This window comes from Parasteatoda tepidariorum, chromosome 1, assembly GCF_982258835.1.
Source record: "Parasteatoda tepidariorum strain Cologne lab strain chromosome 1, Ptep-v5.0, whole genome shotgun sequence".
Lineage (NCBI taxonomy): Eukaryota > Metazoa > Arthropoda > Arachnida > Araneae > Theridiidae > Parasteatoda > Parasteatoda tepidariorum.
The window spans coordinates 116,860,325-116,932,413 of NC_141755.1; the positions used below are offsets into that span (position 1 = coordinate 116,860,325).

The 72,089-nt window shown below is 28.9% G+C and overlaps 1 protein-coding gene and 1 long non-coding RNA gene across 5 annotated transcripts; both read right to left on the reverse strand.

The window, feature by feature from the left end:
• Positions 1 to 3,094: 3,094 nt before the first annotated feature.
• LOC147816761 (disco-interacting protein 2 homolog B-like) lies at positions 3,095 to 42,554 on the reverse strand. Of its 4 annotated transcripts, XM_087149407.1 has the most exons (11): positions 20,092 to 20,215; positions 18,236 to 18,316; positions 16,717 to 16,836; positions 16,533 to 16,640; positions 12,724 to 12,812; positions 10,598 to 10,691; positions 10,345 to 10,469; positions 8,845 to 9,007; positions 6,288 to 6,366; positions 4,110 to 4,277; positions 3,095 to 3,239 (listed from the first exon to the last, which is right to left on the reverse strand). In XM_087149407.1, exons 9-11 carry the CDS (start codon positions 6,333 to 6,335, stop codon positions 3,180 to 3,182), a joined length of 276 nt encoding a protein of 91 aa, XP_087005533.1. In that variant the 5' UTR covers positions 6,336 to 6,366; positions 8,845 to 9,007; positions 10,345 to 10,469; positions 10,598 to 10,691; positions 12,724 to 12,812; positions 16,533 to 16,640; positions 16,717 to 16,836; positions 18,236 to 18,316; positions 20,092 to 20,215; the 3' UTR covers positions 3,095 to 3,179. The 4 variants fall into 4 exon arrangements, with proteins under 4 accessions (XP_087005533.1, XP_087005559.1, XP_087005584.1 ...); XM_087149433.1 differs by lacking the exon at positions 10,345 to 10,469; XM_087149458.1 differs by lacking the exons at positions 16,533 to 16,640; positions 16,717 to 16,836; positions 18,236 to 18,316; positions 20,092 to 20,215 and adding an exon at positions 42,289 to 42,554.
• LOC147816762 (uncharacterized) lies at positions 32,376 to 35,041 on the reverse strand. The gene is made up of 3 exons (XR_015428498.1): positions 34,979 to 35,041; positions 33,004 to 33,065; positions 32,376 to 32,868 (listed from the first exon to the last, which is right to left on the reverse strand). It is a non-coding gene; the product is annotated as an uncharacterized LOC147816762 (long non-coding RNA).
• Positions 42,555 to 72,089: the final 29,535 nt, after the last annotated feature.

Here is a 72,089-nt window from a genome sequence, read left to right on the forward strand (position 1 = left end):
TTTATAGTGTCATTTTCGCCAACTAGTAAAACATTTTTATAAGTTTAAAATGGTATTTTTTTCAATATAATGGCCACGAATGTTTTTTTGAACTAAGTTTATGAACGGAAATAATGTGTTAAATACGTAAAATTTGAAAGTTAATAACCAGAAAAAGTCTAAACTTATTTTTGCAACGAGAAAGATGCAAAGTTATCATAATATCTTTGCTTGCGATCTCCGAGATCTGTGGACACAGTGACGTCATGAGGGAAATCGTTGCTTCAACTCTAAGAGCGGAGTGAACTAGCCCTTCTATTCTCTTTAGCCCTGCTACCAACCAGGCTTTTATTCAAATTCTCTCCATCACGTACTGAAAACTACAAATTTTGAAATTTTCCCTACAAACGTTAGATTTTTTTTATAAAATACTTAGAGCTGGCAGCTCAACAAAAATTTGCATTAATTCTCCAGTCAATACAAAAAAGTTATAACTCAAGAAGTTTAGACATATTATCCAGGGAAGCGTTTATTTAACATTGTTCAATGATAGCCTTAAGAAAATGTTCGCGATAAAAACAACCAAAACAACCAATTTCTGACATGAAAACTACAATTTTGAATTTTGCTCCTTAACTATACACCATTACGTAAAATCGTTAGCCTAAGTCTTCCTGCAAATATTAGACAAAATAAAAAAATATTTTTTTTTCCAAATGACAGTTCATTAAAGGAAATTTTATGTCCACGTTAGCTGGACAAAATATTTAGATAGCTCAGCCAGCTCTGACCATAACAAGTTTCAGGCAACTATGTACTATGAAACTATCTTGAACTATGAAAAGCTAACCCGTGAAAGAAAATCGTAAGCTTATCAAAAATCTTTTTTAGTCCGACCACCAAAAAATTGTCCGAACTGTGTTTTAACTAATGCATTTCCTAGAAATCAAAAGTTTGATTATCGAATCAAAACTTTAGTTCATTACAGTAAATCATCAGCCCAGCAACTTTATAATCTAGTAGCAACAATTTAAATTTTAACTTCAAACGTTTACTCATGGTAATAAAATTCCAATCACATTTTTGCCAAATTAAATGTTTTGATAGAAATTATTTCGAAAGAAAGATATGGGCCAAACAAGTTTCAACTAATTTTGGACTAAGTAACCACCAGTTAGAATTGTAGGTCAAACGTAAGGTATCGTCGGTCAAACAAAAAATTTTGTATCCAAACAAAACATTAACGTATCCAGTGTCGGTTACCTGAGTTTTTTTCGCCAACTTTTGCCGAAGAAAATTTGAATTTCGTACCCAAACGTAAGCTCATTGTACAAAATCGTAAGTTCACGATAGCTCAACCTAAATTTCGTTAGTAAATTCACCAAAAAAGTTTAAGACTGAAACAAGTTTTAGCTCCAAAATTATTTTAACTTATATTTGACGTAACCAAACTTTAGACTGTTATGTAAAATTGTTGGCCAATGTCATTTTTTAATTTTATTTTATAACCGTCGTGGAATAGCTGACCCAATTCTTGGATTTACGACTGCTAATGTTCAACTCCGTAGCTTTGTATTTTTGAACACAATCCAGAAGACAATGGAACTCCTGGATCAAGTATTGGGGTAAATTTACCTTCATGGAGGATTTTTTGATGGAACTAACCAGCATTAACGTTACATGGTGAGGAAAACCACGAAGACCTCTTACGGTTAACCTGACGGCAAAGGGACTCTAACTCATGATCCGTCTACCACTGATGATATTTCATGTCAGCACAGTGCTCGATGCAAGCTGGATACGGATTCGTATCGACCATCCATCGCTGGGATTCGAACCCGATTCACCTCATTCAAAGGTGAATACTCTATCCCTTGAGCCATCGCGGCTCTGGTCAATGTAATTCAGAACCTCCGAAAATAGTATTGCTCAAAACAAATTTTCCCTATCTTTTGTCTTAGAAAAATTGAACATTGTCGACAAATGTTGTATTATATCATTAGATTACCATAAACAGTTTTTTTTAACCTACCATTACTTTGTGCTTGGTTTAACACAAAGTAATTACCAAAGCAAATTCTAGCTAACCTAGAAACTACGAGTGTGAATTTTAGTTCTTAGCATTAGCTCTGTGTAGACCAAATGCTAACAACAGACATTGTCAACAAAAATGTTCATTAGATAATCTTCCAAAAACGTTTATGGGAAGGGAAAAAAGAGTTATCTAATTTTGCATTAGAAATTGACCTAATTTTACCTCACAGACAAGAATTTAAATCGTATGCCAACCCAACTAAAATTTTCGTTAGTCTGGCAAAAATTGTCAAACTAAATTTCAGTTAATGCATTACTTTGGAATCACAACTTCTCCTGACTTACAAACCACACATTTTGATTCTGCTTTTAAATACTAGCTCACTGGAGGAAATCGTTCGGAAAAAAAAAGAGATTTTTGCATCTTAAACAAGCACTACTCACTTATTTTATTTCTCCCATTATATTTTTTTTCCTCCCTTCTTGTTGCTTTAGTTATACAGGGTAAATAAAAATGGTTATCACAAACTATTTAATAAAAAGTAATTTATCTGAATGAGAATCATGATATGAATGAGAATCTGAAGGAGAAATGTGAATGAGAATGTAACATAGTATTTACAGTTGTAATTCAGGAAGAAAGTATTCACAATTTTGGTAAATGAGAATTTCAGTAATCCAGAATGTTTAACAATTTTAAAATAGGTGACTGATTTTACGTTATATAAAAATGATTTATCAAATTCTTCTTAAAAATCTTTCGCAATTTTGAGCATTTCATCCTTTTTCCGAATTTTCATTAAATATGGATGATTGAAAATCAGTATTCATTATTTTTTTTTCTTGGCGAAATATATGATCGCATTAGGCATTCAAGTGGTAACAAAGCTTAGATTGCTTTTGCCAATTCTTTAGTTTCGAACACCAAAACCATTTTTTATTTTTTACATAATTAGATATTTTAATAAAGAGATTTTAAAATACAAAAAATTGAAATTTTTTTGGAAGTTGAGAGAGTTGGCAGCTATGACGTAATTTATTTAAAATATACAAAATGTAGTTTATACCTCTCCTAGGTGAGAATCTCCACATTGTCCTTTATCTCCGGATTGGCAATGACTACTTTCACTCCTGGAAAAAGTTTGTCAGACTCCATCAAATATGAACTAATGTGACTTATCATTTCGCTCTCTTATCACTGCTGTTGGGTCTGGACTAGAGGCTCGCTGTAAATTAAAACATTTTTTTATATACATAATTAAAATATCGTAAAAATTTGGTCAATTTCATGTAATCAGTTATGCATCAGCAGTTTCTGGGAAAAAAAACTGAATTTAGCATGATAGCAAAACATTAAAAGCAGTTTTTTAAAATTATGAATGAAACTATAATCAAAATTAAAATTTAAAGAAATTATTGTATTTAATAAAATACAAATTAAATTTTTTTAAACATATTGAGTTAACTCACAGCAAAGTGTAAGATTCTTCTGCTAGTTGATTCAAAATGCCATTGCTTATTAAAATCACTATTAGAATGATTTCTTACTAATAGTCAATAAGAGGGAAAATTGAATTTGGATTAATATTTCAAATTAAAGTTTTTCAGTTGTTATGAATGCAGATGAACATTTTTTTTAAAAAAATCCAGTTAGTGAATGTCCCCTCAGTTTATCATTTAGAAAATTCTGTGCATATTGAATTCTAAATTGGATTAAATAATTTAAAAAAAACTGAATAAAAGAACAATTCAAATATTTAAAACAAATAGTCAACATACCAAGATTTAATTTCACTAAAAATAGTTAATAAGTACTCGGCCCTAGTATTCATTCATGCTTCTAAAAATTCATTAGAAAGTTTTCGTTTTTCTTTTTTTATAAAATATTGTTCAAGTTTCATTAAAATTCAGGAACATATTGGATAGAAAAGATGCTTCAATCACTTTAGTAAAACTTGTGGATGTCCCTTGTTACACATATAAAATTTTCGCAATTTTAGAATTGTTAAGTTTATTATGAAAATCAGGGGAAAAAAAGCTGAATTCCGCGGGTCTGGGAAAAATTGCATGTCTGCTTAAGTAAAAACATTACTTACCTGCAAACAAATGGCAATATTTACTCGACATCCAAAGCTTGTGCTAACAGCTCTAGGAGATAAGCCTAAACCAGAAAATAATTTAGAGAATGAGGCTGTTAATCCAGCTCTAGGCCTCTCCTCAGCTACAACAACACAGGTTCGAACGCATCTCAAGTTTATTCCTCTCTGCAACGAAAAAGACTAACTATAATAATAATTAAAATGAGTAGCTTAAAAAATGATACAAATGTTATTTGCTTTATAATATATAAATATATAAAACATATTAGAACAATAACAAGTATTAAACTTCTAGTGTTTCATTTGCAAACACAAAAAATAATAATTTTATCCCATTCTGTGAAAAATAATTAAATTATGTTAAAAAAAATTTCTTTACTCCTACCAAAAATAGTCATAGACTCACATACTTACAAATAGTTACTTATTACATATTTACAATAAAATCAATTTAATTGTATAAGTTAAGTTCATCCTTCTAGCCTACTACCCAAAAAGTAGGAATGCTAATCAGTAGAGACATTTCTCCATAGCGTTCTATATTCATAAGATTTTTTGCAGGATAATAAATATATGAAATTAAGGATTTAATTAAGATTTTTACAGCTTCTCAAATGGATAAATTTTAAAATATAATCAAAACCAAGTAAATTAATAAATGCAATAGAAAAACTCTTTTGTCAAATAATTAAACTGATAAACAAACAGGCTCAACATTTTAAAGTTATAGAAAAATTCATAGCAGAGTTCAAAAGTCAACCAAATATGAGACAGTCAACAGAAAGTCACTAAAATATAAAAAAACAGAAATTTATAACACTTTTTCTCTAACAATAAAATTTGTTAAATGCTTAGAAAACAAATATTTTTAAATTATTAAACACTATGAAAGGATAAAAAAATGTGTGGAAAAGTTTTAATAAATTAAAGGAATCCAAAAGTGAATGTAAATGTCTGAAAATTTTAAGAAATCATAGCATAATTTATAGGATTAAGGCAGTCTTGAACTAGTACCCATTTCTTAATAGACTAATATGTTTTTTTTAATTGTAAAAGCATATAAACTGAAAATATTCAAACTTGAAGTTAATCAAGCAAAAGAAAGGACATAAGAAACAGGTGCAGTAGTGGAACAGGCCTTGAAATATCAAAATGTAGAAATCACAAGAAAATTGATTTTCTATTGTTTGGAAAGAATAGAATATTATAAAGAGAGTCATGAAATTAAAAATTAGAATTTATCAAAATTTTCCTTCTAGAATTCCATAGATAGCTTTCACCCCACCAACGGCACACTTTTTATTATTCTTTTATTTGATTAATCAGTTAAAGCTTGTAGCCCAGCCACTTTTTTCCCTTTTTTGTGACCTGTTAATAATTTTCTCTTGCATCTCTGTGTTTCTCTCTTTCAGTTTGAGTGTACACGCTAAGGAAATTTCATAATTATAAAACGAGAAATATGGTATGTCTTTTTATGAAGCACTATTTGTGCTTTAGAGCATATTGTTTAGATAAAGACATATATAGTACAAAATTAAATATTTCATCACTGAAATAAATTTTGTTTGTTCTTATTAAGTTTTGAAACATATTATACTAAAAAGAGTTTTGCTTAACAGAGCAAAATGTATTTAGATAACCTTTAAAAAAACAATTATCATGTATTTTCAAAGAAAGAGAATAAAACAAATAACTGTGGAATTTTAAAATTTAGTTTTATCTGGATCAATCTGTAATTACAGTTTGCCGAAAGGAGGTAATTAAGTTTCTAGTATACAATCTCGTTAGAAATAGATAAACACTGCTATGATATAAATTTTAAATCTAAAACATAAGCATTATAAACTATACCAGCCTGTAAAGAACAATAAATGTTTTAAAATATTCTTTGGTACAAGGCAATAGTTCTGAGCATAGGCAGGGTGCATGGAGTTAAAAATTTGTCTGTAAAGAAAATTAAAAAAGTGTACTAGGCAAAATGATACTAAATGAATTTTTTAAAACAAGCTTAGTTTCTCTCCTAATGGTCACTGTAACAAAAAAATTCCCTTAAAAATAGAATCAAAGTATACAGAATACATTATGATCGGAATGTGTTTGTAAACCCTCTAAATGGGTAAGCACACACACAAATGGCCGAGAAATTTTGTAAGTGAAAATAGGCTATTACATTACCTTCAATTGGCTAATAGATGATCCTAAGCCTTTTGTGCAAAGTTCCATAATGCCATAGGAACAGAATGCATCACGAACTCTAAAATAAAAAAGCAAATTAGAAATTATTAAAAAAATAACAAAATTTTACTTATTTTTATTATTATTTAGAATGAATTATAACCTTTGCATTGCCTAATTGTTGACAACCAAAGGGCAGGATTAATTTCAACTTCAGATGGTGGGATTAAAATGGTATGGTGACCTGAATAAACACTAAAGTAAAAAAATATATGTCTTAATGCGAAAGAAATTAGCAATACATGCAGTGATGGCTTCTTACAATAAAAATATTTAAATTTTCATTAAATATTTTCATTTTATTTAAATATAAATAGCAACAATTTCTAAAATGCATTTAAAAATTACTTCAACCTTAAAATCTACAAATCAAGTGTAGAAGATTCATGGGAGAAAGTTAAATTCATCAATAAATTATTCTTTTTTAATTTACGAGTAAAATTTTTTTTCTCTCGTAACATATCAAAAATGTTTTAGCATACTTTTTCTTAAAGAGTTCAGTCCTATCAATAAATACGCATCAATTCCATTTTTATTAAAAACAAAATATCAGTATTTAGCTTTTATAAAGCTTACTTACAATTTCTGTAGAAGCACAAAACAGTCCAGTTGTAATTACTAAATTTGTTGTCATTTCTTTTAAGCATAAAAAAACTTTGGTTGGGAAAACACACTCCAACACCAAAGTTCAAGTATCAACAAAACAAAAAGTGCCATTTTTGTAATAATGTCGGCAAAAAAATATATGAATGAAAATCTTGGCAAGGTCATGACAACTAGAAATGCAAACGTTTTTTACACCACTGTAGCAAGAATAGAATAATAAAGACAAAATTTCTTTAGTTTTTGATATTCGAAACTTAATTATTTTGAGTCAACAATAAAAAAAGAGGATACCTTTAATTCCAAGCTTCATGAAAAAGTATTGAAAACTTTAAGATAATAATTAAAACTGTTTTCTTATAACACATTTAATTTAAGAGGTACTTCTGGCAAAATTTTTTAAAAATAATCTTAGTCACAAATTATAATAATTTTGATAAAATAATTTTAGTCAATTTGGAGGAAATGTTGTATTAATTTTTTAAAAAAATATTTCCTTTATGTCAACGCATGTGTGAACATTTCATTTATATATTTATTTTGTTATCACTGTTGATCTGATCTTTGAATTTTAGAGATTAAACAGAAATATTAAAACCAAAAGATTTTTGTGTATGTATTTGGAGAGAAAAGAATGCAACCATTTATAAGATAGTAAAGGAATTTCTTTCGTATTTATCAAGCCTATAGGTTGAAAAGCTATTAAAATGTCTGAATAAGAATAAATTGTTAACAATTTCCCTCTAAATGAATTTTCCATCGCTATGGAGATCACAGCTATAGTGACTATATGCAATTCTCATGTTATGAAAATTTTAATTGCTGAGAATTGCAATATATTTTTAGCAGAAAACACAAAAATAGATGATAATTTTAAAATGTTTATTATGCATTATATCCTTTAATATACTTAATAATATGACAATAAAATTATGTTGATCATCTGCATAATAACACAGTAGAAAAAAAGCACTAAATATAAGAGTAATATAATAGTGATAGAAATAGACTTTCTAAAACATTATTAGTGTGAAAGTCGGAGAAAATTATTTAACTTATGGAGAGGCTTTAAGCAAGCACACCTGTAAAAAGACTCAAAAAAAATAATCAAAAGCATTACATTGAAAATATTAGATTGAAACAACTTAATTTTCTGAATAATTACTACATATATTAAAGTAAGAGAAAAAACTATAAAAATTACTTTTCTATTTTTACCACAATTTTTTTTTTTGCAAAAAGAAAATATCAGTAGCTTAAAAATAATTGCTTTTGCAGATTTTGTTATTTAATTCTCAGAAACTTCAATAGAAATGTAAAAGACTTCATGCTGCTATATGTTTCAAGTAGAAGACTTTATAAATAAAGTTAACAAGACAAGGATAAAATGAAAACCTCATTCATTCATTAACTAAATTAAAAACATAATTTAACATTTTATTTTATGATCTTCTCTTAATTAAACGGATTTTATTCACTATTCTGATGTCAGATATATTTTTTTAATTGCCTCGACTTACAAAATTCAATATAAATCCTCCTTTTGCTGATATAACACATGTAAAAAAATCGGAAATGATTTAAACTATTTAAGAGGAAAAAAAAACTTTACTAATTCAATTGATGTGAGTAAAGTTAAGAAGTTACCTATTCAAACACCATAAGGTAAAACCTAAACCACAGTAAGGATCAAGGTAAAGAGCTATATGTCTTGATGGATATAATTCACAGGCAAGTTTCATACTTGTACAGAAAAAGGTTGATGCTGCATGGGACATCTGAAATTCTTTTTAAGTCAAAATACATAGACTGAATAAAGTTATAAATATCTAATCCCAATCCATTTAAAACAATATTTTAAGAATAAAAATAAATCAGTAAAATATTTTTATACCTTAATACCAGATAAGCATTCCAGTTGTGCTAACATTTAAATCCAAATAAGCTATCATTTCAGGAGTTTGGGCTCTACTTATGCCAGTTAATTTCTTTTTTGGAATGTAATCAGTATCTAAGATGAGAGGCCATGACTTTATAACAACAACAGTGACAGCTTCCTATGGGCAGAAAAAATTAAAAATCTAATTTAAAATTAAAAATTTTCATTACTTTACAATAATAATTTCCAAAAAGTTAAAAAAAAGAGTACAATAAGCCATGTTAAATATATTAATTACACAGAGCATATAAATCATAATTAATAGAGAGAAAAAACACTGAAAGAACTTGTAAAACACTCCTCCTTATCTATGGTAAATATTTTAATATATGGTAAATATTTCTAAGATTTTTAATAGACATTTTTAAAAAGTGTTTTTTAGCCATAATCCTACATAACACAATACATCTAACAGATATCCCTGCAAAATCAACCCTACATTCATTTTTGAGATGAATTTTATACAAATCAAGTATTGCTCAGCAGCATAAGTAAAAACATCTTGATTCTTTCTTAATGTTTGCTTGCCCTTAAATGAGTGTTTTATTTCCATTGTAAAGATATAACATTTCAAATTTATTCTTACCTCTATTAGTTATTATTCATTTTTAAAAATCAGAAATTGGTATTAAATGAAAAATAATTAACTTTAAAAGTACTACAACAATAGGTAGTGGCAGGTGGCACATCAAAGATTGTTTATGGTAAAAAAGTAGTACATATTTCAGGCACATAGATTTGGCCCAACCATGATCAAATTCATTTTTAAGGCAAAAGATTAAACTGATCTTCAGTTCGATTGTGTTTTTATAATATAAAATGTGCGAGGGTAACATAAAAATATGTTACCCACATGCAGGATCTTGGTGTTTACCTTAAAAAACCATGAGTAGATGCATACTATAAACTAATACAGGGTGCGTAGACAGATTTTTCAACATAAATAAGCACTTTTTAAGCACTCAAAAAATATTTTTAAGCACTTTCACAAACAAAAATTATAATTAGGATCTGTACAGTAATAAAAATTGTTTTTTCGATCATTAAAATTTATAAACATAAATACAATAAATTCTAGTTTCTGATAAATATTACAGCGAAAATCATGCATCTTTTGTAATTTAGAACAACAATCGACACGGCGAAGAAAAAAATCTCTTTAAAGATAGAAAACTAAGCACTATTTACAAAAAAAAAACACCTTTAAAGGCTTATAAAATACGTAAATCAAAAATAAGCACCTTTAAGCAGTTTTTAAAAAAGCTACACTACGCACCCTGTAATATACAATGAAGAAACTAATAAAGCATTTAGACTGAATCCAATAGACTTTTCACGTTCAGCGTTTTATGCACAAAACATTTTTCAGAAAGAAATTCAGTTTAATCATCTTAAAAAAACACTAAAAAAGTGAAAAAATTTTTAAGAGTAAAAAAACTAACCACTAATGCTTACCAAATACACCATTAGGAAGAAAAGTGAAAAAATCGTTGCAGAAAAGGCAGACTTGCTTGCATAATTACTAAACATCTGCACAAGATGTTACAATTTTGAAGTAAGACCATCCAGTTTTTATTTGACTAGTGAACAAAAATTATATTTTGATAAATATGACAAAATAATCCTAATTGAAAGAAGCAAACCTTCAAGAGTAAACTGGTTGTAAAATCTATTTTTCTATTGATATTTCTAGGATATTTTTACTTACTTTTGGCAAACAATTGGGCAAAACTAAAGCAAGACAGCAAATTCCAACTTGATGAATACTATCAATAGCTTGCAGTACTCATCCATTGAAAACTCTAAAAAGTATAATAGAAACAGTTCATTAGAATTATCATCACAAAGCAAATTACACAATTATATTTTTTTAACAAAAAAATTGAGTGAAAAAACATTAACAATACTGTTACATTTGCTTTTATCCCAATAACCCTTTGACTATAAACAGAACAAATGACTTGAAATATTTTGTAAAAAAGCACGGCAGAATTCAACACTTTTAATTGGTACTTTTAGCCCAATAATGTCTTGGAAACAAACATAAAAGTAAAATTTAAAAAATAAATATCTTAGATTAAATATTTTTAAGATTAAATATTTTTAAAATCAAATTGTTTTATGAATTCAAATTGTCAAAATTGAAATAGAATACAATATAGTGAACACCATGCAGCAGTTTTGCCAAAACATAAAATTTTTTTTATTTTTATTTTAGTACTGCCATAGTTTTGAAAGGATTACCTGTGGTTTATAAGATTTTAAGCATTACATTTATGAACATTTCTCTTTACAGTATATTAAGCAGTATTTTGAGACACAGCATATCAATGATCATTAGGCTTTTCCGTCTCAGTTTTCAAGCAATTTTTATATACTTTGGTAAAATTAAAGAGAAGAGGAGACTCCTAATCACCAAAAATCGATGGTTTCCTCAACAACCAATGAAAATTAAAGATGCAGGGGAGATAAAACCTTGTTTCCAAGATTCAGGGCTTTCAAGGAGATAGATTGAGTAATTTTTTTTTTTCATTAATAATTGGAATTTCCTTTCCTTTCATTTATTTCTTTTCTGATTAATAAAAAATAAATGAGAAGCTGGAAATTCATAATCATTTCAATTTGAAATTAGGGTCAACAAGTCACTTTCATTAATGTAATATTTATAATAATAGTAATATTTTAAATACCGATTCTTTACCCACAGCACTAAATATGATAATTATTTAGTTTAAAGAAACTAAATAACTTTCAAATGGGCCGTCTCAAACTTCTGATTTTGCTGGTGCTGTGCATATGTTAGGATGACATCTCCATAAAGTTATGGCACTTGGGGTTTTCATAGTCATATATTACAACTTAAAAACATCCATACTGAATTTACTATGAAAGTATTCATGAATTCTGATTCAAGATTCATAATTAGCAAAAAATACTATAGTTAAGTTTTGTTCTATTTTAATGAGACAATATGTTTACCATATTTGAAAAACTAATTTTTAACTTTAGATCTGTAGCTGGCAACCTGAAGAGACTAAAAAGAATTTGAAAAAAAAAATTTTCTCTGTATTTTTTTTTAATTGTTATAATTGTACTTGGCGTATGCCATTTGGGTAAACTATTTTTAAGTTTGACCCTGCAACTTAGATTTGTATAATCAGCAAACTTAAAAGCATACCAGAAATTCAAAAAAAGGTATACTTTGATGAAAATTTTTTCTCACTTTTGATGGCTGGTTTGGATTGGAAGGAAATTCAAAAATTAAAAACTTGACAATAAGGGGAAAACAAAATAACAATGTGCTAGAAATTTTACTAGTTGCAAAATAAAAAGTTACCCATACAAACTTTTCCTCTAAAATTTGTGTACATTGACATTTTGGAAATTTCCCTAGTGATTCTTGGTGTAAAAATCATAATAAACTGGTGAGTTTACTTGTTTTTAAAAGGTGACTGACAAAGACTCAGCTCATAATGAATTTACTGATATGGTAATTGTAATAAATTAGTTAATTATCAACTTTCAAACTGAGAGATAGAAAGAAACCTCTAATTGTCATTTTACTGATATAAAAATCAGAACAAATTAGTCAACTTACCTGTTTATTAAACCATGACTTATAACTTAATAGTAATTTTAAATCTGATAGAACAGTAATACTGTAATGCAAATACCAAATATATTAAATTTGTAATTTTTTTCAAATATTTGTTTAAATTGCAAGCTAATAAATTAAAAATATATCAAAGAAAAAGCTAGTGAATAAGGTGAAAATTACAAAATTAAGAATTTATAGAACAAGAGAAGAAATATTTACAAGTGTACTTAAATTACCTTCCTCTTCTTCAGCATAATCTGTTCTTTGTTTTGAAATTACGCGTATCCGTTCATCCCGTAACACTCTGACAGAAAACACAGCGATTCTACAATGTAAATTAATAAATTTAAGAAAAACATATTAGTAAAATGTATCCCTAGTACCGCACGCAAATGCAAGACCACCCTATAAACAGAAGTAAGAATTACAGAAAAATCATAACATATTTATATATTTAAAATGGACAACTGAAAATAGAGTATAGTTTTCCAGGATATCTATTTCATAATTTTATAACAAATAATAATGTCATTACTTATATTAATTTTAAAAAAATAGAAATTACTATACAAGGAGTTTGTTGAATAGTATTTTAATTACAAATAAACTCTAATTTTACACAGCATATATAGAACATGAAAATTGGAAAGAAAAATAAGCAACATCAGTTATTATAGATTTTCAAATAATCATTTTTCTTTAAAATATTCTAAATTAGAAAATTATAATCTTTCTATAACAATACTTTTTTAAAAGCGAAAACTTTCAAAATATTAGCCTTGACCGATTCTTTATGACAAAAGAACATGAATTCCAAGAAAAAGTTTTTTTATTGTGCAAAACAGCTAACTAAAATAAATTGATAAATAAAATGCTATACGCAGGGTATCTGCTACATTTTGGATTTTAAAATGCATGACTTTTCATGATTTTCTATGACTAATTCCAAGAGTTTTTCATGAATTAACAAAGTTACTATTTTCACTGACAAAAACAGAACAATAAATTAAAAAAAGCATTATAATAACATTAATTAAAATTATAGGTATAACCAAAACTGCTATACTCTGCATCTTTATATTTATAGATTTTAAATTTAACAAACAGAGTAAAGAAAGAGTTGAAACAATAAAATAGCTGAAAAAATACAAAAGCAAATAATTTTTTTTCTGTAGAATTATATTCTAAAGAAACTTTTCTTGCTCATCTGAAAGGAAAGAAATACTCCTGATTTTTCTGTTCTCATTTGGGAAGAAAAAAAATTCGCCAATGACTGGTTTGCTTCAACTAGAATTTTAAACTGATAAAATTTTTAAAAATATAAATAATAAAAATTCTTAAATCACAGAAGAGTTTAAAAGATAATTTCCTCTAGAAATGATGTGTTTTCTTTCATTTTTTTGAAAGAACACCATAATTTTTAAAGAACATGATAAAATAATTTTATATTCTAATAAAATATGCCTGAGTGGTGATTTTGTTAGGAATTCAGATATTTGGAACAGGATGAAATTAGGGGGGGGGGGATTCCATTTTAAAAAATATATTTTTTGGAAGTGGCAAAACATGGTTTTGAAGCAAGAAAAAAGCAATTTTGGAGCAGCAAAACAAAGATTCGGAGCATATTTAATTAAAAAAATGAAAACAGGAATTTAATAACAAGAGTTTTTTGCTCATTAATAACATATCTTATTTTTTACCCTTTTTTGAAGGTCCTTGCATAAACAAATTAAGTTTCTTTTTGGCATCTTCCAATGCTGTTAAATATTCTGCTATCCTCGACTTAGCCTCAGATAAGAGGAATAGAATTATTAAGACATAGCATTTTTTTTATGAAGATATGGATGTCATCGGATTTGTGATATCTAGTCCAACATCTATTAAATTTGAATTTTGCCCAAATTTCTGCATTTTCTACATCCAAAGATTTTAAGTCTTTTCCTGTCAAACTAAGAAAGGCAGAACTCCTTAAAAAACGCTCTAACAATCTTAAACTAGAGACACCATTTCATCATGCAACAAGTGAATCAATGGTGTCTCAGTTTGGAAAAGACCTAAAAATTTATCTAATATAGCTGAAATATTTCTTAAAAATGAGCTTTTGGCAAAAGCAATTTAAATAAATTCAATATTGAGTGGCTCATACTATTATTTAAATTAATAATTACTTTATTTAATTCTGTAAAAGATAATTTAAAACTCTAATTAATTTAACTATTAAAGGTTATTGAGTATATTTTTCTTAAAATTTAAATAAATGTTATTTATAGTAGTATATTTAACAAAACTTTAACAAGATTAATATTGATCATACCGAATTTATAAAAATACGTAAAGAATTAAGCAAACTTTAAAACATTTATATTACAAATGTTAATTAGTGAACGGCCCCTAAATTTTTTTAATTAAAATTGATTACCTAAGTACAGTATTTCATTCATGAAATAATTAAAAAAATTAAATAATTTTTAAATGCAAATACAATGAGTATATTGAAGCTAAAAAAATTTTGTCAGAAGTAAATTATTATATTATCCCTACAAATCTTTGATAATTAAAATTTTTTATATCAATAGTTTTAAATCAAATCATTGAGAGATGAATTATAGTATTTTTAAATGACAAATCTGAAAAACATAAGATTTTTTTGCTGCTTTAGAAATTCTGAAAGCCCCTCTCTTCATACTTATTTAAAATCTTGCCTCTTAACATTATTAAGTTTTTTCCTTGTTGGGGTGATACAATAAAGTGTATGCTTAGATTTTAAAAACATTCTTGTTTTATTTTTAGGAGCAAGCAGATAAAAATATATTTTGTGAATTGATAAAAGGCTATTTTATTTAATATATTTTCTTAAGTATTTTTTTAAAACTATACAATAAGACAATTCATAGTTAATCAACTTCTCCAATTAACCTAAACAAGGATAATATTTGCTTTTCAAAGTTGTTAAGCAATATTCTAAGATTAAAAAAAAAACATTTTTGTTAGGCATCTTTTTGAAAACCTGGAAAATATATATTTTATTAATGAATAGCATATGCTTATTTTAAGATAACAATTATTAAAAAATAATCACCAAGCCAATTATATGATACTTTGAAATTTAATGAGCGTAACTAACATAATCAATGAGAAGTTTTCATGTTCTATACAGCTTAATAACTTTGAATGCATAAATAAACGGGCAAATTCAATTATAGTTTGAAAAATTGGATTATAGTTTTAAAAATTAAAAATATTAATTTACAGGTGAGACATTCCTTTGTAATTACGAGAAAAAAAATTTTTACAACAGAACTGTCTCTACTCAGAAAAAAAAATTGTGACGCCCTTAAAGTATTCTTTTTCAGCATTGCTTCTAAGTAAATGAATTGCTTCTTACATTAGATTTTTGCTTTGCCTATAATAAATAGGTATACTTTATTTTTATTTTCTGAATTTAATTTCTAAATGCAAACTTGACATTTTTTCCTTCTAACTTTATTTTACCATTTCTTTTTTACATTTTATCCCTTAAACATTAGTGACTATTAGAAGGGAAGATTTTGCATTTAAGGGTCACAAATAACCACCTAAAGATAATCAAATAAATTTTAGTTTCTAATTAATTTAGTTTCTATACTTCATAATTAAATGATGTTTTTTTGCATGGGGCCTATATAGATGGGGAGATTACTGCCTTTTCACTCATCTCGTCTACGTAATAAAATAGAAAACAAGGTTAACAAATTTCAACGCAAAAATAATTCTTTAAAAAAATTACAATTTTATAATTATTAAAAAAATTATCATCACTGGCACTAAGTATTGAGCCCTCATTTGCCCCCCCCCCCACACACACACTTATGATACCTCTGATTGGGTAATGCAATGCAACTAATGAGTTTCTTTTTATTTTCTATTTAAAAGCAAATTTTCTATTTAATTAAAAGCAATTATTTATAATTTTAATAACTGACATGCCTTAAATGTTTTAAGATAGATATATAATATTAGAGCCATATTATATGGTAGAATAATATTTATCATCAAACTTTCTTACAGAAACTGTGAGTCCCTCAGGAGAAGCTGCACAAGGACATGCAGCATCAAGACGCAGGCCGAAACTGTGAAACACACTGATAAATTGATCGTATGATGATCAAGGACCCTAAAAATTAGTGTAAATTTACAAATAAGGTCACACACAGAAAAATTGAAGAAAATTAAAGACAAACAAAACTTACAAGGTTTTGATCAATCTGCAATAAGAAGTAACCTTAAAGAACTGAGATTAACGTCCTTGTGGTCTATCGTAGCTAATAAACTCCAATGTAGATCTCTTGATTTATAAATAGCGACAGTTGCTAAAATTAATAGAATAACAAGCATTTATATAGTGATTTTAAACATAGAATAAGACAAATGATAAAAATATATGAAATTAAAATATAACTTAATAATCTTGTACTTAATAATCTTGACCGCTTAATCAAAACATTTTGGAATTAATTTAACGATCAAGTATTTAACGATCAAGTATTTAATAATAAAGTCAGTAAATATTATGAGTTGTGATCATTCTGGACCATGAGTAGCTCGCAAGTAGTAGTTGACATCTCTGTTAAAACGTATTGTCTGAGTATAACTAATAAGTACTGTTATTCGCTCAGAATGTGTTTGTGAAACGTTTGCTTAGTTACTCGTCTGAGACAGCATTTTTCTGCAACAATGTAAGAGATAAAAAAAAATAATTGTCTGTTAACAAACTTGCGATGCGGAAATAATCATAAATTAATAATCGGCTACTTTCAGCTCAATTAAAACCATTACATTGTAGAATGTTTAAAGTTTAATACAAGCAATATTGTTACGATATTAAAATTTCATGTTTCAAATATTGTAAAACAATGAATAAAATTTTTATAGAAATTTCTTGATTATAGACTGATGTGTATGTTTTTGATGCATCATTATTTACATGAATTAGCAAATGATTAAAAACTAAACAATACTATGGTCTATTCAAAATGGTGTTTTTGGTGAATGAAGAGCAAAGCTGGTAAAAAAATAAAAACATTTCCTGTTGGCTTCATATAAGCCTGTGTGATGCATGAAAATTAAACCATTGAATTTGATATATTTTCGTATCTGAATTTGCCTGAATGTTCACTCCTTAGAGAACTTAAGGATTTTGGAGGATTAAGGAAAAAGAGCTTAAGGATTTCGTACTATATATATATATATTTTTTTAAAAAGAGAAAGATTAAAATTTTTACTTGAGTGGTTATAAATTAAACTCTTTTAGCTAATCACCTTCCCTCTTACGTGTTTCGATTCTTCTGTTTTTGAAGTACCTATTTTTTTGGCGCAGATATTGATGGGGATATCCACCTATTGAATTTTATTACAAAGGATATAATTTCGTGATATTTTCAAAGCAAATAATCAAAGTTTTAAATAAATATTCAATGCTTAATATTTTTAAATTTAGTGTTTTATTTTTTTTTCTCTTATAATTTTAGCTTCGTCTGCTGGATTTGGCAAGCTAATCTACCAGAAAGGAAAAATCCAAATTTGAGATGTACTGCAGGACACTGCAAATGGAAAATAACACACTCTGATAGAAAACTGGGGGCCGTAAGTTCGATCCTGACAGAAAACAAAACAACTGGTGTGTATTTGCAGCAAGGTGCACTTTAAATCTCATGTAGCTTAAAGTCCTTTTATTGGTTGTTGTGTAAAAGTTTGAAGAAAGGCACATACCTGTGTGATTTATCCCTTTTCTGTGTGATAGATAAGCAATATTCACTGTTGCTGATCATTTTATGAAATCTTTCAAAAACCCTGAAAGATTCCTTAGATTAACGCTCGGAAATGTAACAATAACTTGCATTAACAATACTTGTAACAATAGCTATAACATATACTTGTAACGATAATTGTAATACTTGTAGCAATAACTGTAAACAATAACTTGCATTGACGGAATAAATCTGCATGAAATCGCTGTAAAGTCTCGGAAAATTTTATCATTTAAAATAATAATAAAATAAAAGCACATAGTCCAACTGCTTCTTTTTATATTAAAGAGTAAAAATTATTTTATTTAAAAACCAATATGTGTTTTTAACTTACATTTTACCTAAAGATTATCGATATGGTAATCCAGTGTTTTCACTACAGCGCGAGAACACAAGTTTGAAACTTTGCAATAGGTTACCAATTTTAGCACATTGTTGGAAATCACTAGCATACTTTCCGTTACTTAAATTATCGAAAAAGAGTTATGGAAATAAGTTTCAGCTTACATTGAACATTGATATAAAAAAGTTTATTGTAGGAAATAAAAAATTCACAATAGTTCGAGATATTTTGTCGATAGCTCACATGCAGTCACCTCCGAATCAAATTTCAGTTAATTTTTGACTTATAAGACCACAAGTTCAATTTTAACCCACAACAGATTTTGAATGAGCAAAAAAAGTCAATCTAAAAATACACGAGACAAAATATGTTTTAGTCTAACATGTGCGCAAATATGTTTTAGTCTGTAACATTAACATATCGAAGAAAATCGTTAGAATACTTTAGCTCACCCACCCAAAATAAATTGGGTAAAATGGATTTTAGCTAATTCATTGCTTGGAAACCACAATCTTAAATTTCGCCACAAATTGTTACATCATTATAGGAAATAGGGAGACCAGCAAAAATTTTCTTTAGCTAACCAACTAGAAAAGAAGTAACAGTCAAAATAATTTTTAATCTACCTTTTTCCACAAAAATTTAAATTTTACTTCCAATGATAGTGCTAAAAAAGGCATGGTCAAAATATGTTTTTCTTAAACCTTGAATAATAAACTACAGGTTTTAAAATTAATTTATGCTTATTTTATTTATAGCAATGTTTTTAGGACGTGAATCTATAAAACTAAATAATTTAAAATCAACAGTAACTGAAATAAAAATATTAAGTCATGAAAAGCTAAATTAATAGAGAAATAGTACTAATTTATGTAGGAAGAGCTTGAATATATATACATATATATAACTAAAAAAACATGTTTTTGTACTTAAATGACAATATTGCTGTCTGCAAATTTCATCCAGACATGTAAAACTTTTTTTTCCTGTAGAACTAATTAAATATATTAGTTAATTATTCCTTTTTAAAGATACTAACGTTGTAAAACATTTTTTTTATAAAAGAGTTATAAAGTTTAGAAGATTGTCATAGTCACCACCTTAAACTTTTTTGTCCAACGTGAAGTAAATATGTATGCATATTAGTGAACTCACATTATGATTTAAGCGAGAAAGAAAGAAAATATACTATCAGAAAATGTCGAATTAAAAGTAAAGAAGATGGGATGAATAACATTGAAATCAGTACCTTGTTAAACTAAGAGTTTCTAAATCACATTTAAACTACTCTTTCTTTTACGGCATACAAATATGTTTTGACCTTTAATATTGATTTAAAATTTTTTTTTGCTCAAATTGAAGCAAATATGTATGTTTATTAGTGGAGTCATATTATTATTTAAGTGAGAAAGAAAGAAATCATACGATAAAAACTGTCGAATCAAAAGTAAAATGAAAAGCATGAAAACCAGTACCTGATTGAACTAGGAGGATTCTCTAAATCACATTCAAACTACTCATTCTTTCCTGCGGCATTCAAACATGTTTTGATTTTTCAGTAAGTACAATCTTCAATTTTGATAGATTTTTTCTATTCTCTGAAATATTTGTTATGTCAATGTTATATACCATTTTGTTTAAATTTTAAGAAGAATTATGGAAAAAAATATACAAAAAGGTAATCGTTATGGAATAATCTGTATGCGTAACTGTTTGTCAATTAATTTTGAAAGGTATTCTGTAATTACCACTCTAAATATATATTTTGAAATCTTTGTCAACATTGAAGCAAAAATAAATAATAACGAATTGGTGCTCGTCAAGAATTATTTTAGCGAAGAAATAATTAAAATACACTATCCAAGTCCAGTGAATTACTTTGAAAAGGAAAGTGAGGTTTAAAGCATCTAAACCTGTTTGATTGCCAAAGAAAATAGATAGGAGGTGAAACGTGATTTTTGTGAATATTTCCAACTTATATCAGATAATCAAACTGGTTTTGTTGTTTTTATTTTTCTGTCTTCGTACGAAATTCGATGAAGTTTGATGATGCATTTCTCTGTTCTCTAAATATTAAATTATCTCCAAATTAAGAGTAATTTGCATCTCCCAATTTGTTCAGTTATTGCTTTTTTTTCTTGACAAGGCTACTAAAAACTCTATTCTAAGGGTGGTTAGTACAAGCACCCAGTATACAGGGTGGTCCCGAATTCATAGCACAAACTTTAAGGATAGGTACAGGACATTGTAAGAATCATTTATTGTATAGGAATGTATGGACGCAAGTGACGCGTTGAGGCGTAAACACCAAAAATAAGAGACGAAAGGAAAAAACAAATTGTTTATTGAAAGCGTCTTTGCCTAGTGTAAGGTTTACAATAGCTGTTCAAAATTGCGTTCACCAGCAATATATGCGTGAATGCGATATATGCAAAATGGCGATATATGCTTGACAGCTTCCGTGAAGCAGCTTAGGCTATTCGAGCAACTGAAGTGGGCTGGCGCCTCATCATGCTGAAACCACATGCGGTTACTAATGGCGATCGGAACAGTCGGAATTGAAAAACCATTAAATTTCAAAAACAAAAGACGATTTTTTTTTGTGACTTTTAAATGCTAAACTTTTTATTCCAACTCATAATCAGTCACCTCAGGTACATTGAAGCATCCTCGCTTGGGAGTGTTGATTTCCTTTCTAATTGGCTTGATTTTATAGGTATCTTTATTCAAACTTTAAAATGTGACGTCAAAAATAAATAAATAAGATAAATAATAAAAGCAATTATTGCACATTATCATATAACTGGATTCGTGAAAAATGAGAAATTTGGAGGTAAAAAATTGTACAACAAAACTATGGTTTACATAAACTACAGTGTCGCCTGTGGTAAAATAGTTTAAGTACCAAAAATGTTTGAAATACCCTTGTAAAGGGTACAAACTATGTAATCCCGAAAATACCCGTATGTCTTGCTTATTCAGGGCAGAAATTAAAAAAAAAATTTGGGTGCTAGACATTGACGAAATGAAATTTGTTCAGCTTGTTTAATAATGTTTTTAACCAATCAGTGCATAGATAAACCAACTTACATGGAACAATTAATTTTGGTTTCCACAATCATTTTATAACGTAATAAGAAACTAATCAATTATAGTGCTTCTGCAACAATTTTCCTTGAAAACAAAGGTATTAAAAATAGAATACTCTGAAATTATCTTGCCGACCTGTACTTTGGGATTACAATGTTCCCACTCAATTTCAGAGAGAAAAAAAATTCCCTTACTTTTTTCATGTATTCTAGGTAAATTTCAATGAAAATTGAGATCATATTTTCATCAGAAAACTTTAATTCTTTTAATTGTAATGTGAAATTTTAGATTTTCTGTGTAAAAAAATATTATTAAATGAGAAAGGAAACATTTCAGTTGAAATGTGAATTTTTATAACAAATAATTGTAATAGAAGTTATAAAAGCATTATTTAACTGAAATCTCAATAACTGATTGATAACTGTTACTGACAATTTTAAGACTGATTATTTGCCAGGTATAATATAAGAATATTCCAGGTTTTTGTAAAGAAATTGCAACTTTCCCTGACTATTCGCTGGTTTTTGGAGTTAAAATCATATTCCCTGACAATTCCAGGTTTTTCCTGTTCTCCCTGACCCATTGACGGAAACCCTGGATTATCCCGTCAACCTGTACTATCCCGCTGACCCACTTTGGGATTATCCGGTCGATGTATCAACGCTCGATGCAAAATGCGCAAATACTTTAACGCCGTTATAATGAAAAGCTATTTCCAAAATAAACATTCTAAACACATTAAATTTATCAAATAATGAAATAATAATAACAAAAAAGTGTATAAGTAAAAATACGCAATAAAAAAGTGTAATAAAAAGAATCAAAGCAAAGTAAAAACCTTTTTTTTTATAATTAAATATGGAATTATTCTTGAATCTAACCAAATATATTAATATAAATAATTTTGGCAGCCGAAAATCCTTGATAGCTTTTAAAGCGCAAACGAACTAGTAATTATCCTTATGCAGTCGCCGCCTCAACATAAGTTTGCTTAAATATAAAGCAAAAAAAAAAAAAAGGAGTATATTTTAATACGCGAAAACACTCTCGTAGTCAAGGATTGCACAGTAACTAAATGTGATAAAATATGCGGGTAGTGACGTAGAAGCTACCTTTTGGAGTCGCAGAAAGTTAGAGTTTTTGCAGAAAGATGGTGAAAGAAAGTTTTCCTTTCTGAATAATTTTTCGAAGTTTTTTTTTTTTTCCAAAGATTTATTTCTTGCACATCAGAGAGGTGGAAAGAAATAATCGTGGTTTCTCTATTCTCATTTTGGATTGAAAAAAAAAAGTCCATAATGACTGGCTTCGGCTAGAATTTCAAATTGATAATATAGATATAAAAAATTCAGAAATCGGAAAAGTTTAAAAGATAGTTCACTCTAGAAAAGTTCTTCTTTTCATTTTTAGTTTTCTTAAAGAAGTTCTCTTTCATTCCCCCCCCCCCTCCTTATTTGAAAATCTCTTTTCTAAAGAGTTCTTATTCGCGTGATTTCATCGTCGATCTTTATTTTGGAGTTACTGGAGTTAATTAGTTTTTGGAGTTTTGGAGTTAATTTATATACGAATTTCAATTTATAGTAGTTTCATTTATTTACGAATTTTAATTTTTGTAATGATTTACAAAATTCGAAAGAGGAAATAATTAGTTCATTTTTTCTGAATACAAAATGCGAAAAGCGCCTTTAATATTAGAATTAAAATAATATTAATCTTACAATTAAAGAAATTTTTATACATTTTATTCTACACTTTTTTCTATAAAAACTTTCTGTTACTTTAAATTAGTAATTGTTATAATTAAACATCTCTTCAATAAAGATTAATGTTAGGGAAGTTAGTCGCAGAAAGTCCGAAAAAATTCTGCCGCAGAGATATAAGTAAAGAAAACTATCTCATGATACAACACCATTGATTTGACCATTTACTAATTCAACTACTCAGGGTTCTATCCAGACATTTTGTGAAAAGTCCTGTTTTTGTAAAATTGTGAAGAAATTACTCGTAATTTGTGAATATAAAATAAGCTTTAAGTCACATTCTTTCAACCAGGGTCCTGTTTTGTGAATTTGTGCAAATAGGGTCCTGTTATTGCAAAAAACCTTCTCAAGGAGTTTTTAAATTGTAAATAGATACAAGATTATGCTGAACACTGTAAAATTATAATTAAAAAAAATTACATTTTCAAAAATTAACAGCTATTGCTGCTATTAAATTAGAGATGCAACATACAAATATTTGGTATTTAGTCTCTACTGCACAACACAGAATATTCATTTCGGACGAATAATGTGGAAACAAAATCGCTCACATTTTTAATAATTTCAATTGACATATTTTAAATAACACAACTTAGATATATATCACTTCTAATGTGTTACACATTAAACAATTCTTAAATTTATAATATTTTTTTTAAAAAATTGACATAAGTTAATTTTTATTTACATAATATTTTATCAATTAATTTTATGAATAATATATTGCTCAATTATTTATTTACAAAAAAATAATCAATATCATTTAATATCAATAAGAATGTGCACACTATGTTAATAAGAATGTACACACGATGTTTGTAGAAGTGGAAATATTTTCTTAGAATACTACATTTGGAATTTATAAATTTTTTTTGACTTCGAAGAGGTTAGTACATAATATTAATGAAATGAGATCAAACTTAGCCTTAGAATTAAAGCAGAAAAACATGATTAACAAAATATTAGAGCAATATACGTCAATTGACAGTAGATTTGAAAATATCTATAACAGCTGAACTTTCAGCATCAGTCAATTTTCCCCGCCCATTTACAATATTACTCAAATGTCTATCGAGTGTTTCTTGTGAAGGGTCCGATTAAAAGATAAATTATTTTGTGAAGGGTCCGTTTTTATGTAAAGATATTTTGTGAAAGGTCCGTTAACGCAGCGGTTCTTAACCTATGGGTCGCGACCCAAAATTGGGTCGCGAAGCATATTTCTTGGGTCGCGCTGAGTCGAACCAAAAAAGTTAGTAATACACCAAATAATAAGTAATACCAACACCTCCTAGAAGAAGTCATTGTGGCTTACTCAGCCTAATTTTGACTTTTTTTTGGGTCGCGACATGAACATATTTCTCAAATTTGGGTCGCGGCTTAAAAAGGTTAAGAACCACTGCGTTAACGTACCCAAATTTCTTTTAAACAGACCCCTGCTGCTGTTACAAAAGCATAACGGTATATTTCCCCTCCTTTAAAAATATCATGGCTAAAACAAAAACGAGATAAATTTTCAAAGTTCAAGGTAAATATATTAATTTTGATACTGAAAACTAGAAAACTATAAATTAAATGTGGGATTACAATAAATAATTTATCAAGATTAAGCATATTAAATTTAAAAAAAAGAAAAAGGAATACATGTTAATCAACACAAAGAATTTTTTAAAACAGTTGAACCTCTATTAACTGAGGTTTCTGTTAACCGAGCCAATAACAAAGTCTCAGCCTTGAAAAAGACCACAATTTTTACCGAAAACACTCAACTTCCATGAAATGTTTGAAACCTTCACATGTCAACAGCGGCGAGCAATGCTTTGTTTCTAGTGACCCCCTATTGAACACCAAGTGTTACAATGGGTTACTTTTGCAATGAAAGGTAACAGCAGCATATTTTGAGAAATAATAATGTAAAATTAACAAAATAATTTTATATTTAAAAAATACAATAATTTCTTGAGAATTGTGTTATTTTTGAAAATACATCTTTTAGTTTAATTTAAAAAATATTTTATTTACTTTCTAAAACATATTACTAGCAGTTGATTTCCTTTTTAAATTTGTTGAGCTGTGAAATATAACTTAATATATGTTTATTTTTATCATTTTAAAAACATTCTGCTTTTTTTTTTTTATATTTCAAAATACATAAAATTTGTGAGCAAAGCGAGTTTCTATACACAGTTTCTATTAACCGAGATTTCCGATATCTGAGATAGCAATTAGCTTGGATAATCGAGGTTTTACCGTATCTTATTTGGAGACCATGAAAGAAATTCATTAGCAGTTTAAAATGTCCTTCCATCTATATTAATTTTTAAGAAATATATAACTTGTTCGTTTTAAAATATTAAAGAAAAGATTTTTTCTTTCCTACATGGTGATAGCTTTACAGTATTCTGCTTAGGAGTTTACTAATATTATAACATTAAGGTCAAAAATTAGTTCTTGTTAGTTAATATACAAACTGATATCAAATTCGTTAAAAAAGAAAATTAATTAAAAATAAAATATCTAAAATTATTAAAAAACACATAGCTTTAAAAAAATGGATTAAGCAATATTTTTTAGATGTCATCTTCGAACAAAATATTCGATAAACTGAAAAAACATTAGCATAACTAACTAGATATAAGTGTAAAAAATTATTTAGAAAGATAAGATAACAAAATTTTAAATAATTATATAATAGGTTATACAGATTTTAGAATTCAATATAAAAACTAAAATAAATAATATGAAAACAGTTATTTCTTAAGAAATTTCACCACTGGTGAAATCATAGGAAATCTTAGTAAGAAAAATATGTATGTAGGAGCATACCTATTGATTGCTATCACTTTTTGCATTCAAGAAATTATAAACTCTAATTTAATGATAAAAAAAATTTATAAACTTCTTCATCGTCTTATTTTATGAAATTTTGATGCTTACAGACTAAATCTTAATTGAATAAAAACCAAAATTATAAACTATATCATTCTGAGCAATAAAAACGCTGTATATATATTGGTAATATAATTTTTGCTAATATAGATCTAGATTCTTTACACAGATTTGGATTATTGAGCATTAGTCTATCCAATTTTGTTTGACAGTAGATTTAAAAATATAAATAACTCTCTAAATATTAGTTATTTAAGCATTTTTGGATAGAATATCGTTACATAGGAAGAAAACTAAAATCTTTTACAAAGCTACGTAAAAGTGTTATTGTGCATGATTGAGAATTTGGTAGAAAAAAAGAAGGTACTAGTTAGGGGTAGTTAAATATCTCATTAACGAGATTTTGCATAATTTTAGATTAGGAGAACTCTAAGAAAATTTTGTTGGAATATAAGTTATTCAGTCGTGGAAATCCACGAATCAGCAGTTTTGAGATTCACGGAATCCTGCGAATTAGCAGAAGAATCAAAAGATTGTATAATCTTACCCATTCATGAATAATTGGTCCAGTCAGTTCTAAAATGGATTCATTGTTAAGATCACCCTGAAAAGAGAAAAAATTTTCTATTTATAAATATATATAAATATACATATATAAATATATACAATCAATACTTGAGGTAACAACCCCTTTTATCTAAACAAAAATTTGCGATATAACCTGACGTTGTCAAATTGTGAGTGCACAAAAATACCATAAACAGGATCCGCGCTAAGGACTTCAACAAAACATCATATATACAAAACAGCGTAGATTGTAACAGCACAGAGACAAAAAAAAAATTTTATTATTTAAGTTTCTGTAATTAAGTTAAATATCTGTAAAATTTTTAAGTAAACACCCATTTAAGGAGAGTTTACCTATCATTTAAGTCAAAATAGGAGCTTTTCAGCTCCATTTATTTGTTTTCTATTTTACATATTCTTACATTCAATTTAATAGCGAGTTTACTTAAAATCTGATGCGTGTTTTTCTCTTCATTGTAATTTTCGTGTCAATATCTTCGCAATCATTCAATTAGTAATTGGAAAAACTACATTATTTTTGTAGTTTACGACACTTACAATTACTTTGTTACAAATATTAACAACAACTACTTTTTTTTAAATGTAGTGACTACTTCCCCCTATGGCAGAATTTCTTCGTGTTTTCTGCGTCATACTCTCCAGTTGAAATATCTTTCTCGTAGATACTTTTAATAATAACAAGTATACATGTTACTAATTTAGAGTAACAGAAGCGTCAAAAAAAAGAATTCCGGTTAAAATAAAATAAAATTATTTTTAACTTAATATGTAATATTTTTTTATTCTAATATTACGGGCGATATTATCTCATTTTGTAGGGGAGAAACACACTAACTATTTCTTTTTTTCCCATTTTGTATATCCTCATCACATTAAAAATAAATAATAAAAAATCGCTTAATCCGTAGATGTAATTACCAAAACGGAGAATGATTGAAGGCGAAATCACGCGAATCGGACTCTTCAAAAAGGGGATTACTAAATGCGCATTTTCATTTTGAGATTCAGCTGTTGCAGTAAACATAAAATTAAAAATATAGGATTTTAAAAACTGTGTTGAAATTCATAAGTAATAATTGCATTAAAAATAGAACGAAAATTTCTGCAGAAAAGAAAACCAAATTTTTTACTACATATTATTATTTATTTTTTATTATTCTCAAATGAGCATAAGCTTTTATGAGCATAATCATCAGTATATTTTTCCATTCCAATGCACGAGAAAGGCATCTTTTAAATGTAATTTTGAAGAAAAGATAAAATCTTTGGAAAATTTCTGCAGAAAAGAAAACCAAAATTTTTTACTTTCAGTAGAAAAAATCGTTCTGCAATCATTCTGCGACAATGTCTTTGCGTTGCCACGGGGTTACACCCCTACTCAAAGGAACTGACTTCGCTAGAGAAATCATTTAACAAATCAAACCTGCAAAATTTACACTGCTGGCAAAATGAATTTAAACATTATGTTCGAAATGGTTAAGAATAAAAAAATTGGCTAATATTAAACATTAAGAACTATTTAGAAATATTTATCCATACTTACATGAGCCAGTTTGTTATTCTAAAACATTATTTTTGAATTTGTTCATTTGATTTATGCCTTTCTCGACATCGAATATTTAACTTAAATAATAAGAAACTATTAAATACTCGAAATTTCGTAATTGTTTAACGCTCTTATATTTCCTCTAATAAAATAAGTTTCCTTCCTTTGAAATATCATCATTGATTTATGATAAATTATCTGTTATTGATAATGGTTAGCCCAAATATTAGTTATGCGTAACTCTAAAGACGCAATTCTTGTTAACTCACTGTGAAGGAAAGGACAAAAGAAAGGAATTAATGAGGAAAGTTTTTCCCTTGTTGTTTGACATTTGATGAAAAATTTAAATTATTTTTATTTAAGACTATGGAAATTTTCCCCTTTAGATTATGGAATTTCAATAATCCTTGTCTTTTTCTATGAAATTTCTAATTTCTCTGACTTTAACTTCTCAATCTTCTTAATGGAATTTCAAATTTTTTTTATTTTATAGAAATCCAAGTATGGAATAGTAATAGGCACTTAAATCAAAGAAAGTTAAAAGATTTTTCAATTAATTTTAAAAGGAGGTTCTGAATAATATTAAACTCAAAATTTAAGAACAAAAAAAAAGTTTTAAACTGATTTTTATAAATGGCTCTCTTTATTATGTATTTAAGTTTTCCAGCAAGCAATAATCTGCGCAAAAAGTCTATTTAAATGGGTAATTTTCTAAAATGTACAAAAACCAGAAGAATTCTTACTATACCAGTAGAAACTGGCAAAATCCAGTATAGTTGGCAGCCATGCATTTCAAATTCCAACTTGTTTTTAGGGAATTTCAAATTTTCAATTTAAACTGTCTTCCTTAGATAGGTAGCTTTCTTCAGATTAGGTTTTTAAAAAAAATTACTAACACCTATTTAGACTTTAAAAAATAAATAAACGAAATATACTAGACTTACAACATTCAGCAAGCCCAGTAAGAGACGAGACTGGCTTAAGAAGGCGTTCATGACACTTGACATATCAATGTGCAGAACGTAGGATAAAGATGAATTCTCAGGCAAAGAAGGGTCATGAAGCCTCCCCACTGGGAGCAAAAGAAAAGCATTGGAAGGAAGAGCCTTTCCTGAAATATACGTAATATGTAATAACTTCATATACATCAGATACCTTTAACAAGATATATATATAGCTACCAACGTGGACAGGAAAAAATCCAGTTGACCTTACAAAACAATATAAATTTCATGTCAACTGCTGTATAACATACTAAATATTTTACACATAGGGAATTTTAGGGATTTTCATTGTGATCGAAATGCAAAACCTGTTGTATTAGTAATATTTATTTAAATATTTTAGCAAGGAAGAGCGTAAAAAGCAATGAAGAATGTAAAAATTGTATTTCAATAGGGATTTTTCTTTAGGAAACTTACTCAATTTTAAGGAATTTTTTAAAATATACGAAAACCAGAAGAATTTTTATTGAAACAATCGACCACGATAAACTAATAAAATCCAGTAGTCTACTGATAAATCCAGAAGAGTGGGCAGTAATGAAAATGTGATGCAAAAATTAGAAAGGAGCATGTTTATATCGAAGATAATGCAGGTTCAGGTGACAAAGAAAGGACAGTTACGTCTAATAGTACAATGCTTAAATATTTAGAAACGGTATCCTATTATTTCAAAGACCCTATTATAAGATTTTATTTAAGGGTCACAATATTTCTGTTTATATGACAAATGGCTACACCCAACTGGCGTTTTAAATTATACCTATTTGAAAAAAAAAACAAATAACTCTGCACACAAAAATATTGCTTTTTCAGAAAAAAATCATATTATAAAAATCAAGTTGTTATGGTAAAGAAATTATTATAATTCAATACATACCAGCCAACATTGGAAAAATAAAATAGCAGAAATTTTACTAGCGACATTGTTTAGGCTATGCTTAAAGTTTTGATACATCATGCATAATGAAGTAAGTCAAAGAGAGAAAATCAAAATTGGAAATAATAATTGGAATTGGAAGCACTTACATTTAAATAATTTAAAAATAGGCATATAAATCTTAATCTAAAGATAATTTCTTTAAACCATTATGCATAATTACTTAAACTATTAACACTCAGCATTTTTCGAGGGGAAAAAAATCTTTAAATGGGACAGTTTCACTAAAATAAGAAATTTTTACAACAAATAATTGAAATAGACATTGAAATTATTGAATTTGAATCTCAATAACTGATTACTGATACTGACAATTCTAAGATTGGTTATTTTTCAGGCATGATACAAGAATTTTCTAGGCTTTTGTAAAAAATATGCAATCTTTCCCGACTATTCCCTGCTTTTTAAAATAAATTTCCCTGAGAATGCCAGGTTATCCCAGACCCGAGGGAACCTTGATATCATAAACCTGTTCTTAATAGATGAGCAGAATACGGATAATGATATGCAGAATTATTCAAAATATTATTACAAAGATTGAAACATTTATTATTTACCATTCAAGAGACCAGTACAGCAATTGAACAGGGCTTCACTCAATTCTCTCTCTATTAAAAAATCAGAAGGACGCCTGTTTTGGGAGTACAACTTAACGTTAAATTTTGTTTTGTTGTGCAAAAACTAAACAATTTAAAAACTTGAAATTACGCTGGTGAATACAGGTAAATGTACAAGGGGTATGAGAAAAGAAGAAAAAAAATTAGCATTCGAAAATTAGTTTTCGAATGTTTAACTTGTTGGAAAAAATACTATGTGGGCCGCTCTACAGTATACTGAAAAGGCCATACTTGCATGAGCAGTGTATTTTTTTTTTTAAATACCAATTCGTTGAAAGTTATTGCAATTTTAAATGGTTTTTTATCTTCCTTTTTTGGTTTAAGTTACATTTTGTTCTGCTGCACAAAACTCTGTAATGTAATGTATTGTGACAATGTCGCCGTGTCGCTGCGACTAGGGTATTATTTATACATTTTATCTGTGTTTAGGTTGGTAGGTATATGAAATTGTTTAAAAAAAATAGAATTAATTAAAAAACATCTAATTTTCCTTCATTCTTTTTTTTTTCAAAATAAAAAGCACAAATCTAGAGACTCACCCTCACTGTCTGATATCCTGAGTAGAGACTGATTTCTAGAAGGGATTTCTACAGAACAAAGTTCACGTCGGGTTGGAGAGACGCATCCGAACCTTTAAAAGGAAAATACAAAATCCATTATAGTTTGATCTATGGTGAGAAAAATGTGTATGTAGGAGTATATTTATTTATTTAAGAACACTTTTTGCATTTAAGAAATTATAAACTCTAGTTTTATGACAAAAAATTTATGCATCTCTTTATTTTCTCATTTTATGAAATTTTGATACTTACATACTAAATCATAATTGAATGAAAATCAAAATTATAAACTATATCATTATCAGCAATAAAAACGCTGTATCTATTTTAGTAATATAATTTTATAACAATACTGCTAATATAGATCTAGATACTTTGCACAGATTTGGATAATTGAATATTAAAAAAAAGAAAATCCGTTACTTTGGGAAAACGATGTAAAAAAAATTTTAAATTATTTTTTTTATTATTTGTCATGAATATTGAATTTAAGTGACAAATTATATTTTTAATTATGAGGAAACCGGAGACGAAACTTATTCTTTTCGCTCAGCAATGCTTTGAAATTGAATGAATACGCGTATCACAATATTTGATTTTTTAAACGCGTGAATACGAATAGGAATATTCACTTTTTAAACGGTGCGAAAAAAATATCCCTTTTGTCACAAATTAGAAGAAAAACTGCCAAAAAATCATTAGCTTATTATGTACCACAATATACGAGGAAATAGTGGCCTAAATATTCAAAAAGTCACCACTTTTCAAAAAAAAAGTTTTTAGACACTTTTTTTTGCTCAAAATAGTCACCCAAAAACAAAATAGGTAGCAAGTATAGTTTGTCTACGGTAAGAACTCCCCCGCCACAAAATCTGAGGCCATCTGCTGCTATGGAAACAAGAATAGCACATCTGGAACAAGATAACTCTCTTCACTCTAGGGGCTAACACAATAGACTGGAGACAAAGATTCCCTTTTTCTCACCCACCACAGCCAAAAACCTGTCCTAAACAGTGACCCCCACACTCCTACTTGGAATAGTAATACCATAGTCACCGACACGGGTTCAGACGAATGGCTACTTTAGACAAACAACAAATCTAATAGATATTTAGTAAGTCAAATAAGCAAGATCAAATAAAAAGATAATACCAAGTTTATCTTCAATGGGGTTGACCAGAGATGGTTGTTCAGACTGAAGAACAAATTCTTTTTCAGCATTCATGGGAAGGTGAGCTGAAATGGGGAGGAAAGTAATGAACAAAACCTAAAAAAAAATAACGATCATTTGAATCAGGCTTCCAACAAATCAAGACACAAAAAACAATTTTTTGAGTTTTCAATGTGTAAATGTAAGAAAGAATTTTAAACAAAAAATTATTAATTCAAAATTATTAGTTACCACTCCCATGCAAAGTTTGCAAGGTTTAGGACTGAATGGATTCATCTAGAGTTTAAACCATCCTATAGAAGAAAAAAAAAATTTTTTAAATTATGTCACAATTTTAAAAAAAATATTGCGAAAAATAAAAGGCTAATTTTTGAACAAGAAACAAAATGAAGAGAAGTTTTTGTTTTATCAAAAAAGTTTGCTAATATTGCATTATTTATCCTTATGCAAAAACATAATTTATCAGTATTAAAAGCATATTTATTCATATTCAAAGAATAAGGTATTCAATTTCGTTGTTCTATGAATTGTGGAGCTTCAAAACTTATAAATATTTTCATATTATATTTATAGTAATATTAATATTTATATTATATTATTTTCTCTTAGTAAGTTAAAGCAAATTGTATAAAAAATATCAAATATTTATTAATATGTGTAATTATTATGTGTGCAATGGTTACATCTATAGAATTTTTACCTTTTACCAAAGTTCAAAGTTTTAGACACTTTAAGAGTTTAAGTCAGTAAAACCAATGTCTTCTGTCCAAAACGAGTTTAACCCTAACATTGCTCTCAGGCTGACTGTGGAAACACTGTTGCCAGATTAGGGGTTTTCCCCCTAAATTTAGGGGGATTTTTTATCTTCAGTGGGTATTCTAGGGGAATTGGTTTTTAGGCGTTTGTTTTAGGGTTATTTGTGATTTTTACTAGTTTTGATTTGGTTACCTTCTAATATCAAATTCTATAACTAAATGTGTGAGATGGTAATATGAAAATCAACATGTTAAACCAAAACAAAAAGATTAAGATATAATTTTAGACCTTTACCCCTTTGTTGAATGTAGTTGGTTATTACTTAGGTCGATCAACCAGTACGTTTGGAGAATTTGAATTCGAATTATTTCAAATTTTTAACGCTCATGGTTTAAAACTAATGCCAAAGGATAAAGAAAAAAAGAAGTACGTACAAGAAAGATTGGGAACACGAAAAGCTTAAAGGTTTAAGGATAAGGCTTAAGGGTAAAGGTTTAAAGGTTTAAGGGTAAAGGATTTTGTATCTACTTCTTCTGTGTTAAAAATGTTTAACAGCGAAAACATATACGAATCAGAAAGCATTGACGAAAATATGTTGGATATTTTATCAAAAATTTAAGCATAATGTTAGAATTAAAATATTAAAAAAGACTATATCGTTGATAATAAAATATTTCTGAAAAAATGTGCAAAGACAAAAAGCATTGAAAAAAAATATCTTAAATATTTTAGTAGAAATTTAAGACAATGTAACGATTGAAATATAAAAAATATTAATTTGTTGATAATAAAATATTAAAAAGTGTTAAAGCTACGTGTTCTATACATTATTTAACCTTTGAACTATTTTTTAATAATATTAAGTTAAAAATTTTGGGTTTTTTTAAAAATTTTTAAGGGATTTTACAATGCCATCTGGGGGTGAATGGTTATCAGCATCTGGCAACACTGTGTGGAAATATGAAGCAAAATTGTGGCAGAAAGTTTGGATAAAATATGCACACATGATGCAACAGACGGATATATATCCGAGCAATACTAAAATCTAGATATGTCGCTATATGTCTCCAAAAAATTAAGACATATGTAGTAGATAAAAACGGAATTCAATAATGCTCTAGATCAAAGACTCAATTAAAGATCTTTTTACGTAACTGTAAATATAATGTAAATACCCCAACAAGAAATTAAATGGTTGGACGGGTATATTCCTGACTTCTGACCTTTATAATCGCAACATCTTTCAACTTATCAATAATTAAAGGAGATACTTTCATATAATAGAAGATATTTTCATATTGAAGATATTCATTGAGGAGATATTGTTATACTTATTTACTCAAAGATCAGAGAAAATAATTTGATTTAGCAAAGCATTAAGTAAATCTTCAATATACTTCAGGTATTCTAAATCAAGATTAGCACATTTAGAAAGAAATGGAACATATACCTGACATTTGACCTTTATATATTCACAACATCTTTCAATTCATCAATAACATTCTTCATATATCCTGAAAAGAGAATTGATTATTTTTTATGCAATATATGATGATGAATCAAATGTTTTAAATACAGTAAAGAAATATTTTAAGCACTATAATATTTGATAATTTATATATATTTGATAAAACATGTAATAATTAAACTTTCAACATCCAAATCAAGTTTTAACCAATTAACAAAGCACAAACAGGATGCATAGTCAGATTTTTTAACTAAAGTGCCTTTTAACTACTTTTTAAGCACTCAAGAAATATTTTTAATTATTTTCCAAAAGAAAAAAAAATCATAATTAGGATTTGTGCAGCAATAGAAATTTTTTTTTCTATCTTTTAAAGTTCTTAATTTATAAACATAAAATCAATAAAATTCAAAAACTTATGCTCATGATAAAATAACTAGTTTCCAATAAATAATGCAGAAAAAATTGCGAAAATCATGCATTTTTTTGTAATTTAGAGCGATAAAATCGATACGGCAATGAAAAAATCTCTTTTTAAGAGATAGAAAATTAAGCACTCTTCACAAACTGCGAGTAAAAAAGGCACCTTTAAGGGCTTTCAAGAAAAGTAAATTAAAAATAAGCACCTTTAAGCACTTTTTCAAAACGCTACACACCCTTATAGAAGTAGGTAGGTACTTTATTTGCGTCACACTAGAGCTGCTCAGTGAGCTATTGGCGACGGTCCAGAAAACATCCCTGAGGATGATCGGCAGAAATGGCACCGCAACTTTGATCTTCCGCAGAGGGGATGATTCCCCTGCTATGGTATCCAGACGAAATGTGTGCAAAATTGAGCCCAAAGTATAAAGGAGTAAACTATTATTTTAAAAAGAAAAAATACGTGGTCCAAAAGGAAATCAGCTATTTTTGACCCAGAAATCGTGCAAAATTGAAAACATAACGTTTGCCTAGTATGGGAAAACATTCGCTCTTAAAATGGTGGACAGCCCAACCACCAATAAAATGTTATGAGCAAAAAAGTAATTTTTTTCTTCATAGAAACCGCAGGCTTGAATTTTGCCACCTAACTTAAGATTATTGTTGAAAACCATTATCCCTACAAAACGTTTCCCCTCACTAAGAATATTTCGTGGCCAAAACAAGTTTTAGCTACTTTTTGCCTTTATCTCAAAACCGTTATCCCACAGAAGAGAAATGTAACCACACGTAATTCGGGCAAAAAGTTTCGTTAGTCACTAGTTAAATGCCACAATTAGTTAAGCACAATATGGAATCACAAGTTTGAATATTGCTTTTAAACGCTAGCCTGGTATAAACAAATCTTAAACCTAACATATTTATTTGTCTAGTAACCACAAGAAACTCAGACGAAGTTTTTTTTTCCCATAGAAACTGATTTGATTTTGGGCACCAATTTTTAGACCGTAATGGAAAATCGTTGTCAAAGTTAGCCCAAGAAAAATTTTCCTTATTTAACCAAAACTTTTTTTTTAGCTAAATCGCTTAAAGATATGATCAAAACAAGTTTCATATATCTTTTGATTTTAAAACCATAATTTGCTTGCAAGCATTAGCCCAATACTCAACGAATACTTTCTTTAGTTTACAAACAAAACAAAGTGACAGAAACAAATTTCAGTTAGCATTTGCTATGAAAGTTTGAATATCTCGTTCAAGCCATGATAGAAAATCGTTACATCTACGATAAAATTTCCATTGCCCGTTAACCAAAATAAGTTAGGATCAAAAGAATTTTTAGAAAATTTTCGACACAGAGACTCACAAATTTGAATTCTAAATATTGTTATAAATTGTCAGCGAAAAATTTTAAATAGCCTTGCCGAAGACGAAAATTTTAAATTAACTAAAATTTTTAAGCACGACAAAAAAACAAGAGAAAAACAGTTAGAATTCCAGTTTTTGGAGACTCACAAGAAAATCGTTAGCAGACGCAAAACTATCAAAAGTTTTCGTTAGCGAGCTCGAAAAAAAAAAGTACAGCCAGCACCACTTAAAGGAATGCCATTGATTCCAGCCAACTATATTCAAATAAACAGCAAAAAAAGTTTAAACGAGAAATATCTTTGAGCGAACTTTTGAAAAGTTCAAATATTGCTTCAATATAAATAGACTATGTTAACTAATCGTTATCTCAGTCACCAAAAAGAGTTATGGCAAAAACTCAATGACGTATGAAAAAACAGCTTGAAACATGCCAAATAAGTTAGGTTACCACATTTTAGCACATTATAGGAAATCTCTACCATACGTTAGCCTAAAAAGCTTTTCGTTACTTAAATCACCAAAAAAGAGTTATGAATGTGAAAAATGTGCATTCAAAATAACATTTTATTCGTTCAGGAAGGATCGATCACATTACAGACGAGGTGGTTTGATCGTATGAGCTGGAATAAGCATAGGTGGATGTCCTGACCTGCATCTCAATCAAAAAGGCCATTTGACTGCTCGAAGGTTAGCAGAAGAGATCCTGAGAGCCCATGTCGTATGTTATGCTGCAGCTATCAGTAATTTCTTTCTTTTAATACAAAATAATGCCAGACCACATACAGTTCGTCTGGTGGAGAACTTTCTTGAAGTTGAAGCAATGCAGCGTATAGAGCGGCCAGCATGCTCTATTGATCTTAATCCAATCAAGCATGCTTGGTGTAGGGGAGCTAGTTTCTTTTCCTCGGCAGTTAGTAGTTTAATGACCGATTTTTTGAAATTTAAAGCAGCGTATTGGACTTAGGATCTAAGGACCGGTTGTGCAGTTAAAATAACCTAATTTGACATCAGCAGGTAATTGAGCAGTATTGAGTGCAAATATTTTCTCTACCTTTTTTTATTGTGATATGGCTCCTGTCTGTAACATCTTAGTTTGATAGGCCTTCCAGGATTTCTTCGATTGGGAGGAATTGAAGAGTTTTATCAGAAATTACACACTTATAAACTTTTAATGTATTATGAGGTGTGAATATTATAGATATGTTGCCTAAATTATTTGTTTTAAAGAATGAAGTGTTAATGATTTCCTATAATTTTTATTGGAATATAAAACATTTTATAAACAGAAAGAAAATTGTTCTGAAGTTTGAGAATTGTTCTAAAAAGTAAAGGGTAAAAGTACTTCAGGCAAAAGTAACGAGTAAAAAGCTTTGATTTTATAAAGAACAAAACAAAGAAAGTAACGATTTCAAAGAACATTTAAAGTAAATCGAAAATACAAAATAACCTGAAATTTTATTCTACAAATATAAAAAAAAAATATAACTTTAATTTAAAGTGAACTAAATTTTCATTAAAAAGTGTAAAACTTTAAAATGCATGAAAATATTACAAACTTCATTGAAATAGTAAATATTAAAAATATCCAGAAATCGGAATTTCAGGGTTGAATATAAAAATATCAATACTACCAAGTATTTAAAAATTGTTTTTATTATAGAAATTTGTAGTAATAAAATGATTTGTAGAACAAATTTAATAAAATATTGCAACTTTTGTTTGAAGAAGTAATTAAAAAATATATTCTTATACATAGGTGTCTTTTGAAAACCATTAAATTAAAAATTCTAATTAGCATTTTAAAAGTTAGAAGAAAGTAATTTTAGAATTTTTAATTTAGTATATTGATATTCTGTTTCAAAATCACTCAATCAAAAATTGAGCACAAAAGTTATACACATGATTAATGAAATAAATGTTTCTAACTATATAGAAAAAAAAATCTAAGGATGGGTGTCGTAGTTTTCCATTGCTGTCGGTACTTTTTTATAACTTGACAGAGCTTTTATAACTAACTAAACTTGATCAGGTCCAACTAAGTGCTGCCCGTATTATCACAGGTTTGAAACAGAGTTGTCCATCAGCCAACATTGTACGTTATGAAGCTAACCTTTTGCCTCTCCATACCAGAAGACAAGCCAGCCTGGTAAAATATTATAACTAGCTCCTCAGCTTTGGACGACATAACAAGACTTCCGACTACCTCAGTAATTGAATTTTCTTCCAAAGGCTCAGGAAAAATACTTCATATAGCCAGATTGTTTTTCAAAACTTCCGATAATGTAGAGCCGCTCTCCCTTCGCAGTTCTTTGAACCCTTCTGAAGATATTCCAGAAGTTTTCTTCCATTTCAACCTTCCCGCTGTCAATAAGAAGGAAAGCAACTGGCTCTTGAAATTATTCGCTCTATTCCAAAACAAGACACAAAATTTTTCACTGACGGTAGCAAAATCGATAGTCATGCTGGTAGTGGAGTGCACATAGAGATTCCTGATGATAAATTTGCTCTCTATCAGCGTAACCCAGGCTGCTGAAGTGAACTTCTTGCTATCAACAGGGGTCAGGAATTTGTTATGCAAAATGACCTTTGTTTTAAAGACCTTTGGATACTCTCTGATAGCCGCAGCTCCCTGCAACATCGCAACAACTGGACCCAAATGAGCGACAAAACCAGTATTTCCATCCTAAGCAAACTAAAACTCTTGTCCCATCAACATAATATTCACCTGCAGTGGATTCTTTCTCACGTCTGTCTCTATGGTAACGAAAGTCGCTGTATCGGCCTGCCGATACAGGCGTTAAATCGATATGTCGCGATATATCGATTTATAGCCCAGTCCTATTCACTACTATATCAGATGAAACAATGTAGCGACAACTTAGCTGATTTAATGAAACACAGTTAAATTGCAATGGTTAGGAAAATGATGCTGTTTTTTTTAAGGGACAAAAACACAATTTTGAAATAATCATCAATCTTTCTTAGAAATTAAACTAAAGGAAAGAAACTGTTATTTGAAAAAGTAATCATTTTTTGAAGCAGCAAAATAATAAAAAATTTAAGAAGCTTTTGATAATACTGATTATGACAATTACCAATGAAGTATAACTGCCTATTTTGGTTCATTTTTTAATCATTAAATAAAACAGTGATTGTAAAAAATATTAATAGCGATTACTCTTCTTGCACCCCCCCCCCTCAAAAAAAAGAATTAAACTTTCTTATGAAACTTTTTTTTAAAATATGGAAGCACTCAACGCTTTTGTTTAAATTGTATTGCAAGGAACATTTCGAAAAAAATCAAAAGGGCGATTAAAATTTTGAAAACAGCTATTGTTTTTACTATTTCTATAAATTTATACAATGTGCAAAATAAAAAATGAACATCCTGAATAACGTATGATCTAATGATCGAATTTTTTTTTCTGGATTCCTAGCACTCAATCCTAATAGCTTGTGTCTTAACCTATAAAATTTAATTTACGGAACATAATTCAGGCTAAAAAATAATATCTGATAAATATTTATTATTTTATTAAGTAATAACCGAAAAAAACATGATTTCTGAGGTATAAAAAGACCTTACATAATTTTAAAGTATCTAATTTTAAATAATCAATAAATTAATTTGATAACTTTAATTTATCAAACTTCAATACAAAATTCGAACATAATCGTTCGAATAGTTTTTGAGAAATCAAATTTTGAATATACGATCCAAGATATAATATTACGAAGAATAGATTTTGAAGAGTATTTCGGTGACTAAATGTAAAACCAATATGAAAGTTTGATGATGCGTTTCTTCCTAAACTTTCTAGAAAAAAGAAATAGCGATAAAGCGGGAAATCTATTAATTTATGAATGAAGCAAAAATAAATTCTTCTTAGCCTAATTAACAGGGCCATTGGTATATATGTAATAAACACTAACTTACTTAATATTTTCACAAGAAATTTCAATGCATAGAACGAAAAATTTGAAATTTCAACATTAGTTGCTGTTTTCATTAAGATAATTTCAATAGCAATAAAATGGCACTATTTGATTGCATTTATTTTTGATTTTCCAATGCCCATACTTAAAATTTATTTGTCATAAAGGCTTGATAGAGTGCAATTTTCGTGCCCAATCCAAACATCTCTTCTTGCAGCGCTAAAAATGTGTTTTTTTTTTGGGGGGGGGGGGAACAGTTTTTGAGGATGGCTGAAGATCTTTAATTGGCGAAAGTTCTTGAAAATAAGTTCACACTTTTGGCCGACTATTGGAGGAAAACGCTTTGAATCTAATTTGCTTTAGGCCATTAGCATGGCTAACGTTAGCAAATGGTAAACTAATTCTCATTTTATAGCCGTAACTGTTTAAGAGGGATCAAGGGAAAAAGGTTATTGGAATGCTAACGATTTTTGACAAAGATCTTGAAGCGTTAAAATTTGAATTCCGAATATCAATTTCTTGCAGTGCAAAAAACGTGTTTTTTTGGGGGGGGTGGAAACAGTTTTTGAGGATGGCTGAAGATCTTTAATTGACGAAAGTTTTTGAAAATAAGTTCACACTTTTGGCCGACTATTGGAGGAAAACGCTTTGAATCTAATTTGCGTTAGGCTATTAGAATGACTAACGTTAACTAATGGTAAACTAATTCTTATTTTATAACCGTAACTCTTTAAGAGGGATCAAGGGTAAAAGGGTATTGGAACGCTAACGTTTTCTGACAAAGATCTTGAAGCGTTAAAATTTGAATTCCGAGTATCAATTTCTTGCAGTGCAAAAAACTTGTTTTTTTTTGGGGGGGGGGGAACAGTTTTTGAGGATGGCTGAAGATCTTTAATTGTGAAAGTTTTTGAAAATAAGTTCGCACTTTTGGACGACTATTGGAGGAAAACGCTTTGAATCTAATTTGCGTTAGGCTATTAGAATGGCTAACGTTAACTAATGGTAAACTAATTCTTATTTTATAGCCGTAACTCTTTAAGAGGGATCAAAGGTATTGGAACGCTAACGATTTCTGACGAAGATCTTGAAGCGTAAAAATTTGAATTCCGAGTATCATTTCTTGCAGTGATAAAAACGTGTTATTTGGGGGGGACAGTTTTTAAGGATGGCTGAAGATCTTAAATTGACGAAAGTTTTTAAAAATAAATTCACACTTATGGCCGACTATTGTAGGAAAACGGAATCCAATTTGCGTTAGGCTATTAGAATGGCTACCGTTATTTTATTTATAATAATTTTTTTCTCTATTCAACGTTGTGCAGTATTTATAAATAGGCTGCATTTTTTATTCGCTGAAAGTATTAAATTACAAAGGATACAACTTAAAATTTTTTCTCTTTAAATTAATCAAATGTAATTATTTTCTGAGTTCGTGATAATATATCTGATTTTAACCAATTATATTTAATTTAGAATATGCGGGGGAGGGGATATTATATATACATATAGATAGATATAATTTATTTTAATGAAACGATTAAAAACTGACTTTACCAGTTTACATTACTTACCTTTAAGAATCAAAACGGTAGAAATTTGCAGACATTCTCTGACTTCAATAATTCAATTTTGCTGCTAAAAAATAATATATGTTAATAAAAAAATATTATATAGCATCATTCGTGAAAAGTTACATAAAACCCCATAACAAATCAATACCTCTGGGGGTACTGAATAAGGAGATTGATCGTTCAGGTCATGACAAATTACGATCTATTGATGGATGAATGGTTCCGCCCTGTAAAACTGGCTGTGACGTGTATTAGTGGCTTAATTTATATTCTTGGCTTTAGATCACGCCACTGAAAAACAGGAAACGCACCCTCTCAAAAATCAAGTGATTTGAAGAATTAAAGTTAAATGTAAGGGGAGAAATTGATGATGTTTTTAGTTATACCTTAGTTTAGTTATGGCAACAGAAAACTAATCCCTTCACAAAAATCAAATTCGTGAAAATACAAAACCACATTTAAGTAGCAATTCTGCTTATACGCGCATCAATTTAATCAAATGCGGGAGCAGAAAAAAAAATCACGCTTTTTTTCCCGTAATAAAAAATATATAAGTACATAAAAAAAAGTTGTAATACAATACAGACCTTGGTAGCATAAAAAATAATACTGGTAAAATCTTCAGTCGACCAGCTAATTATTTGAAGAAAAAAAAATGATAAGGAACAAAGCCCAACTAAATAGAATACATCGATTTACCTATTAATAGGCCTACTTTTGTTCTTTTAATACAGTTTAGACAAAAAGGCAAAAAGAATTTCGTCTGTAAGCAAAATATTTTTCAGATAAAAGTTTATCTGTCGACAGGCTTACTAGGGTAGAGCATTCCTGGATAACTTTGGAGGGGCAGACTGCCCTCAACCCGCTCGCTATGCCCATTTTTGGGGGCAAGTTCATCACTCCAAATTAAACATTTTTTATGAATATTTTAAAAATAATTTAAATTAAAAGCTAAATTTTTTTAACCACGTATTTATTGGGTGGAGGGTAGGATTAATAACGATTATTCACAATGGCCAAACAACATTCTAAGAGGATTAACAAACATTTTACAATGGAATGTTTAGATTTGGATCGTTTCATGATTAGAAAAAGCTTGTTTTGGTTGAAATTTTTTTTCGGGGGGGGGGGGGTTGAAAAATTTGAATTTAAATTTTAACTTTAGGGGTCTTAAAAGGGTTCACTGCGAAAGTATGGAAACATTTTATGATTTCAATCAGTTCTAAACACACAGAAAATAAAATTCCTTTCCATCTGCATTATTAAAAAAAAAAGCTATGAGCGGTTCTTAGCAAAGAGATTATTTTCTTTAGAACAAAAACATTTTGGTGTTCCCACGTTATTTGAATCCCTCTGGATATAGTTCTATTGAAAACGAATTTTTAAAAACAAATTTTAATTGTAAAATTCAATTTTACAATTAAAATTGTTTGTTTAATTGTAAAGTTCAAAGTTTTAGCGGCAGCCAAAGTCTCCTCAATTTCGACGGTCGAATTTGGCTGAAATGTGTTTTTAAATATACGTTTTTAACGGTAGGCCAGACGACTTTCGGTGGGTTAATTTTAGTCTCTTTCTGGTGGGATGACAGACAAATTTTTTTAAGTTAAGTGCTATCGTTATGAGAAATACTTAGTTATAATTTTAGGTTGGTTAACGAGAAGTTTAGATAAAACTGTATATATAGCTCATTAAATTTGTTTTCGTGGGGGGGGAAGCTCAAATACAATAAATTGGCTTCAATTTTTCTTCTCAATTCAAACGTTTTCAGAGGAGTGTTAAGAAAAATAAAGGTTTTGGTAAGCTACCGATAATCAACAATGAATGATCTAAGCTTAAGCGCTAAGGTTTCATAAATTTGTTTTTACCGTACCTTTTGTTTGGGGGGGGGGGGAGTGGGGTCTAGTGGAGGGTTTCTGCTTTAATGATTATCTATGATGAACTAATATTTTGTCTCAAAATTCAGTGTCAACTATACACTTTTCATTTAATGCTTAGAAGGAATTAGCGAAACATTTAAGTTAGAAGTTTTATTTCTATCACCTATGCAATTTTTTGGGGTGGTAAAAGAAGCACTTCCTTATTATTAGTATCTAATGGTTCGTACAAAGGGAAAGAGCTTATTTAGATTTGGTAAGCATATCGGGGGAAGAGAAATTTTAAATTAAGTTAAATTTGGTTGGAATAAAAAGGTTTAAAAAGTATATTAATGAAATATTATCAATTATTTGTCTGTGGGATAACTTGGTATATAAACTAATGGTAAACTAATTCTTATTTTATAGCCGTAACTGTTTAAACGGGATCAAGGGAAAAGGGTATTGGAACACTAAGGATTTCCGACAAAGATCTTGAAGCGTTAAAATTTGAATTCATAGTATCAATTTCTTGCAATGCTAAAAACAAGTTTTGGAGGAGGAAAAGTAGTTTTTGAGGATGGCTGAAGATCTGAAATTGGCGAAAGTTTTTGAAAATAAGTTCACACTTTTGGCCGACTATTGGAGGAAAACGCTTTGAATCTAATTTGCGTTAGGCTATTAGAATGGCTAACATTAAGTAGCAAAATAAGATAGGTTTCTTGCTGAAAAAAAGCTGGTTTTTCTTTTGAGTGACGGTGAGTTAAACAATCTCCTTATATTTCTAGCGAACTGTGCAACTAGGATTGAGGTAAAAAAGTTTTTATGGAAGCTAACAGTTATATGAGACTAATTTTTTGTGAAAAAAATGGAATTGGAAGAGTTTTACCAGAAAAACTTGTTAAAATGGTAATTGTTCATTTGTCTTAAGTTCCGACCCCTGCCAGTTTTGCAAATTCGTGATTGTTGCACTTTCAGTAAATCCATAACTACACTGATGGAAACAATTAAAAAGAGGAAAATTTTATTTAAAAAAAATTTGGAAACATCTATACGCGAATGAGGGATCAGATGTGGGCCGGGATAACCCGATTGGTAGGATGTTGGATTAAGGTTGTTTTTTTTTTTAAATTTGATAATTTGTTTCAAATAAATAAAGGTTTTTAATTCGTTTAGCACTTAAGTTTAGTTAATTGGGGTTAAAACTTGGTTTGAGTGAAACTTTCATTTTGGGGTGTAATGATGAAAGTATAGATGTACTCTATTTTATTTACTCTCTGCAAACATTTCTAAACAAATTTGTATATTTACGGATTAAAACTTGTTCTTGTTATTAATTTTTATTTATCATAATTTTTTCTCTATTTAATGTTGAGCAGTATTTATAAATATGTTGCATTTTCTCTTGGCTGAAGGTATTAAATATACAAAGGATACCACTTAATAATCCTTCGCTTTAAATTAATCAAATGCTCAAATTTTCTGAGTTCCTGATAATATATCTGGTCAAAATAATATCTGATTTTAACCTGATTTTTAGAATATGCATTTTTTGGGGGAGGGGATATATACATTACATATATATTACATATATATTACATATATATTATATATAGATAGATATAATTTATTTTAATGAAACGATTAAAAACTAACTTTACCAGTTTACATTACTTACCTTTAAAAATCAAAACGGTGGAAATTTGCAGACATTCTCTGACTTCAATAATTCAATTTTGCTGCTAAAAATATGTTAATAAAAAGATATTATGCAGCATCATTCCTGCAAAGTTACATAAAACAGAAATTATATCATTTAAGACAGTTTTAATTTATTTACCATGTAGAATAAGTTAAGTAAAACTAGAATTTCTTCAACAAAAAAAATAAATTAAGGAATTTTATGGATATGCCATGTTATTAGAATTGCAGCTGATCTATGAATTTATATGAAGGCTGTAATGGGCTTTTGATTGGTGCTAATTTTTTCTAATACATAAGGTTTGAATATGGAATTGTTTATTGCTAAAATGCTGCATTGAGTAATTTATAACTTCAAATTAAACTCTACCAAATTTAATTTTCTTAATATTGTTTTTATTTATCTGTAACTTACAAATGCTAATTTCGCAACGCTAGAGTTTATTCTAGAGCTACAAATCAGGTTTTCATGAAATTAAGAAAAATGTTAGCATTATTTCGAAAAAAATAAGAGCATGTATTTTTTTTTCTTTGAGAAACATCTACTCAAATTTCTCTGAATCTGAAATTATTGTAGACGCCGGTTGTAGTTTTTTTATATATCTGGGAAATAAGACTCTGATTTTGCGAGTAAATAAAAACACAAAAGCGAGTTTTTTTAAGAGTTTTAGTTTTCATAAGATATATTTTATAGAGGGTCGTTTTTCAGATTAAAAATATTGTTAAGGGGGTTCGTTTTTAAGATAAAATAATTTGAGCAGGGTTCGTTAAATGGACCCAAATTTTTCTTAAAATGAACCGTGAAAAGAAAATGTCAAATATAATCGTCAAACAAATGTATTTAAAAAAATTAAATTAGCAAGTAACTAAATTAAATTTAATTTTAAAAATTAAGTTTTATAAAAATTAAAATTAGAGCGTTACTTACTTGTGCAGCTGAAGTTTTAATTCTTCAGAATAACCGAAACCTTCAGCATTAAGTTGCTCTGGTTCTTAAATGTTTCCATAACAGGTTCAGCATAGCTATTGAGCCCCAGTTCTTCCTATTAATTAAAATGCAGTAAAGAATAATAACTAAGCAAAATCTGTAAAATTACGTTCTATGGAAATAATCCATAAGCAAAGGAAAAGACTGAAGAATGAGTGAAAATGATGACATAAACGAATTTGATATGAGGCACGTCAAAATATATGACAAAGAAATGGGAAAAAAGCCCATTAACAAGTTGAAATAAAATAAATGAAGACAAACTTTAAAAAAACGATGAAAAATAAGATCCAAAAAAAAAATTAAAATGAGCATCCAGGAAGCAATGGCAAATAAGTAAAAAATCAACGGAGAACAAGCACCAAGGAAACGATGAAAAACATTAAGGAAACGTTGAAAACAAGCACCAAATGTACAATAAAAAACAAGCAGCAAAGGAAATTATGGAAAACAAGCAGAAAGGAAACGATGGAAAATAAGCAGCAATGAAACAATGGAAAACAAGCAGAAAGGTAACAGAAAACAAGCCTCAAGGAAACGATGGAAAACGAGCATTAAGGAAATGAAGGAAGTCAAGCACCAAAAAACAATAGAAAACGATCAATAAGATTAAGAAATATGATAAGATGCAAGAAATAAGACCGAGAAAACGGTGGTACATAAAACGATATATTACGTAATCTGTTCCACGAGAAGTATAGTGCGCCAAAAAAACGGAGCATGTACAAAATTGGTTTAGAGGTACGTCTAAAACATATCACAAAGGAATGGATTGGATAGAAAACTCTTAACAAGTTCAAATAGAATAAAGGAAAAGAAATCTCAAGAAAATGATGATAAATAAGGGCCATGGAAACAAATAACAATAGAAAACAAGCACCAAGGAGACAATGGAAAACAAGCACAAAGGAGACAATGGAAAACAAGCACAAAGGAAACAATGGAAAACTAGCACCAAGGAAACAACAAAAAAAGCGCCGGAAACAACAAAAAAGCACCAAGGAAACAATGGAAGACGAATACCAATGGGACAATAGAAAACAAGCTCCAAGGAAACAATGGAAAACTAGCACCAAGGAAACAATGGATAACAAGCACCAAAGAAACAATGGATAACAAGCACCAAGGAAACAATGGATAACAAGCAACAAGGAAACAGTGGATAACAATCACCAAGAAAACAATGGATAACAAGCACCAAGGAAACAATGGATAACAAGCACCAAGGAAACAATGGATAACAAGCACCAAGGAAACAATGGATAACAAGCACCAAGGAAACAATGGATAGCAAGCACCAAGGAAACAATGGATAGCAAGCACCAAGAAAACAATAGATAACAAGCACCAAGGAAACAATGGATAACAAGCACCAAGGAAACAATGGATAGCAAGCCCCAAGAAAACAATGGATAGCAAGCACCAAGGAAACAATGGATAGCAAGCCCCAAGAAAACAATGGATAGCAAGCAACAAGGAAACAATGGTTAACAAGCACCAAGGAAACAGTGGATAACAAGCACCAAGGAAACAATGGATAACAAGCACCAAGGAAACAATGGATAACAAGCACCAAGGAAACAATGGATAACAAGCACCAAGGAAACAGTGGATAACAAGCACCAAAGAAACAATGGATAACAAGCACCAAGGAAACAATGAATAGCAAGCACCAAGGAAACAATGGATAGCAAGCACCAAGGAAACAATGGATAACAAGCACCAAGGAAACAATGGATAACAAGCACCAAGGAAACAATGGATAGCAAGCACCAAGGAAACAATGGATAGCAAGCACCAAGGAAACAATGGATAGCAAGCACCAAGGAAACAATGGATAGCAAGCACCAAGGAAACAATGGATAACAAGCACCAAGAAAACAATAGATAACAAGCACCAAGGAAACAATGGATAACAAGCACCAAGGAAACAATGGATAGCAAGCCCCAAGGAAACAATGGATAGCAAGCAACAAGGAAACAATGGATAACAAGCACCAAGGAAACAATGGATAGCAAGCCCCAAGGAAACAATGGATAGCAAGCAACAAGGAAACAATGGATAACAAGCACCAAAGAAACAATGGATAACAAGCACCAAGGAAACAATGGATAACAAGCACCAAAGAAACAATGGATAACAAGCACCAAAGAAACAATGGATAACAAGCAACAAGGAAACAGTGGATAACAATCACCAAGGAAACAATGGAAAACAAGCACCAAGGAAACAGTGGATAACAAGCACCAAGGAAACAATGGATAACAAGCACCAAGGAAACAATGGATAACAAGCACCAAGGAAACAATGGATAACAAGCACCAAGGAAACAATGGATAACAAGCACCAAGGAAACAATGGATAGGAAGCTCCAAGGAAACAATGGATAGCAAGCACCAAGGAAACAATGGATAGCAAGCACCAAGGAAACAATGGATAACAAGCACCAAGAAAACAATAGATAACAAGCACCAAGGAAACAATGGATAACAAGCACCAAGGAAACAATGGATAGCAAGCCCCAAGGAAACAATGGATAGCAAGCAACAAAGAAACAATGGATAACAAGCACCAAGGAAACAATGGATAGCAAGCCCCAAGGAAACAATGGATAGCAAGCAACAAAGAAACAATGGATAACAAGCAACAAGGAAACAATGGATAACAAGCACCAAAGAAACAATGGATAACAAGCACCAAGGAAACAATGGATAACAAGCACCAAAGAAACAATGGATAACAAGCACCAAAGAAACAATGGATAACAAGCAACAAGGAAACAGTGGATAACAATCACCAAGGAAACAATGGATAACAAGCACCAAGGAAACAGTGGATAACAAGCACCAAGGAAACAATGGATAACAAGCACCAAGGAAACAATGGATAACAAGCACCAAGGAAACAATGGATAACAAGCACCAAGGAAACAATGGATAACAAGCACCAAGGAAACAATGGATAACAAGCACCAAGGAAACAATGGATAACAAGCACCAAAGAAACAATGGATAACAAGCACCAAGGAAACAATGGATAGCAAGCACCAAGGAAACAATGGATAGCAAGCACCAAGGAAACAATGGATAGCAAGCACCAAGGAAACAATGGATAACAAGCACCAAAGAAACAATGGATAACAAGCACCAAAGAAACAATGGATAACAAGCACCAAAGAAACAATGGATAACAAGCACCAAAGAAACAATGGATAACAAGCACCAAAGAAACAATGGATAACAAGCACCAAGGAAACAATGGATAGCAAGCACCAAAGAAACAATGGATAGCAAGCACCAAGGAAACAATGGATAGCAAGCACCAAGGAAACAATAGATAACAAGCACCAAGGAAACAAGGGTTAGCAAGCACCAAGGGAACAATGGATAGCAAGCACCAAGGAAACAATGGATAACAAGCACCAAGGAAACAATGGATAACCAGCACCAAAGAAACAATGGATAACAAGCACCAAGGAAACAATGGATAACAAGCAACAAGGAAACAGTGGATAACAATCACCAAGGAAACAATGGAAAACAAGCACCAAGGAAACAGTGGATAACAAGCACCAAGGAAACAATGGATAGCAAGCACCAAGGAAACAATGGATAGCAAGCACCAAGGAAACAATGGATAGCAAGCACCAAGGAAACAATGGATAGCAAGCACCAAGGAAACAATGGATAACAAGCACCAAGGAAACAATGGATAACAAGCAACAAGGAAACAGTGGATAACAATCACCAAGGAAACAATGGAAAACAAGCACCAAGGAAACAGTGGATAACAAGCAACAAGGAAACAGTGGATAACAAGCACCAAGGAAACAATGGATAACAAGCACCAAGGAAACAATGGATAACAAGCACCAAGGAAACAATGGATAGCAAGCACCAAGGAAACAATGGATAGCAAGCACCAAGGAAACAATGGATAGCAAGCACCAAGGAAACAATGGATAACAAGCACCAAGGAAACAATGGAAATCAAGCGTCAATGAAACAAAGGAAATTAAGCGTCAATGAAACAATGGAAAACGGACAGCATGAGAATGATGAAAAACGAGCACCACGGAAATACTTATTCTGAGATGTTATTAAATGCAAATCTTACATCGTTTACTATATTTGGGAGAGAATGCTTACCATACATTGATTATATAAACTCACCTTTTATAGAGAACACTCACCCCCATTATCAACGATGTTTAGATATTAACTTTTCTCGTTAGAATATAAAAATCTTACTTGTTCATCACTTCAATAACGGTCCTGAAAAAAGGTAAGATTTTGTTATGATTGATATTCCACCTTGTATTTACAACTAGTAGAAGAGATAACTCAAAACTTAAAGAAAATAATTAATTTTAATGAGATGGAAAATATATTTTTATATTTTGTCCCTCTAGACATTCAACACTTGGATTATAACTAGAAAGTCGCAAATTTATTATAAACATTTTGCTACGTACGTTAAATAGTTAAAGCAAAATTACATGAGTACTTCGTATATAATTTGAGCATTTTTGAAATAAATCTATTGTGTCTTTTGAAGATTATTTTTCCTAAGGGCAAAAAATAGATCGGCTAAATTATTTTGTGTTGCTTATTTCAGCCTGTAATAGAATTCCTTTATTTTATTTCCAAAAAATTAGAATAAATTTACATGTATTTTTTTCTACTATAAAGCAATTTTCCATATAAGAGATCATTGCAAAAATATCTTTCTTACAATTACTGAAACAAATCTCCTATAAATTCTTAGTTCTGCAACACACATTTTGAACCACGCACACCTTCAAAAAATTTCTTTCTAACGTAAATTCACAATATTGTAGCAAATCATATATTTTTTACTTTTGCATTTTTGCCAATCTTTTCGTTGTTGCCGGAGAATTTTTTCTAGCAATAGCAAAATGTATCCATTAATACTTATGCTTTGTCTAATTTAACAGCTATAAATATGATTAAAAAAATTATTCTCTCCACGGCGTAAGACAGATATAAATAACTATTAGTTACATGTTCATGCGTTTAGTGTTAGCTAAATAAAAAACAATATTAACTCATATTGCTTTTTCACTGTCACTTTATTCGAGAAATATTATATAATTTCAGATTTTTATATATATATATATATATATATATATATATATATATAGTACTTGAAATTTTCTGTACTTGAAATTTTAAATGCTCATATCTTGGTGAAAAAGAATATGCAATAAGGGGTTAAGTGACCTATTGTTTTCGGAAATTTTCTTTTATCTGCTGCAATTTTACGACTGTGAAGACTGAAATGAAAAATAATAACTGAATTATTTTAAAACAACGATTTTGTTTTGCTACGGTAACCAATTCATTGAAAAAACGACATAATATTACGGTAAACCAAATTCGATTAATACATGATAGTATGCTGGAATATGATTATCAAACTTACCCAAAAAATTCCAAGAACATTTGATATTGATTCAGCAAAGGTTAAGTTGGTGAATTTTCTAAAGATTGATTGATTGCGTTCCTTTTTAACCCTTTCATTTAGCATTACACACAACGCGAGATAACTGCACTTCCATAAACTGAACTGAAAAATTCTAAGATATTTATTAATTTCACCTGAAACAAAACTTATTAGTCGTACATTGATAACAATTAAGTGATAAAATATTTATAAATATATTTATTGCAAAACTTTTTCTGTGTAAGTAGATATATGACTTATCACCCTTATAGCATGTGATAGGCAACAAAAATTTATCATAAATTTGGCAATTAAAAAAAGCGAATTTTAATTGTAATAAAAATTTTATTATGAAAAAAAATTGATTAAAAAAACTAGTTTTGAAGTTTAGAGAAACTGCAACAGTTAAAAATTCTAACAACAATTTATGTGTTAATCATACATTCTTCATTCACTCATTCTTTCAAAAAAATTACAGCCTTTTTTCAAAATTTGACCATTAAAACATGTACTTTAAAACTAGATCAATTAAGTTTTTTGTAAGAGAATGCATGTTCTCTTAGAACATGAATTGAAAATTCCAAATTAACAAATCCAACGCCCAATCTTTGGAGTAGCTCACTTTCATAATTCATATACATTCAGGATATCCATAAAAGAGAATTTATCGGATATATATTAAGTTAGCAATGCATTCACGTGGGTTTTTCATAAACTAATAATATAGGGAGACTGCTTTATGGGGGTTGGTAATAGTAGCCATTAACTTGTCATGTGACGGATATTCGACATACCTCGATATTTGACGTGGACGAATTTATTTGTCTTGGATTTGGACAATATATTGAACTTAAAAATAGTAAAAATAAATTGAAAAGGTCAAACCGTAAATTTATTTCTTGAGCATTAATTGCACTACTTATACAATTGTTTAAACACTCTAAAATTTAGTAGTAAATTTCACAAATAAAAATTCAATCATCACTTCAATATAATAGACGATTATTTTATTGAAAAAAGTTTATGCAGGCATGTGAAAGTTGGAACATAACTGAAAATATTTAGAAACTACATGGTTAGATTATTTCGCTTCTCAATTATTAAATTTTTTTTCCTCAATGTGCTGTTTTTTAATACATATTTTTTTAATGTTTACATTATTTTATTGAATTACTATTCTGTCTAATTTGCTAAATTGTGTGTAAGAAATATAAGATGGTAAAAACAACTACATATTTCTTTCACAATTGTAGGAAGCAATTTTTTTAATAGATAACTTAAACTATTTATGTCCGTATTCTGCCATTTGCGTTCATACAAAAAATTTGTTTACTGAAAAAAAATGCTAGTGCTTGCATGTTTCAACATAGTTCATATTTCCATAGTAGTCGATTAAGGTTGAAATCTGTTATTTAAAGCAGTAAAAAGTCAAAAACGAAATCCCTACTCACGAAGGTGGGTTTGAAAATAAAATTATGCTTCAATATTGGAAGAAACAGAAGTTAAAAGACGATGAAATAGGTTTCATCAGGCAATCAAACCGACTTTTAAGTTTTATCACGTCATCATGGATGAACACTACTGATTTTTTACACTTCGATAAAATTTTTAATGATTACTCGCTTAAATATTAACTCACGTACCCTAATGTACTTACTTTTTATTTCATTTTTGACAAGGATTTCATAATTATGCATTAAGAGTGGTTATTACAGAATATCCAGTACGATAGGGGAAAAAAGAAACACCCTGAATAACTTTTATCCATATCTCTGAAGTGGATGAAAGTCCTCAATTATATGGATCTAAGACATAGCACTGCAATAAAAGTAACGTGAAGAAATTGCAAGTATTTATTAACAACACTGTTTATGAAGAATCTTGCGCATCAAGTGGTTTCATAAAATTTGTAATGCAGAAACCATCAGAAGAACAAAACAGAAACCGATTCATTTGCAAATTGAAAAACGTAAATGAAAATGGGTTTGTCATGTTCTATGTAAACCTGAAAATTTTGAAATAAGTCACGTTTTTGTTTGGAACCCTCAGAGCAAAAGAAAAAGAGGGAACCAAAAAAGTACTTGGCGCTGGATGATTGTAAACGATAGGAAAGACTTGAAGATAGGAAAAATATCTGGCCACAAATAGAGTCAGATGGAAAGCTCGTGATAGAAGCCCTATGCTCCAATTCGGAGTAAAAAGAGTATGTATGTAAGAATATCTTTTATTCCCTAATGATCAGATTTTCACATACTAGGACTCAATCTTAATGATTTGAAGTGGTGACCTCAAATCTGTTGATTAGTTAGTACAGATGATATTTTTAAGTTACGAAATCTGTCATAAAACGTACTTTATCTAAATAAAGATACTTCCTATTTCGCCAGATTTGGATTCCTGACCCTCAAAATGAAAGGGTTTACCAGCAATCTGGGACAAGATCCGTATAGTTTGGTCGGGAGAGCTGTAGTAAGCTTGAATCCCTTAATGTTAATTTTACTTTTTGCGTATTTCGCCACATCTCTAGAGCTTTTTAAGCGAATTTAAAAAACTCTTGCACACAAATATAAAATTCGTTAATTCAAAGATAATTCCATGCAATCTATATAATTATAATAATTTTTTATAATAATTATTTATTTTTTTACATTTTATTTATCAATAGTCGAAGAAATCTTGAATTGTAAGGTATACAAATTGTAGTGTATGTATATAGCGTAACATTACACACGATTCTTTCCTTAAGAGCAATGCAACTTTTTAAGAGATATTTGAAAAGGGGTGGGGGTGGGGAATTGCTGCTGCCTTTTCCTATTTTATTAGTTCATGGCTGGTTTAAAACCTTTGAGTTGAATGCTTTGCTAACTATGAAGTTCCCTGGACACTTTCTATTTTTGAAAACACATAAGTATTACAAAATATCTCCAGGTAAAATATTCAGTTTCACACTTAGGCAATCTAAATTGCACATTAACGCAGAATTTTAAATGTAGAAATGTAAACATATAATAGAAGTTCACAATACATTAATGGAAATTTTCTGAACATTAAAAAAATTTCACTTTGTAATCCAAACTTCCAGAGGAATATTAGTTTTTAATCCAGGAATACACAGATCCTTAGCTTATATATTGAAATCACAAGCCAAGAACCACACTATGCGTGCAATTTTTTGTGTGTAATAAATAAAAGTTCAAGAGAAAATTGAACTTTCTTTTCAATAAAGAAAATTAACTAAAATTATAAACAAATATATATAAATACCTAGAAAATAGAATGTTTCGAAATTTCCTATTAGCACCATTACGCATTTTTACTGATTCAGTATTCTATTCTGAAAAAAAATTTCCTATATTTACTTATTTTTAGAAGATATCTTAAATAATTGTAAATTAAAAGACAAAAATTGGCTCAAAGTTCTGATTTTCTAAGCAAACAACATGATTAGATAAACATTCGAAAAATGACACCTCTTACAAATTTTGGAAACATTTTTTCGCTTTATACATGAGGTTAAATTTATTTTTGAGTTTATTTCATAAAATAGAGCTAAATTTATTGAAGGAAACATAGCTATGCCTTAAAAAATATGAATACTTTTGAACTACTCTTACTGCCTTGCTCCATCAACTCTTCAAGAAATTAATATATCATTGAAACATTCTATTTTCGAAAAGCAGATATTGTAAAATGAGAAAAGAAGAAATAGTACTAGCTTTAATTTCTCCAATTATAAACATATATTGAATATTATAAACCATAACTTTAAGAATGCTAAATATAAAAAGTTTCATGTTTTAATAAACGTTAGTTCCTCTAGTTTTGTTTTCATGGGAGTATTGTTTGACCCTTAGAAAGCAGCAAACATTATTTTATTCTTTCAAAATTTTTTTGTAAATTTTTTATATTTCAAAACATTAGATAGAATAGAATAGATACAATAATATGGAAAGAATTAAATATTCTTAGAGAGTAGAATAGTATTGATAGAAAATAAATTGAATAGAAAAGGGAAATTTAAGAAGCTTTAATGTCTTCCTATTTCAAAGATTATTTTGATAAGTCCGAATTTTGTGTTTAATATTAAGTTGACGTTGGTAAGATGGTTATGCTTTCTGAGGAAGTTACTAACGTCCTAAGAAACAAAAGCCACAAGAACCAAGAAACCTACGATAAATATTATAAAATGGTGAGTAATTATCTCTGCCCACAAATAAAATGATAGTTTTCTATTCATTACTTAATTACAATTTTTTACTTTCTCTTTATTATAAATCAGTATTCCTTGAAAAAAAATCAAATAAAAATTTATTCACAATAAAATTTGCAATATATTTGCTTGACTGTTATGACAACCCTCTCCATTAAGGATCATAAAAAAATGGAGCTAGATATTTTACAGTGAAAATGTTCGAAAAAAACAGATAAGACATAATATTATGCCTTAAGAAAAAATTCAACAAGTTATGACAATAAAAAATAAGCTAAGCTTGTGCTTAGCTTATGAATAAATATTGCTTTAAATCTCATATAACCTGCTAACTTCTACATTGAGAATGCATTAAAAATACACTAAATAAAAGCATTAGAAATTCATTAAAATGCACTGAAACATGCAAATTAGATAAAACTATTAACATAATTTATATCCTAAATTATGAGAGGATTGTCATTGTCAGAAAAACATATTAGAATCGATTTAAATAGTCTAACATCAGTTTCATTGGTTTATAAAACACAAAAAATTCCAACTTTCTTTCTATAAACAAGTTTCGAGTCTTTTGAATAGATTTAAGTCTACATTTCTCTACAAGCCCAATAGTGAGCTAAACGAAGCATCAGAAGTTATTAGTAATTCAATCGAATGGTTAGCAGTTATGACACTATTTAATAGTTAGCAATTATGGCAAAATTTAAAAATTAACAGTTAGGAAACAATTTATTGGTCAACAGACTTAATTTCATAATTAACTGTGAATTTGAGTTATAACAGTTAAAACTTATGCCTCAATTCAATAGTAAGCATTATGATTTAAAAAATAGGAAGCTATTTATAACTGAATCTAATATGTTTTGTGTATATGTAGAAGTAGTAATATGTGGAAGTGTATTTTAATTCATTCAATGAAATTAACAGCAACAACTTCATTAAAATGCCACTTCCAAAATTTTTAAATGAGTAAACTAAAAAATTAACTAAAAACACTAAAACTTTTAACTTTGGAAAAACAAATGCATTGGAATGCAAATTTTGGAACGATTTCATTATTTTCTTTAATTTTCGTAAGTTTCTACAATTTTTTGTAAAGTATAAATAGATAATTAAAATCGTAAATACAAAAATAACAATAGGAAAAACAAATTATTTTGATTCTAAATAGCTTAAAAAGATGTATTTTTTAAACTAAAAAAAAACAGAGCTCAAACTCAATACTATGGTGATTAGTCATTACAATTAGAAACTCTTTATATTCATCAAAAGAATATTTTTACTATTAAAGAAACTGAATGTTAAATGTAAATATGATTAATTACTAAACAAACTTTAAGGAAAGTTTTTCTGAACATAGCATTTGTTTTTCCATACATTAATCATATAAATATAACAGTTTAAAGATAGAAAGTTCCAGGATATAAAGCAACCAAAAGTGTGCTAAAAACACCACTACACATAATACCTTTATTTTTATTATTTAAATATCTATTCGAAAACTGACAAAACCTAAGGAATTGTTTTATTCTTTGAGTGTTAAAGTACCTAAAATTGGGTACTGGAAATATTCACCCTATGGGATATCCAGAATGCATATGTTTTTCTCATAGAGAAATCAAGATACTTTTTTCTTTATAAAAGGAGACAACATTTTTTAATCCAATAACATTTGTTATAATACAATAATGAAGACATTGCGAACGCCGAATAAATATTGAAAAAAACTAAAATTCAATTTTCAAATATCGCGTTAAGAAACGGCATACCGTCCATCTTGATTCTTGTGTCACTACTAAGACTTAGTGGAAAATGAAAATTTCAGGTAGGAATTTCGGAAAATTGAGAATATGTTTTAAATTGGTTGAGTTTTTACACCACCCTGAAATATTGAAAAAGTTTATTTAATCCTTTATCGCGCCATTTTTTTATAATTATATTATGTTAAAATATTTTTGGGATTAAGATTTATTTATGAAAATAAATTCCTTTAGCTAAAATCAATCGGATTTTAAGATTATTTTTTTTTTTTGGTGGATGGTACTATACAGATTTTGCTATTAACTCGACCTTTGTGTTAGTAAATAACCGAATTTATAAATTCTGTGTTTGTAACTACAAATGAATTAAATGAGAAATGATGAAATGAGCGAGCGCATAGCACTCAAGAGAAAATAGCTCTCTAGTATTGGCCTCACTTCTTGAACCTACGCAAACCTTTACTGTTAACCACAATTATGTGGTACAAAACTCTATTGGTATTCTTTTTACGTTCTGAAGTTATCAAAAAATTGGCCGCATATATCATAGATGGAAAAATAGCTTCTCATAGACATTTAGAGAGTATTGAAGTAGGTGGGAAATATACTTCCCACTGCTTTATAAAAAAAATAAGAATTTTTAATCACAAAATTCTGCCAAATTTCATTACACTGCGAAATTTTGTTCAGTTGCTGCAAATTAAAAACTTGAAGTTGCATGAAATTTAGTAAGTCGGAATTTTAAAATTCCGACTAACGCTATTTACGAACACAAACCAAGATGGACATCACTGGGGCACCCGGGTGCGTGAGGCCCGTATTTGCTAAACTATACAATGTATATTTATTTTATGCAGTTTTATTTTATGCAAAAAGCTACTGAGAAATTGGCAAAGTTTTTTAAAGTTTAATTTTAGAAAATATTTTTTTTTTTAAATGTTGTTTATAATCTCTTTCTAATCTTTTAAAATGCAGCATCTAATTGGGAAAGGAAATTTTTAAAAAGTATTCCAGGAATACATTTTAGTAGAAAAAAACTGCATTGTAGAGCTATAGCAAACGCCCTGGGGGATAATAATAATTGATTAGACTGACTATTCAGTAGCTATTACAGAGGCGAAATTGCGAAGTACTTTTGAATTGGACTAAAATAACTCGGGTTCATTTTATGTCTTAAATTAGTAACAGAAATAATAAAAACTCAATGAGCATGGATTTTATCACAAGCTCAAATTTCGTTAATTATAATTAAAAAAATAATTAAATAAAATTCGAATATTACTTCGAAATATTCCAATTCATGCTTAACATAATTTTGAAATATCAGAAATTCATTAAAATTAACAAACATATACAATCAACATATTCAACTAAATGAGTTTTTAAATCAAATTTTAAGAAAAGGCACCACACTAACTATACATTTTCATGAAAGTTCAAGCATAGTAAAAAACAAAGTCAGTATAAAATAACAAAAACAAAAATTGAAAAATAAAAAAACCAAGGAAGGAAGAAGGAAAAATAGGCAATTGGAATAAAGGTAAAAAAAAACACATACAAGAGGAAGTAATTACTGTAATATCGGAAATATAAACATTAAAAAATCAATCTCCCCAATAAAAAAGTCTTATTAATGAGATTGCTAATCAAGAAGTATAACAGTTTAGTGTTTTCGCCAGTGAAAACAAGGACTGGGTGTGTGTTTCCCATGTACCGATTTGGAGTGGCAATAAAATGGGGTTAAATATAAAACCCCATTCAATAAAGTGACGGAAATCATACGCATGAATACTACTTCAAAGATCCCATAAAGGGGATGTATTGCTTTATTTGTTGTCGAAGGGTGGGTAGGTGGCAACGGTGTACCGCACCAATGGGCTATTGGCAACGGTGTGGGAAACATTCCCACATCCGAAGACATGCCATCGCACCTTTGATCCTCTGCACAGGCAATAACTCACCTGCTTTGGTAGCTCGACGACCTGTGAGCGAAGTCGAGCACTTTACGATAGAACAGTTCAACCCTCGGTCCCTACGTAGGTTGATCAAAGCGGTCACCCACCCGCTTATTGCCCGCAGCCACTAATACTTGACTTGGTGTTCTACTAGGAACTGTGTCTTTACGATCAGTCCACTGCGGGACTGTTGTCAAAGGGATTCGCACTGACCCCACCACTTATCAGTCTATGGTGTACGATTCCTTTGACAGCAAAAATTGAACTGTTCCTTAATGATGCCCTCTTAAAATGGTAAGTTTAGACGGGTGGGGGGGTCGACAATCTAGTTAATGAGGCAATAGTGGATATTCCAACTTTCTCGTTACTTCAAGCATACACCTGGTAGCTGATACACTCAATCTTCGACGAAATTGTCATTACTTCTTGATTTAATTTTATTTACTTCCTTTTGCATACGAAAACCATGAATTTTAAAAACTAAATTGCCTGGAAAGGAAGAAAAAAGTCCATGTGTACTTTGAATTCAAACTATATTCTACCTTAGATAATTGGAAAGCATCGAGGTACTATACAACATCATTCATTGTAGGAGAAGCGAATTTATTAAAGGGCACTCTTTCACATCATGTTCGAAATCTTGAGTAAAATTCTCTCCTTTTTTTCGTGGACATTCTAAACAAGCTAAAATTCTGCATGAGACGTTCTGATTCTAACGCTTGGCAACTATACGAATTTCAAGATGTTTCTTGCATCGCCGTAACTCAGTGGTCGGAACTGACGCGCAGATGACGAAAATATAGTTTAGTTATGTAAAGAACTCCCCTAGCCTTTCGTATGGAGTAGTGGCCGTAATTATTGTTACGAGGTTTAACTATTTCAAGTTGGGTCATAATATAAGACAGGTTTTGGCTCAGGTCGGCGAGAGAAGGGGAATCAAGGGAAGAAGAAGCCCCCCTAATTGAAATGCGCTATTTCTTGTTTCCATAGCAGTAGACGGCTTTAGACTTCGTGGCGAAGGGAGTTCTTTCTATGGACAAATTATACTGTAGTCACTACTTGTTATCGCAGTTGGTAGTGTATACTGTTAAACTTTTTGAAAAAAAAGTAGCGGATAAATACAAAAAAAAATACTTGTTTGTAATGATTCCTTTCAGCTTTTGTTTGGTAAAGAAACAAGGTTCAAAAGGAATTAATTTTTTCAAATCAATTTTGAACACAAGTGTAAGTAGAATAACTCCATCAAAATTCATCTCCGAAAAGTAGAAAAGGAATGAATACATTTCGAAAGTAGTTAGGTGACACATTTTAACAATTACAGTTTAAGTTAATATTTCTAATAAATTAGTTGCAGTTATCTAAGAGAAATAAAGTTGTTCCGACCACTGACGAAATTTCTGTTAAATCTTGCTTTTCGCTTTTTAAGATTTTCATCTTATTCTTAAAAAAATCGCTGCTGAAGGTCTATTTCATCACTTCTTATGTGCACTTTGACATGTTAATGGTCTTCTGGGTATGCCAATCCGAGGAAAAGTATTTAAAAAATGTCGCTATTTTACAAAGTATTTTATTGATATCTTTAAATACTTAATTGAAAATGGTAGTTAATTGAAATGGTACAATTGAAAATGTTAATTAACCGTAGTTTCGACATCTATGACAAGTACGCCTAATATCTCAAAATACATTAAATTAGAATACTTATAGCATAAACTATTCTAGTTGTTTAGAAGAAATAGGCCAAATATTTTCAAAAATACAAACATTTAAATTTAAGAACTAAACAAGGAATATAACTAGTTTTTTCATATATAAATAAAGATATCTTTGTACAGAATCAGTTATTTTTGCATATATTTCGCATATTTATTTCTGCTAATCGGTTATCTGGCAATTTTTAGTTGATTACAATAAAAATAAAGTAAAAAGTTCTAACATTTTTTTAAATTAAGGTAGTTCAAAATCTAACAGCTCGTTTAATTTCGAATAGACAAGTGAATCCCAGTTAGCAGATCGTATTAAGGACTGACGATTAGTTGTTAATGGTACCCCATAAAAATAGACTTTTTAAAAATTTATATGGAATAGTAATTATAGAAAATGTAGAATTTATATGGAATGATAATTATAAAACATGTAAATAATAAATGAGAAAATTTTATTAAATAGAAATTTTTTGAAGAAAAATTTAATTCGTTTTTTGACTGTCCGATGAATTTTCTTTTCAATTATGTTTAAAACGACTAGCGTCATCCAATTTTTTAATAAAAATTTTTTTTTCAGTTTTTAGGCACGAAACTATTACAAAGCTAACAGCTAATGACTTACAACTATTTTATTATAAGATGGATTCATTGTGTATATTAAAAAGATATCTCAATATAATTTAAATTATGAGTATAGTACGTTTGCTTTTTGATCTTCGGTGTAATCATCAGTGATTAAATAGAAAAAAAGTTAGACATGCCTGATATTTAATAATCCCATCAACTTCAAGATGGATATTTCATTCATATTTATTATACGTCTTCAAATTATCCAGGACATTTTTAATATTGCAGGCTGAGTATTTAGTATATAATAACTTTAGTATATAATTTAAGCAGTAAACAGCAATTAAGAGATAAAACTATGATTTTTTAACTTATCTGATAAAATGCGCGTCTTTTAGGATTTAGACCTCCTTAAGAAATAAAAAACTGCATATGATTTTAGATGATAAAACTAACTTTAAAATTAGTAATACGGCTTTATAACAATTCAAAAGGGTTATTCTAAACACTTTTTGAATGCAAGCAAATTTCATTTTGCTTTGTAACAATTTAAATTACCCAAAAATATACACGCTGCATTCGTGCTTGACCCAACGGTATATGCTTCTAGAACCGTTACAATCGAATCCTAACAATATTGTTAATAATAATAAAGACAAATTTTTAATAATAGCGAACACTTTTAAAAAGAGGTCATATCAAAGCATGTTACTTGCATTTAATGTCCATTACTTATTTTATAAATCAGTTAAATTTTTATAATTTCACTAAAATACTGAAGATTTTTCTTTATGCAGTTTACTGTCGAACGACATCTCGAAACCCTTGTTATGTCAACAAAAAATACTTTTCTCCTTAGCCTTACATGCCCATCTAATATCAATTTAAATTCCTATGTCGAAGAGTTTCTAATCAAAATCTTGTTATGTCGAATATTTTTCGAAGTTAAAAATGACTTTTTTCGAACAATTCACAGCGTCCCAATAAAAAATACCTAAGTACCTCAAACTGTGGCAGAAATTTTTGGGGTTTTCTGCGACAAATCTCTCCAGCATTAATATCTTTCTGCAAGATACTTTTAATAATAACAAATATATATGTTACGAATTTAAAGTAACAAAGACGTCAATTTCAAAAGAAAAAGAAACAAGAAGAAAAAAAATTTCGGAAAAATAATGCAATTTTTCTCTATTTAATATCCATCTATTACTAAACTACTACTAAACTCAGTGACGCTACAGCCCATAGAGGGCCAGGCCTACTGAGTCCATCTCAGTTTTCTTAACCTTGGGCTCTGGTATGCAGGAGCAGATGTTACGGTTAGGTGGTCAGCCGAAAGCGGAACCCCAAGTGTTTAGTTCCCAAGTATGCTTGGTACTCATTTATCGACCCACTGAAGGGATGAAAGGCTGATATTCATCTAATATCAATTTAAATTCCTATGTCGAAGAGTTTCTTATCAAAATCTTGTTATGTCGAATATCTTTCGAAGTAAAAAATGAATATTTTCGAACAACTCACAGCGTCCAAAGAAAAAATACTTAAATACTTCTTACACATTAAAACGTTTTATGAAATGCTCCGAGAACATGAAAAGCGATGACTAGCAGCTGTTTTTCGAACAAAAAAAAATTGATGAACAATTTCAAAAACCATGTCGACAGGCCACGATGGTAGAGTTTTTTTTTTTTTTAATTAACTCTCTTAATATAAGTTTATTGTAAACGAATTCCTTCATATTTAATGCATAATTAGTTTTGTATTACTTTTAAAAATAAAGTTATCTTTGCTGCAGTTAGACTTACTGTATACTATTATACAATTATCTTTATTAGTACTTATTCTGATATCCCATGCTTCTACGTTTTAGAATGCTATTTAGGATTTTTTTTTTTCCATTTTAGAACAAATTTGGTCCTCAACTTGTTATCTCGAAAACTCGAAATTTTTTAGCATCCCTTCAATTTTGAGATATCGAGAGTACACTGTACAATTAAATGGGTTTAGTTTGATAAATTAGCCATCGCTGAAATGTCGATTTCTAATAGTGGCTCGCGGGATTATTTTTGCTAGATCGCGTTAGCACTCCGGTTGGCTAACCCTTATTCCTTTACCTAGCAGCCGAATACAAATGTAAGATTTTAAAAAGAAATAGTGTGTAGCTCTCTTGCTTAATAGTTCATAGTATGGCACAGTAGCTCAAACTTTTGGCGAAACTGTTTGGCGATCACTGGATTCAACAGAGATCAGGGGGAAAGCGAAGTTTAATTTTTCCTGTTTGTTCACCGATTTGTCAAAAGTATTGAGGGATCTGATTTGATTGGATTGAATGTAAAGCATATGGTAGCCAAAAACCAAAATATTATTTTCCAACTCCACATAGAAACGAGCTTACCTACGCAAACATACCATATCTAGTGCTATAAACGAAGTCCATCAAAAAACATAAGAAAAAAGCAAATATTCCGTAGAACTGCGAAATCTGAGTCTGAGTTAAAGAAGTCTAGGTGTTACATTTCTAGGTGCTACTTTTAAGTATTTCTATTTTTAACTTAATAGTACATGAAAATTCGCTTATTCCATTAAAAACCTTTAATTCACATAATTTTTAACATTAAACTTTTCTTAAACAATAAGAGTTATCGATAAAATGTATATCGATAAAATGTATAAAAAATAAATAGCTATTGACACTAACATTAGACATACATTTTATTCTTAAACTATGAGCACCACCATCTAACTACAAAGCCAGAAAAAATTGTCACGAATGAATTGATCAAAGTTGAAAATCAAAATATTTCTTACTTTCTTCGAAAACCTTTCATTATTTTAAACAATGAGCAACCCCTTAATAATCTTTACAAAACATTTTTGACCGAGTGATATTGTTTGAATAGTTTTTTAAAAAAATTACTTTTGAAACAATTTTTTTTTTTTTTAAAAATACCACCATCTCCAAAGTCAGATAAAATTGGCAAGTGTCACGAATGAATTGGTCTATGTTGAAAAATGTGTTCGACTTTGCACGAACACCTTTCATTATTTTAAACAATGAGCAACCCTTAATAAGCTTTACAAAAATTGTTTGAAAAAGTTATATTGTTTGAATATTTTATTTAAAAAAATTACTTATTAAACAATTTTTTAAAAAAATTATGAACGGTACAAAAGTTGCAATCTTTTAAAAGAAACCGAGGTCAGTACTTAGCAGAAATATTGTGAAAATGTCAGGATGTTTACATACTATTCTTACTAATATAAAACTATATTCTTACTAATATAAACTATATAAAACTAAAAACAAATTAAATGTGGATTACACTAGCATTTTTTTAAATCAAGAAAACTTATGCTTATTTCTCTCTCATTGCAATTCATAATTAATAATTATTTTCAAATCTTGTTTTAATGATGCTTTATTTCATTGTAGAGAAAAAGCGTTTAGTTAAGCTACAGTTGATTTTTATTAAAAATATTTTTTAGCGAATTAAGAAAACCTGATATTTAAATTTATTTAGGCAAAGATTGAATTAAATGTAAAAAAAAAAGATGATTTTCTGCTGTTAATAATCTAAAGATTTCGAAAAATTCATGAGAATATACAACTACCACAATAATTAATTAGTGTAAAAAAAATGAACAAAACATGAATTTTAAACAAAAACATTTATAAAACTCTCTGTTAACGCAAGAATGCTTACAGCTTCCATTCCTGCCCCTAAGTTTCCACAATGTCGAAAACTCCTGTTTCTGATTACTACTTTCAAAAACGCTGTTTTCACAATTTAAAATGAATTTATTTATTGATTGATTTAAATCTAGATTTGGCAGTTATATTACTCTTTTAAATATAGAGTTACTAATAGATTAAGATATAAAAATTATTATTTGCATTATTACTCTTTTAAATAGATTTATTTAAATTTTTCCGGGGCGCTAAAAAAAGTAAATGTCTTAAATCTTATATAAAAGATTTTTTATTTGAAACAAATAAAATAAAACAAATTCGTAAAAAATTTATGTGTGAAACTTACACGATTGCTGTCAGCCAAGTGCAGGTGGTTATACTATATCACTATGTCATTGAAGAGTTTTAAAATATAGTGATAAAGTCAGATATATTTCCCAATTTCAGCAACAATTTTAGCTATTAAATTTTATAATAAATTAATTTTTATAATAAATTAATTTTCATAAACAATACGTTATTTTACTGAGAAAACATTTTCTGCAAAAATTGTTGGATCATTATATGCATCTTGAACTGATTCATTGGCAAAAAACATGGGAGGGGGGAGAGGGAGAAAGAGAGAGAACTTATCACGCGATATCGTGTGATCAGCGACAAAAAAATTTCATTGAAAAAGCATTCTTTAAAACAAATACATTTTAATTGGAATACGTTTGTGCATACCTTCTTATTTGTGATTACTTTTTAAAACAATTCTTAATTTAAACTGCGTATTTTTTTCGTCTTAAATTAACTTTTTTAAGTAACTTTAGTAAACTTTTTTAACTTTTTTCTCAAAATAAAAAAATTCATTTATAAAATTACAATTTAATTAATAACATATACATTATAACTATTCTAAAAATAATAAATCCTTGAAAAAGAAACAGTTAACATGTTTTCTTATAGTTTGAAAGATGGTTAAGATATTTTAAGAGTAGAAATACCTAAAAATTTAACTATCCTGCAGCTGTAGCGAAAAGATTCAAAATAAACGGGGGAACGCTATGATTAGCTTCGTGTTTCAATTTAAACAAACGTGCTTAGGAAGAGAACTAATATTACTAGTTTTTTAAATAATAAGAACATGACATTTTTTTTTAGATTTGTAACACGGATCTTCCTGCTTAAGCAAATTATCGAGTTTCGGAATACCATCTGATCGGAATAGACAAATAGCGCATCATTCCAAGTCGCAAATAGGATATTTTTCCATTGCGTCCTGGGAAAAAAAAACAATTTATAACTCATTGGTTATTTAATCAATTTTGTATTTACTTTAATACAAAAGTTTATACTGTGGGTATTATTTTAAAATTCCTGCATTTACAAGTTGCCATCAAATTTTAATTATAAATTACACAGTTAAAACAAACTTTTAAAATTCACGAAAACACAATCCTAGGCGCAACTTACAAAAGGAATTTTTTTAAACCGCAAATGAAATTATAATATTAGTTAACTTGGTATACTCCGTCGACCTTAATCACATTAAATTTATCAAATAATAATCAATACAATATCTATTTGGAGGCAGGGATAGCCAGGTTGATAGGGCAATAGGCCCATGTCCAAGAGATCGTGGGTTCGATCCCCGCCGGCCGAAGACCCCCGTGTAGTAAAGGGTGACTGATGCACGTTAAATCTGTCGAGTCGCAAAGTCCTCCATGTTCCCATAACAAATCAATACCTCTGGGGGTACTGATCCAGGAGTCTCCTTGTCTTCCGGATTGGTTCAAAATTACATGGCTAGTGAGTTCAACATTAGAAGTCGTAAACCCAAAACTAGGTCGGCTGTTCAACCACGGTTATAAAATAAAATATCTATTTGGGACTAACCTTCTTTTTTCATGAAAATGTAAACGAATATTTGACTTCAGTTGGGAAATATTTACATAAAAATATCGCATAAAAAATTAAAACTTCCAAGAAAAAAATGGAATCAAAACATGTAATCCGCAGCTAAATGCATTTAATATAGACAGCTCATTAATTCCTCATTCACAATAAACAATTATACACCATTCCTTCATACATTTAGTTTTTGAAATCATTCTTACGGAAATGAAAATAAATAAAATGAAGGTTCTAATTTGAAGTCTTATTTCAATTTCAATAATATATGTATACACATGAATTGAATTAACATTTACAAAACCATAAACATTTATATTCACGGTATTGGTTTCATTTTGCAGTAAGCAAAGTCTTTTTTTGTTTTTTCAAAAAGAAAAAACAAGAAAAAGGCTGCAAATTATTATTTTGAAATGTCAGCTCGAAAGTTTTGAATTTTACCATTTTCATAATTGAGCAAACTGACTGCTTGTTAAAGATTGGGCTACAGAGATTTAGAAATTACATATTAGTCTTTTCTTGAAAATAAGTGACTTCAAATAGAACTTAATAGTTTTAATTAATATTTCAGTTTTTATGGATTTAAATACTAAACTTTCACTCATTTAACTGAAGTAAACTTTCATTCGGGATATTGGTTTCCTTTTTGACTATGTGATTAACTGATAAATGACTTAAAATTCTGAAAAGTTAATTGAAATACCGACAGACCATAGCTAGGGTTCTTAAATATTTCTTAATTATAAATCCAAATAAACTCAGCTAATTTATTTTTAAAAAAAAAACAAGCATCATCTTAATAATTATTTATTTTTTTTGGAAAAGTTATTTAAGAAATAAATACATAACATTGACAGTACCTTAAGTTAAAATTAAAATTAGATTGATAATACAGTTACAAAAGCAAATGACGGTTAAGTTCTCAATTTAAGGAAATCAATTTGTGTAAATAAATTAACTTACAATAAACATTAGCTGTATTTGGAATAATAGTTTCCAATAACTTAAATGAAACATAAGTTTCTTAATACTAAAAAAAATTTATTTTAGTCCAGTTTAAAAGGCCATTGAACTATATAATAGAATGGCATCACATTTAATTGAAAATATATTTGGAATAATAGTCTATGTAATATGACCAATATAAAAAATAAATATATTTTATTTGAAATTTCAAAACAAAACTTATAAAACAAAATTGCCAATCTAAGTTAACATTAAACATTTTCATTTAAAAACCATTATAAAAAGTCGAACATAATTCTTTTATTTGTTCGTTTTTAATATGATTCAAGGAAAATTGTTCAGATATGTTTTAAAAATACATTGAAAAAGTGACCTAAATATTAAAATATAACTTTTATTACATGTTCCATCTAACAGTAGTGGGCCGTCTTTCAAATATAAAAATTATTAAAAAGCGTTTGTATGTTGAAAAGTGTATTAAAAGTTAATGTTTCAGTTTGCAAAAGTGCTAAAAATTATTGTGAAGTAACTTTAACAGGGACAATTTATAACAATTGTTTTTTAATAGTGATGAATATTTTAAAAAAGAACCTAACCTGTATATAATTACAAAATTGTAAATTAATTCTACAATACTGTCAAATCAATCACATCAATAACATTAAAAAATAAAAAAGTGGCAAACTTGGTTTTGCTCCGTGCCCTATTTGCTTATACTGAAAAGATTCTGCTCTTCCTAATAACATACGGTACGATAAAAATTATAATTTGTTATAAAACTTAAGGTTTTCGTAAATTTGAATTAAGCTAATTTATGTATTAAAAGTTGGTACAGAGATATTAGACAGAGCAAAAAATGGGGGGGTGAGGATTTTAATGTATTTATTTTTAAAAAAACAATGCGGTAATAAATGGTGTAATGGATGAAAAAGCTTTACATATTTTTAAGAAAACACTAGTATGATTTTTGCGAAAGTTTTTCTGAAGAATTTTACTTTTAAGTATTGTTAAATGTTAATAATATTTTATTAAATCCATTTTTCGCTTCTAAGTTTCAAGGAGTCATACCTCGACACCAGTAAAAATTTTGGAATTAACAATGAGAAAAAAAAATTTTTATTAACAATAAACTTTTCTTTCTTAATTTCTGTAAAATTTTTTGCGACTATACATTTAACTAAACTAAAACAATACGAACGTTCTTTAGAATTAAAATAAGTGATAATAAGTAATGTTTTAAAATTTATATTTAATCAAGATATTCCTGTTCATCGTCATTTTATGCAGTTATTATTATCAAACAGTTATAAAATGCACATTTATAAACTAATTACAAGTTTTAAAATGCTTGAAGTTTAGCAAGAATCCTTATAAATTTAAGTAAATAGTTAATTTGTAATTTTAAAAAAATATTCAAAAAGTAATCTTATTCGTTGGCACCATTTCTGTAATCTTATTTAGACAGCTAAGAGTCCTGATTAGATCCTGACTAAGCATAATGCAGACATTGAACATTAATTTGCCTCTAGTTGTAAATTAATCATTGCTTAAAACTCTGTTAAAAGCATTCGTTTTTTTTAAATTTCTCGTCTTGCAATGCTAAATGTAATGGGTGATAATGGTTGGATTAATAAATATAACCATTTGTATTAAAACTTCTTAGTTGGTTTTATATCAAATTTCAAGCAACAGAACCTGTAAATTCTAGGTCAATACCTATATTAACTGTTCTACGACAAAACTGCGAAAAGACTTCTCATTATAATATTCGAAATATTAAATAAATTTAAAACTTCGTATGGTAACTACTGAAAATTATATTTTTGCTTTTAGATTTTACGAATGTATGTATTTAATATTTTAAGTTTTTAATTACGAATGTATTTATTTAATATTTTAAGTTTTTAATTACGAATGTGATCCTCATAATAAGAAGAAACATAATTATTAATGAAAATTTCTTTACCGTTTAAACTGGGATAGTTTTTACTTTAGAGATTTTGAACTTCCTTGTAACATTTAGCAAGATCACAGACGTAGGTTCTGCATTTGCTCTGTAGAGAACAGACATTGTTATGTGTTGACAGCGCTGTGTAGAACATATTTGAAAGTGCGGGATGCTATATGAAAATGTGAAATCTCCATTTTTATGCTTAAAATCTAAAAAAAAACATTTTCTGCCACAAAGCCAATTTCTCACAAAGATCATTGCAGAAGTCGGGAAGAAATTTCAGAGCGAGGTTAAACATTTTGAAGGTTAAATGTCTAATACTAACAATTAACTCTTCTATTAATGATTAACAAATTTTTACAATATTGTTTTCGCGATTTCAATGTGCTACGAAACAAAGAGTTATAACTATATCAAAAGTATTGCTATTTCAAAACTAACAATTATTTAGAAATATTAACGCTAAAATCTATTATTAAAAACAAAAAATCACATTAGTATTACTTTTAATGCAATAAAATATTAATTATTATTGATTACCTCCTGATTAGGCTACTTACTTCAATCTTTTGTTTCACAAATAGACATTAAAAAATCGGAAATTATCATATTTTAAATAGGGAATTGAATGCGGAAGTATTATGCCTTCAGCATGCGAAAAACTTAGTTTAAGACCTATAGTATTCACCATTAGCAGCTTTGTTTGTGAAGTTAGAAATATCCTTATTCCAAAGGAGATAAGAGGTAATAATAATTACAAGATATTTTGCATCTTTAGAGGGTTTAATTATCTGATTGCAAAGAAGTATGTTGGACATATGACGTCATTATTTCACTATTGAAAAACATTTCCTTTTTCCACTTTCATTTTGTGCTTCAGAGGTACAAATTTTAATAAGCAATTAGTTTAGTGAATAAACCATAATGTTAAATTTTTCTTATTTATCTATTTATTTTATTTATTTTTTTATTTTGTGTGCAATTATATTTATTTCAAGTCATTAGTAAAAAAAAGATATTTTTAGTAGCATTTAGCTTAGTGAATAAACCATGTTACATTTTTCTTATCTATCGATTCATTTTATTTATT

Excerpts from the sequence above, each read along its gene's own strand:
- LOC147816761 (XM_087149380.1), bottom strand. Across the intron at positions 4,278-6,287 it reads CATCTATTAGCCAATTGAAG|AGAGGAATAAACTTGAGATG; the intron begins GTAATGTAATAG and ends TTTTCGTTGCAG. Across the intron at positions 3,240-4,109 it reads ATATTGCCATTTGTTTGCAG|CGAGCCTCTAGTCCAGACCC; the intron begins GTAAGTAATGTT and ends TTTAATTTACAG.